At 47.3% G+C, this 71,094-nt stretch overlaps 4 protein-coding genes across 5 annotated transcripts; 3 read left to right on the top strand and 1 right to left on the bottom strand.

The window, feature by feature from the left end:
- The first annotated feature begins 12,537 nt into the window (after nt 1–12,537).
- LOC123041170 (cysteine-rich receptor-like protein kinase 6) lies at nt 12,538–16,111 on the top strand. 2 transcript variants are annotated; one of them, XM_044463858.1, is made up of 7 exons: nt 12,546–13,517; nt 14,001–14,126; nt 14,195–14,322; nt 14,398–14,608; nt 14,957–15,194; nt 15,273–15,423; nt 15,508–16,111. In XM_044463858.1, exons 1-7 carry the CDS (start codon nt 12,659–12,661, stop codon nt 15,847–15,849), a joined length of 2,055 nt encoding a protein of 684 aa, XP_044319793.1. In that variant the 5' UTR covers nt 12,546–12,658; the 3' UTR covers nt 15,850–16,111. The 2 variants fall into 2 exon arrangements, with proteins under 2 accessions (XP_044319792.1, XP_044319793.1); XM_044463857.1 differs by having other exon boundaries at nt 12,538–13,517; nt 15,273–16,111.
- A 7,990-nt stretch (nt 16,112–24,101) lies between these two features.
- On the top strand, nt 24,102–27,275 carry LOC123039191 (protein FAR1-RELATED SEQUENCE 6-like). The gene is made up of 2 exons (XM_044462456.1): nt 24,102–27,045; nt 27,126–27,275. Exons 1-2 carry the CDS (start codon nt 24,715–24,717, stop codon nt 27,273–27,275), a joined length of 2,481 nt encoding a protein of 826 aa, XP_044318391.1. The 5' UTR covers nt 24,102–24,714.
- Nucleotides 27,276–41,612: 14,337 nt separating this feature from the next.
- Nucleotides 41,613–45,680, top strand: LOC123044627 (cysteine-rich receptor-like protein kinase 6). Its single transcript, XM_044467430.1, has 7 exons — nt 41,613–42,504; nt 43,295–43,426; nt 43,963–44,093; nt 44,168–44,378; nt 44,530–44,767; nt 44,842–44,992; nt 45,069–45,680. The coding sequence occupies exons 1-7, from the start codon at nt 41,682–41,684 to the stop codon at nt 45,408–45,410; spliced, it is 2,028 nt and encodes a 675-aa protein (XP_044323365.1). The 5' UTR covers nt 41,613–41,681; the 3' UTR covers nt 45,411–45,680.
- Nucleotides 45,681–47,973: 2,293 nt separating this feature from the next.
- LOC123041169 (cysteine-rich receptor-like protein kinase 6) lies at nt 47,974–51,450 on the bottom strand. Its single transcript, XM_044463856.1, has 7 exons — nt 50,565–51,450; nt 49,861–49,998; nt 49,639–49,766; nt 49,303–49,513; nt 48,947–49,184; nt 48,688–48,838; nt 47,974–48,581 (listed from the first exon to the last, which is right to left on the bottom strand). The coding sequence occupies exons 1-7, from the start codon at nt 51,415–51,417 to the stop codon at nt 48,318–48,320; spliced, it is 1,983 nt and encodes a 660-aa protein (XP_044319791.1). The 5' UTR covers nt 51,418–51,450; the 3' UTR covers nt 47,974–48,317.
- Nucleotides 51,451–71,094: the final 19,644 nt, after the last annotated feature.

Raw genomic sequence — 71,094 nt, 5'->3', positions numbered from 1 at the left:
TTTCTTGTTACGATGATTCTCCACTTCACTCTGAAATTCTTTGAACTTTTCAAATGTTTCAGACTTATGCTTCATTAAGTAGATATAATCATATCTGCTCAAATCATCTGTGAAGGTAAGAAAATAATGATACCCGCCATGAGCATCAACACGCATTGGATCGCATACATCGGTATGTATTATTTCCAACAAGTCAGTAGCTCGTTCCATAGATCCGGAGAACGGAGTTCTAGTCATCTTGCCCAAAAGGCACGGTTCGCAAGCATCAAATGATTCATAACCAAGTGATTCTGAAAATCCATCTTTATGGAGTTTCTTCATGCGCTTTACACCGATATGACCCAAACGGCAGTGCCACAAATAAGTTGCACTATCATTATTAACTTTGCATATTTTGGCATCAATATTATGAATATGTGTATCAGTACGATCGAGATCCAACAAACTATTTTCATTGGGTGTATGACCATTGAAGGTTTTATTCATGTAAACAGAACAACAATTATTCTCCGACTTTAAATGAATAACCGTATTGCAATAAACATGATCAAATCATATTCATGCTCAACGCAAACGCCAAATAACATTTATTTAGGTTTAACACTAATCCCGAAAGTATAGGGAGTGTGTGATGATGATCATATCAATCTTGGAACTACTTCCAACACGCATCGTCACTTCCCCTTCAACTAGTCTCTATTTATTCTGTAACTCCTGTTTCGAGTTACTAATCTTAGCAACCGACAAGTATCAAATAATCAGGGGCTATTATAAACACTAGTAAGGCACACATCAATAACCCGTATATCAAATATACCCTTGTTCACTTTGCCATCCTTCTTATCCACCAAATATTCAGGGCATTTCCGCTTCCAGTGACCATTTCCTTTGCAGTGTAAGCACCCAGTTTCAGGCTTTGGTACAGCTTTGGGCTTCTTCACGGGAGTGACAACTTTCTTGCCATTCTACTTGAAGTTTCCCTTTCCTTCCCTTTGCCCTTTTCTTGTAACTACTGGTCTTGCCAATCATCAACACTTGATGATCTTTCTTGATTTCTACCTTCGTCGATTTCAACATCACGAAGAGCTCGGGAATCGTTTTCGTCATCCCTTGCATACTATAGTTCACCATGAAGTTCTAGCAACTTGGTGATGGTGACTAGAGAACTCTGTCAATCACTATCTTATCTGAAAGATTAACTCCCACTTGATTCAAGCGATTGTAGTACCCAGACAATCTGAGCACATGCTCACTAGTTGAGAAATTCTCCTCCATCTTTTAGCTATAAAACTTGTTGGAGACTTCATATCTCTCAACTCGGGTATTTGCTTGAAATATAAACTTCAACTCCTGGAACATTTCATATGCTCCATTTTACTTTCAAAACGTCGTTGAAGTCCCGATTCTAAGCCGTTAAGCATGGTGCACTAAACTATCAAGTAGTCATCATATTGAGCTTGCCAAACGTTCATAACGTCTGCATGTGCTCCTGCAATAGGTGTGTCACCTAGCGGTGCATTAAGGACATAATTCTTCTATGCAGCAATGAGGATAAACCTCAGATCACGTATCTAATCCGCATCATTGCTACTAACATCTTTCAACACAATTTTTCTCTAGGAACATATCAAAATAAACATATGAAAGCAACAACGCGAGCTATTGATCTACGACACAATTTGCAAAATACTACCAGGACTAAGTTCATGATAAATTTAAGTTCAATTAATCCTATTACTTAAGAACTCCCTCTAATCATCTAAGTGATCACGTGATCCAAATCAACTAAACCATGTACGATAATCACATGCGATGGAGTAGTTTTCAATGGTGAACATCACTATGTCGATCATATCTACTATATGATTCACGCTCGACCTTTCGGTCTCCGTGTTCCGAGGCCATATCTGTATATGCTAGGCTTGTCAAGTTTAACCTGAGTATTCCGCGTGTGCAACTGTTTTGCAGCCATCGTATTTGAACGTAGAGCCTATCACACCCGATCATCACGTGGTGTCTCAGCACGAAGAACTTTCACAACGGTGCATACTCAGGGAGAACACTTCTTGATAATTTAGTGAGAGATCATCTTATAATCCTACCATCACCAAAGCAAGATAAGATGCATAAAGGATAAACATCACATGCAATCAATATAAGTGATATGATATGGCCATCATCATCTTGTGCTTGTGATCTCCATCTCCGAAGCACCGTCGTGATCACCATCGTCACCGGTGCGACACCTTGATCTCCATCGTAGCATCGTTGTCGTTTCGCCATCTATTTCTTCTACGACTATCGCTACCGCTTAGTGATGAAGTAAAGCAATTACAGGGCGCTTGCATTTCATACAATAAAGCGACAACCATATGGCTCCTGCCAGTTGTCGATAACTCGGTTACAAAACATGATTATCTCATACAATAAAATATAGCATCACGTCTTGACCATATCACATCACAACATGCCCTGCAAAAACAAGTTAGACGTCCTCTACTTTGTTGTTGCAAATTTTACGTGGTTGCTATGGGCTGAGCAAGAACCGTTCTTACCTACTCATCAAAACCACAACGATAGTTCGTCAAGTTAGTGATGTTTTAACCTTCGCAAGGATCAGGTGTAGCCACACTCGGTTCAACTAAAGTTGGAGAAGCTGACACCCACCAGCCACCTGTGTGCAAAGCACGTCGGTAGAACCAGTCTCGCGTAAGCGTACGCGTAATGTCGGTCCGGGCCGCTTCATCCAACAATACCGCCGAACCAAAGTATGACATGCTGGTAAGCAGTATGACTTGTGTCACCCACAACTCACTTGTGTTCTACTTGTGCATATAACATCTATGCATAAAACCAAGCTCTGATACCACTGTTGGGGAACGTAGTGATTTCAAAAAAATTCCTACGCACACGCAAGATCATGGTGATGCATAGCAACGAGAGGGGAGAGTGAAGTCCACGTACCCTCGTAGACCGTAAGCGGAAGTGTTAGCACAATGCGGTCGATGTAGTCGTATGTCTTCATGATCTGACCGATCAAGTACCGAACGTACGGCACCTCCGAGTTTAGCACACGTTCAGCTCGATGACATCCCTCGAACTCCGATCCAGCCGAATTTTGAGGGAGAGTTTCGTCAGCACGACGGTATGGTGACGATGATGATGTTCTACCGATGCAGGGCTTCGCCTAAGCACCGCTACGATATTATCGAGGTGGATTATGGTGGAGGGGGGCACCGCACATGGCTAAGAGATCCAAGGGATCAATTGTTGTGTCTATGGGGTGCCCCCTTGCCCCTGTATATAAAGGAGCAAGGGGGGAGGCGGCCAGCCAAGGAGGAGGGCGCGCTAAGGGGGGAGTCCTACTCCCACCGGAAGTAGGACTCCTCCTTTCCTTGTTGGAGTAGGAGAGAAGGAAAGAGGAGGAGAGGGAGAAGGAAAAGGGGGCTGCACCCCTTGTCCAATTCAGACCAGAGGGGGGGCGCAGGCCTCCTTCCTTTTGGCCTCTCTCCTCTATTCCCGTATGGCCCAATAAGGCCCATATACTCCTCGACGAATTCCCGTAACTCTCCGGTACTCCAAAAAATACCCGAATCACTCGGAACCTTTCCGAAGTCCGAATATAGTCGTCCAATATATCGATCTTTATGTCTCGACCATTTAGAGACTCCTCGTCATGTCCTTGATCTTATCCGGGACTCCAAACTCCTTCGGTACATCAAAACACATAAACTCATAATATAACCGTCGTCGAACTTTAAGCGTGTGGACCCTACGGGTTCGAGAACTATGTAGACATGACCGAGACACGTCTCCGGTCAATAACCAATAGCGGAACGTGGATGCTCATATTGGCTCCCACATATTCTACGAAGATCTTTATTGGTCAAAACCGCATAACAACATACGTTGTTCCTTTTGTCATCGGTATGTTACTTGCCCGATATTCGATCGTCGGTATCTCAATACCTAGTTCAATCTCGTTACCGGCAAGTCTCTTTACTCGTTATGTAATGCATCATTCTGTAACTAACTCTTTAGCTACATTGCTTGCAAGGCTTGTAGTGATGTGCATTACCGAGAGGGCCCAGAGATACCTCTCCGACAATCGGAGTGACAAAACCTAATCTCGAAATATGCCAACTCAACATGTACCTTTGGAGACACCTGTAGAGCCCCTTTATAATCACCCAGTTACGTTGTGATGTTTGGTAGCACACAAGGTGTTCCTCCAGTAAACGGGAGTTGCATAATCTCATAGTTATAGGAACATGTATAAGTCATGAAGAAAGCAATAGCAACATACTAAATGATCAAGTGCTAAGCTAACGGAATGGGTCAAGTCAATCACATCATTCTTCTAATGATGTGATCCCGTTAATCAAATGACAACTCATGTCTATGGCTAGGAAACACAACCATCTTTGATCAACAAGCTAGTCAAGTAGAGGCATACTAGTGACACTATGTTTGTCTATGTATTCACACATGTATTATGTTTCCGGTTAATACAATTCTAGCATGAATAATGAACATTTATCATGAAATAAGGAAATAAATAATAACTTTATTATTGCCTCTAGGGCATATTTCCTTCAATGTGAACGTCGACTACATGACACTTCACCATATTTAGGCCTAAGGAAATGCATTGTGGAGTAGTTATTAGATGGTGGGTTGCGATAGTGACAGAAGCTTAAACCCCAGTTTATGCGCTATTCCGTAAGGGACTGATTGGATCCAAAAGTTTAATGCTATGGTTAGAATTTATTCTTAATACTTTTTTCATAGTTGTGGATGCTTGCGAGAGGTTTAATCATAAGTAGGAGGTTTGTTCAAGTAAGAACAACACCTAAGCACCGGTCCACCCACATATCAAACTATCAAGGTATCGAACACGAATTAAGCCAACATGATGAAAGTGACTAGATGAAATTCCTGTGTACCCTCAAGAAAACTTTGCTCATCATAAAAAACTGTTTTGGCATGTCATTTGCCTCAAAAGGATTGGGCTACCTTGCTGCACTTTTGTTACTACTTTCGCTACTTGCTCGTTACAAACTATCTTGCTATCAAACTACTCCGCTACTTACAATTTTAGCACTTGTAGACAATACCTTGCTGAAAACCACTTGTCATTTCCTTCTGCTCCTCGTTGGGTTCGACACACTTACTTATCGAAAAGGGATACAATTGACCCCATACACTTATGGGTCATCACATGGTTAGTTATAATCTTTGCTGAAAACCTGGGTGCTACTTAAGCTTATTTATGTCAACAAGAGCAAAAGAGTTTGTAAAAGTTTTTCTTTTTCACTTTTAGTTTATCAACTGAATTGCTTGAGGACAAGCAAAGGTTTAAGCTTGGGGGAGTTGATACGTCTCCATCGTATCTACTTTTCCTAACGCTTTTCCTCTTGTTTTGGACTCTAATTTGCATGATTTGAATGAAACTAACCCGGACTGACGTTGTTTTCAACAGAACTACCATGGTGTTGTTTTTTGTGCAGAAATAAAAGTTCTCGGATTGGAACGAAACTTTGCGAGGAATTTTTATACAATAAAAGAGAATTTCTGGAGCAAGGAACCACCAGAGGGGGGCACCTGGGTGGGCAAAACCCACCAGGGAGTGCCCCCCCTCCAGGCGCGCCCAGGTGGGTTGTCCCCACCTGGTGGCCCCGCAGACTCCAACCCTAATACTATAAAATCACATATTTGGAGAGAAAAATCAAGGAGAAAGAATTATCACGTTTCATGAGACGGAGCCATCACCACCTCCTGTTCTTCATCGGGAGGCCACATCTGGAGTCCGTTTGGGGCTCCAGAGAGGGGGGTCTTCGATCTTCGTCATCACCAACCGTTCCCCATCGCCAATTCCACGATGCTCCACACCGGGAGTGAGTAATTCCTTTGTAGGCTCGCTGGTCGGTGAGGAGTTGGATGAGATTCATCATGTAATCAAGTTAGTTTAGTTAGGGCTTGATCCCTAGTATCCATTATGTTCTGAGATTAATGTTGCTATGACTTTTCCATGCTTAATGCTTGTCACTTTGGGCCCGCGTGCCATGATTTCAGATCTGAACCGTTTATGTTATCACCAATATATCTATGTTCTAAATCCGACCTTGCAAGTTATAGTCACCTACTACGTGTTATGATCCGGCAAACCCGGAGTGACAGAAGTCGGGACACTTCCCAGTGATGACCGTAGTTTGAGAAGTTCATGTACTCATCATTTGCTAATGCTTTGTTCCGGGTCTCTACTAAAAGGAGGCTTTAATATCCCTTAGTTTTCAATAGGACCCCGCTGCCACGGGAGGATAGGACAAAAGATGTCATGCAAGTTCTTTCCATAAGCATGTATGACTATTTGCGAAATACATGCCTACATTATATTTATGAACTGGAGCTAGTGCCGTATCGCCCTAGGTTATGATTGTTATATGATGAATATCATCCAACGAATTCACCGATCCAATGCCTACGAATTTCTCTCATATTGTTCTTGCTAAGTTACTACTGCTATTGTTACTATTGCACTTGCTACAAAATCATTGCTATCACTGTTACTATTACTATTGATGTTGCTACTACTATCAAAACTATCATACTACTTTGCTACTGATCACTTTGTTGCAGATAATTAATCTCCAGGTGTGGTTGAATTGACAACTCAGCTACTAATACTTGCAAATATTCTTTCGCTCCCCTTGTGTCGAATAAATAAATTTGGGTTGAATACTCTACCCTCGAAAACTGTTGTGATCCCCTATACTTGTGGGTTATCACATACAAATACCTTAAAAGTGTCATAAGCTTGAAAATTCAAAAAACTTACGTAAAAGTTGGACGTCCGAACTAAATCAAGTTTTTTGGTCCCAATCCAAAATTGGGTCTTAAAATAAACTTTTCCTTCCGTCGTGCTTTAACATGACACATCTGATCTCTAAACTTCAAGTAGGTCAACCTTCGGCTTCAAACCCCATATCCCAAAGGCGGAGTGCTTCTCAAAGGCCAATTTAGCGAACTAAACTCGAGCGGCTTTAGAGAGAAACCAGGCTATGCGGCTATTGACCATACACTCGAGTTGAAAGAGAGTGTTAGAAAAAGACTTTGCAACGACTGAGAAGAAAAATATTTATTTTAAAATGGCTCATATAAATTTAAGAGCCCCCAGTTAACCTAGGCAAAGAAAGTTGTTTTTAACACACATCATTTTTGATAAATAGCTCTTTTTAAAACACAAATATAGTGCTTTGTTCGAAGCGAACAAAAATTGGAAATTGAAAAAGTTGAGCGTGAAAGCGACTTAGCTGGTTAATGTGTTTGGTGTAGATGACGAGGTCCGGGCTTGTGGCGGGACGAAGACGTAGTCCTCAGTCTGACCGAGGTCTCAACCCCCAAGTCCGAGGTGACCGAGCAAGGAGCTCGGCTTGACGAAGTGGTGACGCGGCATGGTGGATGCGGCGAGGCGAAGCCGATGATCCAGCTCACCTAACAAAGCTGGTAGATGATGCAGGCCGAGCTTGCGGTGGGTCAAGGTCCCAGCCCCCAAGTCAGTCCCGAGGTGCCCGAGCAAAGAGCTCGGCTTGATGAAGTGGCGATGTAGCGCGGTTGACGTGGTGAGGCGAAGTCCCTGGTACAACCGAGGTGACGAAATTGGCCAGCTGGTGACGTCGAAGTCCCCAAAGTAGGTTGATGAAGAGATGGTGAAGCCCTCGGTCTAGCCGAGGTGACGGAGCATGTCTGTAAGGTGATATTGCAGCCCCATGCCAGCTGTGTCGAAGCGGGTCGGCACAGTGGAAATTTGCTTGAAGAAGCAATGGTGCGGCAATGACGAAGCAGGTCAGAACTTGTGATGCGGTCAATGCCATCTTGAGAAGTGACTGCGCGACGATGCTGGCGCGCCCGATCTGTGCAACCCATAGGGCGATGATCTTGTCTCAATGATTATTTGTCCTTCACGATGCCGAACTCTTGCTCGGTCGCCGAGGTGATGATCCAGGTGGTTGTTGTCGACTCGATGGAGCAATGGTGCATATCGGTAGTCGTGGAGCAACGTGGTCGGGCCGGTTTGACATTGGCGTGATGGTGAAGATCGCCTTGAAAAAGACTCAAAATTTGTGGGCACGTGTTTGAGAACAACACACAATACCCTAGAAAAAAATTCCTTCAAAAAGGATGTCCAATATCCCGTTCATGAAAAAAGATGACTTTGGGTCGGATTCGTTTTCAGGCAAGCAAATCCGAAAATTGATGCACTCATCGGAGGTTTCCCGGAGTTTGAACAGTCGGATCAAGCTGAAATTTTGAGGGTGGTGAATATTGGAATTCTGCAGCCGACCAACGGTTGGATCTTCCGAAGGATGCCCGAGCTGGATGCTGGACTCCTCGCCCCAAACTCGTCCAGATTCCCGTCTAGATTTGACAGGCCTCTAGTATATCGGAGATTGATGGAGATTCCCCGATCGAAATGCGATGAAATTTTACAGGGTTGTTGTAGACTCAATTCCGCACAATTCCACCAAAGCATTCGTCAAAGTGACACTCGGGGAGGTAGTGATGGTGGATACTACTTCGTTGTCTAGAAAAACAGCACGGTCACCCGAGGGCAATGTTGACGTTGAGCCCCCGAGCTCCATGGATGATTCCTCCATTATCTTGATAGAGATCGGAGTTGATTATGATGTAAGTATCCGTACAATCTTGATGATCCGACGAGGAGCACAGTCCACGGTCTAGCCGAGGTGACCAGTCGAGCCAGCAACGAAGATGCCGACATCGACAAGAAAGCTTGGTTCCGACGCGTAGATCGCGCCAGAGACGATCTAAATTCCCATCGCCCCGCAGCGACTGCCAGCAGGCTCTCAATGAAAGCACCAATGGCGGTTTTATATCCGGCATATCTCGTAGTAGGGGTCCTATGCTAGGCGTCTTGGAGCTATGGTAACACGGACGCGGGATTTTACCCAGGTTCGAGCTCTCTCGAAGAGATAATACCCTACGTCCTGCTTTTGATTGTATTGATATGGGTGTAGTACATGGTACATGTATCTACCATGAAATTGTTCTAATGAATATGAGATCATCTATTCACTAGCCTGGCCTCGATTCATATAATGCACTAGAGGTCTAGGATTTAGAGGACTCCTTGTCTTGTGCGCCAAGTCTTGTGGAAACCTCCTTGTGTATGGCATGGGCTGCGTGAAGTGGCCCATGAGCAAACCACCATGGGGGTCCTCGGCCCGATCCACCTGGTCAGGAGACGACGTGATGAGTACCCCCTAGTCTAGGACACCATCACCCGCCATCTCCCTTGCCCTTTGCCTCTCGCGGTGGGCAACTCGTGCCTCCGACTCTAGAGTCCACATCCGCGACGTCAGCTGGGCGGGCACTAGAACCCAGCACTGCCCGCGTGGAGCAGCGACCGAAGGTGGAGGAGGTCGTCGGCCGGGAGGAGCTGATCGGGCAGGCCTCGTAGATCCGTGCGTGGGGCGGGAAGGGCCGGTGCCGACATCGGCGGTGCCGCGACGGGCGACAGGAGGCGTCGCACCAGACCCAGAGCTGCTGCCCATATCGACCCGCGAGCGCTCGAGCGCGATACGGAGCGCCAACTCCTCCTTATCATCGAAGCTGCCGTCGGAGCGGCTACCGGTGTTGTACATGCTCGCCGACGCTAGGGATTTGACAGATTGGGGAAATGAGAGCGTCGAGGAGGGGAGGGGAGCGGAATGAGCTAGGGTTTCTGCCAGACGGAGATTTTTGTGGGGTCGGGGTGGGCCAGCGGTGGGTCAGGCTGACGTGCCCGGGCTGCCTCATATCCGCCCTACATTTGGAATGGATGTGAGGGATGCCGGCCAGCCCAAGCGTTGGAGGCCCGTTTGAGAGCTCCGGTTGGGTCCATATTTCGTGACCGGTCGATGATTGAACGGACTGTCCGGGCGTATGAGACGGATATAGGGCGTCCGGCTGTAGATGCTCTAAGCTTCATGACATTCCTCTATAGTTTCAAGTGATTTTCGTTCTTTTGTATTATTCGAGCATCTTCATGAATGGTCGTTGTTGTTTTTTGATGTTCATGTTAGGGATAATAAATATTTAACGGATTCTACAAAATAACGTAAAGCATTGGTAGCTACACAGAAACGTCGCAAAGCTTAGCAAGCAAGGAAGACAAGACTGAAATGTCGCTAACGAATATTTCTATAACACCACGCAATGAAATAGGGGCAAAAATGAGTAGGTCTGAAACTTGGGTAATTGTAAATACTGGGTTCAAGTTAGGGGTGAAAATGTAAATGTTCCTTTTTGACGGGAAAGCCTTCCGACGCACTTTGTTTTTTACCCTTCTTAAAAAATTGAAACACGGTTCCTTAGGATTCGATTCATTAAAAAAGGTAGAATAGAGTTGCCCGGTTAATTAATGAAACCTGTGTGAAAATTGTTACAACACATCCATAAGAATTGGCACCCCGATCAACCTGGCACCAACAAGACCACACACACCACCAAGAAAAGGCCAGCATCGAGGTTACCGGCCATGTCATCATCATCACCTCTCCCCGAGCAGGCGACTCCGAATTCACCGTTGATGACCCTTCAAGACCCCTTCAAATGAGCGACACACAAGGACCTTGCCAGCCAAAGAAGCCAAATAATCGACCGCAGACGTCGAGGACCGGCAGCTCCGATTTTGCTATGCGCAACACAGGAGAAAGTTGTAAGCCTTGCACCGATCACGCCGGAGAGGAGCGCTGACTGAAGTCCCCCGGTCACGTGCCACCATGCAGAGCGACGAAGGGGGTTGGGCCTCTCCCACCGAGAGCTGCCAGGCGAGAATCCCCTCCCCCCTGCCGCCGTCCGCCACGCGACCTTAGCCCAGTGGCATCTCCAGCGATGGCGATAGAGAGAGGAGGTGGAGGAGGGTGGCCGGCGGTGCGGTTACTGGATTTCGCTCATGTCACCAAAGAGGCGACGCGAGGGACGGGTGGGCGGAGGTGTAACACACTTTATTACTTCTTCCCATGATCTTTCTTTCCCTGTTTCCACAGTGCTTCTTCTTGCTTGCTTTGCCAGGGTAGGACCAACGTTTAGGTTGCAATGAGGCGTGGAGGTTGGAGCTCCATCCTTGAGTAACGACTGGTATGAACTTGCTTCTTTTTTTTTTGAACTGTCAGCGCTCGCGGTATGAACTTGCTGAAAATACGAGGAATGGTGTCAGACTGTACTTAATTGTAGGGAAACGGAAACAAATAGAGAATATCTTTAAGAACTCTGGAAAGAATTTCAATTGGAGTAACAGGGGTTAGGTCACACTATATCAATATCATAATTCTCCTTTTTAATTAATACTGATTAGCCGTAAATCAATTAGATTTTGTTATTTAACTTGTAAGGTCCTCTCAAGGTGTCCACGCTGCTGCCTTCTCCCCAAGAAAAGACTAGGGTTCCCCTGCACCACCCCCCCCCACCCCCGCGTCGGCACCGCCGTTGGTCCACCTAGTCTCTGGTGATCTTACGGCCATGGCGGTGCAATGGATCCCAACCCTTACCGGCGCGAGGGCTCCGTTTTCAGATGTTTCTTCAAGTCTTGTTAGGGTTTGTATCTTGCTCAGGAAGACCAAATGGGGACGGCTCCCTGAAGGTGGAATAAGGTTCTCTCCGCCTAGCCCTGGTACTGATGGTGTGTCTAGTACCATCGGTGGGTGTGTGGAGGTGTGACTCCGACGAATTTATCCTTGGTGAATTTGCTCCGTAGTTAGCCTACGTTTGGGCATCTTCATATTGGATCCTTCTGAGCTACGGTACTCTTCAACGGCGGTGGTTGTTGTTCTGTTGCGCTGGTCCTATAAGGCCTTAGCACGGCGGCTTTTCGACTGTCTACTACAACAAGTTTTGCCCGACTCTGGCAGGGAGGGGCGATGACGGTGGCGCGTTTTCGGCTTGTTTCAGTGCTTGTAGTCATCGTTAGGTGGTCTATGGATATGGATGTAATTTTTATTATTTTTATATTCATTATACTGCCATGACGAAAGATAAATAGATGAAAAGTTTTGTCGAAAAAATAGACTATTTTGGATACAATACCCATAACTGGGATATTACGACTTTCGTGCTTGATAAGTTGGCACCTCGCATCCAGCCAAAACCTAATCCTCTTAGTCTCTAGCTAGAGTTTGGCTCCTTAAGAAGATATGATATTTCTACTTTTGACACCTTTCTTTTTTTGATTTTTAAACTTTATTACATGGTTCAAAAACTCATAAAAATAAATTGGGGGACAACCTTCCCAAGATAACATAATTTGAATCAAAAGTATACGGAACTAATTTGTGCACCACTTGATTAGCTTCCCGGACAATGTTTTGAGAATGTCGATCCAATTCTTCCGGCCATCAAAAAAATTTCTGCTAGGATTGCAGTGTATGGAATACAGGTTACTTTACTGCAGAAAAGTCCATGAGCTTGACACTCCGAACCACAGGAGCTTGACTTTGTAGGCGTTGGGTCCCATGCGTCATTCTCATCTTGCTCTGTAATGTCAAACAACGCCACGTTGCGAGTCAAACCATCCATGTCCTAAGAGCTTGCACGGCACGATGGAAGTCGTCACGAACTTCTCTTCACCGGCCACACCACTGCACCGGCACCGCCGCCCATGGCAACGGGCCACCGCGCCCTCGCCAATCTCACTGCCGTGCTCCTCGCGCCCATCTTCTTCGTGTGGCTGGCTGCCGCGCAACCACAGGTGTGCGGTGACAGCGGGAGCTACTCGGCGAACAGCACTTACCAGTCCAACCTCGGGCAGCTCTCCGTCAGCCTCCCCAAGAACGCATCCGCGTCCCCAACGCTCTTCGCCACCGGCAGTGTGGGCTCCGTGCCGGACATCGTCTACGCCCTCGCGCTCTGCCGCGGCGACACCAACGCCTCCGCCTGCGCGGCCTGCGTCACCACCGCCTTCCAGGACGCGCAGCAGCTCTGCGCCTTCAGCAAGGACGCGTCCGTCTTCTACGACCTCTGCCTCCTCCACTTCTCCAACCAGAACTTCCTGCCCGACACCGACGGGCGAGGCAACCAGTTCATCTTCCAGACGGACGCGCGGAACGTGTCCGCGCCGGCGGTGGTGTTCGACAACGCCGTCGGCGTGCTCCTGAACGCCACCGCCGACTACGCGTCCTCGAACTCGTCCAAGCGGTTTGCCACGGGCGAGGAGATGTTCGACAGAGGCGGAATCCCCGCGATCTACGCGCTGGTGCAGTGCACGCCGGACTTGGCGCCGGCCGCCTGCCGGAGTTGCCTCGGGGATATAATTCAGATGATGCCCAGGTATCTCAGCGGGGGGCAGAGCGGAAGGGCTTTTTGGATCCGATGCAACTACCGGTACGAGTTGTATCCTTTCTTCTCAGGCAGCCCTCTTCTGCGGCTTCCGGTGCCGGCATTTGCTGGAATGCCGCCGTCACCAGTGGACATTTCGCCGCCGTCACCGGTGGACATTTCACCGCCGTCGAATAAAAGAGGTAATAACATGGCACACTTATTGATTAGAATTTTTTTTTGACGAAATTTTCAGAAATATCAATGGGCCGGTGGGGTGGCTGTTGCCCACATGGTGTTTGTCAAATTTCCTCACTACACAGTCCACATGCTACTCCAGTTCAATATCTTGGACTCCTTGTTTCATAGACTTCTCCCATACTCCCGTATCTATTACTCCCTCCGTCCCACAATATAAGAACGTTTTTAACACTAATGTAGTGTCAAAAACGTTCTTATATTATGGGACAGAGGGAGTAGTAGATTCTTGTCGACTTACCAGAATTAACAAAACTGGATAAGATACTGAAGGTTGAACAGTGCACACTTGACCGTTCTTTACGAGTACTGACGACTGACCAATAAACACCCAGTAATTGGGTCAAATATGGTAAAAGAAAATAAGTTTTTCTAAAATAAAAAAGTCTTAGGACGGAATCACAAGATAAATTTCTTTCTTTATTCAGGGCAGAAGGAAAGATCAGCAGCAAAGATCTCTGCATCGGTGGCCAGTACCATTGTCTTTGTATTAATACTTTCTGCTTCTGCTTTTATTTGCTTCAAGAAAAGAAAACCTTTGAAGAAGCAGCCAGGTAAGAAGCATTTTGTAGATTTCAAAGTCCATGAGTTTACAGTTTATTGATGCTCTTTATTCTTGCAGGACTGGCATTTCATAACGCTGCGAGAGGAAAATGTATGATCTTTGATTTACCTACACTGCAAGAGGCAACAGAGAACTTCTCCGAGGAGAATAAGCTCGGAGAGGGCGGTTTTGGTACTGTGTACAAGGTAAACAAACAAGTCTAGGTGCAATATGAACCATGATGCTCTTATTATTTTCTAAGGAAGGCGGGTTCGTTACAGGGAACACTTCCAGATGAGCAAGAAGTGGCAGTGAAAAGGCTTTCACAGACTAGTAGAGAGGGACTGAATCAGCTGCACAATGAAGTGCAAGTTTTGGCTCAGCTCCAGCACATAAAACTTGTCAGGTTACTGGGGTATTGCTCACATCAGAATGAAGTGATGCTTGTCTACGAGTTCGTAAAAAACGGGTGCCTCCACAACTTCCTGTTTGGTAATTTCATCCGGAATTACCGATCGAGCATGAACGTTTTTGTCATAACTAACTTGTCATTGCAGATTGAAATTGTCCGTGTCTGAAAATTTTCAGGACAGTTGGAATAATTTGTGATGTGCATAGCATAATGAATGAATTTGTTGATTTTGAATCTATGAATGTCATAACAAACTTTACTGAAACAATAAATGTGAAGAAACTACTTGTGATAAGACCAAGAAATATTAGAGTTGTATTTTAAGTGCATCATCATCATTCACTGTAGATTTTGTCTCCTATTTTAATATGATTCCCGTTGTTCTTATAGAGCGCCACATGATTAAGTTCCTGACTTTATTGAAACAGATGAAAGGAAGGGAAGGAAATTAAATTGGAACCTGCGGTATAATATCATTGTTGGAATCGCCAAGGGAATATTGTATCTTCATGAAGACTCGAGCATAAGAATCATTCACCGGGATTTGAAGTCTAACAACATTTTGCTGGATGAGAACATGAATCCAAAAATCGCAGACTTCGGGTTGGCAAGGCTGTTAGGAGGAGGCCATACTCAGACCAAGACAGCTAATGTTGCTGGAACATAGTAAGTGGAAACAGATTGACTCATAGTTGAATATTATACACTATTGTTTTTCTAGGTTTAATGCCTAATCTTTCACAGCGGTTATATGGCACCAGAGTATGCAATATTTGGAAACGTGTCTCCCAAGATTGATATTTTCAGCTTCGGTGTTTTAATCCTCAAGATTGTAACTAGGAGAAAGAATAACAGTTCGGATGATTACAATAACACAGTGAATCTCCTAAGCGATGTAAGCAGTACTTTCAGCTACTTTATAGTGCAAGGATACTTAAAAATTGATAACCTGATTGTACAGCATATACTCATATGCCAGGTATATAACTGCTGGACTAAGGATATGACATTGCAAATAGTTGACAAATCGCTCAATGTATACTCCAAAAGTGAAGTATTGCGCTGCATCCACATCGGTCTTCTTTGCATCCAAGAGGATCCAGATGACAGACCGAACATATTCTCAGTTGTACTCATGCTAACCCGAGACAGAGTAAAACTACAGCCACCACGACAACCAGCATTTTTCTTTGCGAGAGACTCCAGTTCAGTTTTCGAACATGCCAGACATGGCAATTATATATACGACAAATCTGATGTGATTGTGGAGGATAATTTCTCAGTGAATGAGGTCACTAATACTGATCCCTATCCTAGATAAGTCGAAACCTGAAGCTTTACAAGTATGACTAGGACACACCGTTTTCTACGGTTTTATTAATTCTCAGTTGCATGAAAATTTGTAAATGTCAATCACTAGAGTTGCACATGACGTTGAGTATCGATCCAAAGGCTTGAAGATGTTTCAGAAATATTTATGCAACTTATCGTAGATAATATGCTTTCTTTTGTACATAAAGGTGGGTTGTCATGGAGTTTGATTAAGGAGGTCTAAACTGGTGTAATGATCCAATACAGAATGCTTAGAGACATATATTTATGATATATTGTTATAGTCACTGTTAACACATTGTGTTAAATTAGCATTTAACAGTTCGAGGAAGCTCCGTAATAAGTTAAATTCAAGTACTTAATGGAGAACTTATCTCTAGTACTCTGACTATTACTTCCTCTGTTTCATTATCTTAAGTCCGTATACAAAAACTCTTGTACAAAAGATTAGCTCACTATTTAGAAATAGATGAGTCGCCTAAATAATAGGTAAGCATGCCCTTCTTCCTCAACTCTTAAATCTAAATCTAACAATCGATGTGAAGTGCCAGCTCCAAAAATCGTCCATATCACAAGAATGGAATAATAGGTTGATGATGTGGGTTTGTCTAAGAAAGATGATATGAATAATCGCAAGGAATGATTATGATGAGATGACCAGCTAATAACATGGTCGATGTGATAACTTATTGATGTGGTAAGGTTTGATAAGAATTAAGGGAAAAGGCTTTTAAACACCGTCTGATTGCTCACGCTGCGTTAGCTGCCTCATTCGAGCGACACATATCCCGTGGGCCCACACACCGCATCCCCTTCCTCCCGCATCCTTATCCCTATATTCTATCTCTCTTCCTAAAAGTGCACGATACACTTCATATGATATTGGGTGTTGATGATACACACACATTATATGGATCAATGTAGTTTGCAAGTATATCTCAGGTATTAGTGCCATGTATGGTGATTGATGGAGGATCGTCGACCCCCCACTCCTCACCTGTCCAAAATTAAAGACGTCGTCGTGGATCCTCGAAGGCTTAGATTAGCCCTTTATTTATGATATTGAGTTGATACGGATCCCACACTATTAAGAAAGGGACATACGAAGGTGAAGAATTGAGCTCATTCCGCATTTCAAATATTACACACATGATCACCAAAAGGGACTAGCCACAAAAAAGCCAATAGTTCACATGATCTACCATGTCTAGAAGTTTTTAGTACCGCAAGACTGTTTGATCCCGGGACTAGATTATTCAGTAGGTCATCTACATCCGGCTGAATCTCTCGGTTGTGAGCAGACTATCCGGTCCTTCTGGACCAGACTGTCTGGTGGTCGAGGCTAGACTATCTGATCCAAAGGGCCAGACTGTCTGGTGCCCAATCTAGTCACCCCAGAACCTTTTGTTGCCGCTAGACACTCTACCCCTCTGGACCAGACCGTCCGGTCAACTGTTCAGCGGACTAGAATGCTCTATGGATAGACCAGACTGTCCAGTAGATCAAATTTTATGTACTCTTCACAAACCCTAGTTTGTATAGTCTGTTACCTGACTGTCTGGTCTAGATCGACCGGACTTTCTAGTGTGTCATTTTTGGACCATAGCGGGCAGATTTCACTTATCGCTATATACACTCCTCTTTAGTTAGAATTAGGGTCACCTCTAGAGCAATATACATCCACGGCCACCACACTTCTACTCCACCTCTTCCAAACCCTAACCATTGATTCTTGGAGAAATTCAAGAGGGAATCATCCCAAAAGCAAGATCCACTCATTCCTCGCACATTGACCAATTACTCTTTTAGTTCAGCTTGATTTGGATCCTTGGCACTTGTCTTGTTAGTCTTGGGTGTTAGGAGTTCTCTGGTGAGGAATCAACTTCTTGTGATTTACCCAAGAAGTTTTTAAAGGTTTGGAGGCCGCCTAAGGTCTACCACTAGTGGTTGAGAATCAAATTCTTTGTGATATCTCAAAAAGAATAGGTTAACTCTTTTGTGGTGTTGGTATGACTTTGTGCTAACACTCATCTCTCCAAGGCTCCAACTGTGATTAGCTTACCTCCAAGGAAGAGAGCATCGGGATACATCTTCGTCTCCGTGTTGTTGGTTATCTTTAACTCTAACTCCTTACATGTGATTTCTTTGGTTAGTTGACCCTGCACCAGTGGGAGGCGGGATTCCGCGATGGTGGCGATAGATGTTACGGCGACGAGGCACCAGCAACGCGTGGGAGGGATGGATTTAGTGACAATGACGATGTGAGGTGTCGAGCATGTTGCTACGGCGGCGAGCCACCACATAAAACACTGCTGCAAGGATGGGGATGTCGGTGCTAGGCAAGGACAACCTGTTTTTGCAATGGTGCAACTCATAGCTACGCATATACTGGGGAGAAGGCAAGGAGGAATCTATGCTAGTAGAAAAACTCAATCTGATAGTCTCAACTACGTGAGTCATCAGGAGTTTTTTTCCCCGAAACCTAGGGCTCTTTGGCGGCGCTAGGGTTTGGAGTGGAAACCGATCGGCGGCCGCGGATCTCATCGGCGGGCCGCCCCGAGGACTCGGCCGGGGGTATGGCTACACCACCAACGGCGGAGACGGTGCGAGGTGACTCTGGGCCGACCAACCCTCGCTCGGCGAGGGAGAAACTAGAGGAAGCCCTGGGGAAGCTGGATATATCCGAAGAGGAGGCGACTCCCCTCGTGATAGATGATCGACAAGACGGTGCTCCGGTGAAGTGGCTGCTAGCAGGGAAGGTTCTATACCAAAACCTGTATCATATTCACACCATTGGCAATGCTTTGCGACCGGCGTGGGGAAACCCTAGAGGACTGCAATTCCGATCAACTGGGACGAACACCTTTGTCGCTGAATTTGAAGCCCAGCGTGATCGAGATAGAGTATGGGCGGGATCGCCATGGCATATCAACAAGAACGCGGTCATCCTGGCTGAGTTCGACGAGTGCATGTGCCCTGACAAGGTTAAGTTTGATCGGCTACAAGTATGGGTTAGGGTTTTGAATCTACCCTACAACCTGCGAGATGATGCATGGTGCCTCCCAATAGCTCGGACGATTGACAAGGAGGTGCAGATAGCAAAGTTCGATCACAATGGAGGTTATCTCCGAGCAAGGGTTTCTGTGGATGTCAATAAACCGCTCCGGAGATGGGTGCTAATAGATTCGGCAAGGAGGAAGAAGGTGGATCACTATGATATGCAATATGAGCAGATCCCATACTTCTGCTTCTCTTGTGGTAGGCTGGGCCATTCGGATCTGTACTGCTCTAATCCTGGTTCACGAGATGACAAGGGAGAGCTGCCGTTTGGACCATCATTGCGAGCTCCTGACGAGACCAGATATCCAGAAAGCAGCGACAATTCCTCGAGGGGACAGAAGTCTGATCAGAGTAGCAAGCAAGAGACAAGAAACTCCAGAACAAAAACCAGTCAAGATGGGGGGAAGAGGTGATTTCGCCCCTGAAGAACAAAGAAAACGTGCGGTATAAGAGGAAAGAGGGACCGACATCAGTCTACAAACCCAGGCAATTGCTTCTGACGGCGGCGCATATCCCCGGAGAACTTGAGCCGAGCACGAGCACTGCAGGGGGAGAGGATGATGAGGATCTGGTTCGTGAACCAAAAAAGAAGAGGCCAACGCCTGAAAATTCGGCAGAGACCGGTCATCGGTCCTGCCCATCCCAATGAGTTGCCTCTCATGGAACTGCCGGGGGCTTGGGAACCCCGAGGCGGTTCGAGAGCTTCGCAATGTTGTGAAGCTAGAAGGACCCACACTCCTCTTCGTCATGGAAACAAAAATCAAAGGGAAGAGGGTTGAGGACTTGCAAAGACATCTAGGCTTCGGCGGGTGCTTTGCGGTTGATAGTACTGGTCTAAGTGGTGGTATTGGTTTGTTTTGGTCGCTGATGTTATTGTGGACCTCAACAATTATAGTGCTAGTCACATTGATGTTTCTGTTAAATTTAAAGAGCAAAACTCCTTTCAATGGAGGTTTACTGGTTTCTATGGGGCGTCCCGAGCGGAAGATAGACACCATAATTGGCGTTTCCTACGCACTCTTTATAACATACCGCATGCGGCATGGATATGTTTGGGTGATTTTAATGAAACTCTCTTCTCTAATGAGCACTTTAGTCGGGCTGCTAGGCCAGAGAGACAGATGAGAGCATTCAGAGAAGTAACTGATGAGGTGGCCCTCCAAGACTTGGGGTGGTCAGGCACTCCATACACCTGGGACAATCGTCAAGCGGGTGATGCGAATGTTAAGGCAAGGCTCGACAGGGTCTTCGCCAACGAGGAATTCCGGCAACACTTTCAACACATCAGAATCAGGCATGTTTCTTCTGTCGAATCTGATCATTGCTTTGTTGTAGAGGAGATAAGGGAAAAGATCAATAACATGTCACGTGCAAAGAGACCGTTCCGATATGAAAATGTTTGTTCATCGCATGTGGACTATGATCGAGTTGTCACCAATGCGTGGCAGGAGGTAAATAGGGGACCGGGCCTTCAAGGGATTGTGGATTCACTAAGTCACCTAAAGGAGACGCTTGAACCTTGGGGGACTCGCGAATTTGGCTGTTTAACACGCCGTGTCAGACAACTACAGAAGAGGCTTGACAACCTACGTTGTCGTTCGGTTGGCCGGGGGCCTACAGATGAGGAGAAAACAGTGGTTCGGCAGCTTCGAGAAGCTCTTCATCAGGAAGAGATCTGGTTCCGACAGCGATCACGTGTTCCCTGCCTGAGAGAAGGAGACCGTAATACATCGTATTTCCAAGCTCAGGCTGCAAAAAGGAAGCGAATCAACAGAATACAGGGTTTATGTAGATCGGATGGCTCGGTCTGTGCAAACGAAGAGGAAGACAAGGCCGAGGTTCAGGCGTTCTATCATAACCTGTATGAGTCCCAGGGTTGGAGGGATTCTACAGAACTGCTCGATCATGTTCCTGCCAAGGTGACGGAGGACATGAATGTGGAGCTCACAAAACCCTATACTGCGGAGGAGGTCAGGACAACTTTGTTCCAAATGGCTCCCTCCAAAGCACCTGGGGTAGATGGGTTTACTGCGGGGTTTTATCAGCGTCACTGGAGCTTGCTTGGTGAGGTTGTAACCAAGGCAGTTTTGGATTTCTTAAACGGGGGAGAACTACCTGTGGGTCTGAACGACACGTCGATTACGTTGATCCCCAAGGTACGGCATCCTCAGTCTATAACACAATACATGCCCATCTCTCTCTGTTCGGTTTTGTATAAAATTGCTTCAAAGTGTGTGACAAACCGATTGAGAGTATTCATGGGGGAAATTATCAGTGAAGAGCAGAGCACTTTTGTCCCTGGGCGGCTCATAACGGATAATGTGTTGGTGGCATACGAAAGTGTGCATGCTATGCGAAGGCGGAAGAAAGGAAAAAACTATGCTTGTGCTATCAAACTTGATATGATGAAAGCATACGACCGTGTCGAGTGGCATTTTCTGGAGGCAATTCTCACTAAGTTGGGCTTCAATGTTGATTTTGTCAGGCTCGTTATGAAGTGCGTATCCTCGGTGCGCTTCTCAGTCCGGGTTAATGGTGTGCTACTCCCATTTTTTTCACCCTCGTGTGGGCTGAGACAGGGTGACCCAGCCTCACCCTTCCTCTTTTTGCTATGCGCGGAGGGCTTCTCCTCTCTGTTGAAGTTTTATAATCATGGATATATTGACAGAGGAATAAGAGTAAGTTACAGATCGCCTTGGGTAACTCATTTACTTTTCGCAGATGACAGTCTGATCTTCATTAGTGGAAACACCCAAAGTGCAGCAAGACTGAATGAAATCCTGAGGGTTTATGGTGATGCTTCGGGTCAGTGTGTCAATCGTGCAAAGAGCGCAGTTTACTTCAGCTCCAACAAACCGACCCAGCTTAAACAGCAGCTCAAAGCGGTCCTCAATATTGATGTTGAGGCTTTTAGTGAGCGGTACCTGGGGCTACCCACTGCGATCAGGCGCATCACAAGTGGAACTTTCGATCACATCGGGGAAACAACTCGCGGGAAGATGCAGGGATGGTCTGAAAAACTGCTTGCGTGTGCAGGTAGGGAAACTTTGCTGAAATCAGTTGTACAGGCCATTCCAACGTACTCTATGAGCACTTTTCTACTAACAAAAAAGGTGTGCAAGAGTTTGACGTCACCAATGGCTAAGTTTTTTTGGAGCAGCTCTATCGACAAAAATGCTTTACATTGGGTGTCATGGAAGAATTTGGCTACACCAAAGTGCCAAGGAGGTATGGGGTTTCGCGACCCACAACAGTTTAACATTGCGCTACTAAGGAAGCATGGATAGCGGTTCATGACGAACCCTGACTCTCTGTGCGCAAGGGTAATGAAAGGCCGCTATTTTCCTGATACAGATTTTTTGCATGCCAACATTCCCAAATCAGCATCTGCTACTTGGCAAGCTATCATTGCTGGCAGGAAAGCTTTACAGGCGGGACTTGTTATGAGAGTGGGAGATGGGAGCTCTATTGATGTCTGGATGGACAAATGGATTTCGGGAACCATCTCCATGAAACCTTTATTCAGACCTCCGAGCACTATTATTCAGAGAGTCTCGGGTCTTATTGACACTGAGAACTGGTCTTGGAAACAGGAACTTATAAGGACAACTTTTATCGCTCCAGATGCAGATGCTATTCTTAATATACCCATCAGGAGGGGAGGAGGACAAGATTTCTTTGCTTGGGCCTTCGAATGATCAGGCAACTACACTGTTAAGTCAGCGTACCGTGCTCTAATGACTCATAACGAGCGTCTAGCTCTAGAAGAAGGGACTGCTACAGGTGCCTCAACGGATGATAAACAGATGTGGACAACCTTATGGAAACTCAAAGTGATCCCAAAGGTTCAGGTGTTTTGGTGGAGGGTGTTGAGGGGGATTCTAGCTGACGAATGTACCCTCAAGCACCGCCACATTTCAGTTCTTGACACTTGTAAAATGTGCATGACAAGACAGGAGGATCTCATGCATGCGTTAATACAATGCTCCCATGCACGACGTTTCTGGAGCAAAGCTTGTGCTTGGTTTGATCTCAGACTCCCTCGACTACATCCAAGGTCGTGGGCTAGAGACATTCTATGTGGTGATCGGGTCAGGGATGCGGATCGCCCAAAAATCATCACCATCATGTGGACGATCTGGCATTCTCGCAACCGGATCAAACATGACGAAGAAGGCAGAGACCCAGCAGCTGCGATGAGATCTACGCGGGAGGCCCTAGCGCTGCTGGAGCTACCCCGCAATGAAGCCTCCCTGCTGCCGGGGCATGGTTGGAAGCCGCCGGAACCAGGTACGATCAAGATTTCATGTGATGGAGCACTCAATGTGGCGGAAGGTCGAGGAGGGGCGGGTGGTATAGCCCGGTCCGTATCTTCGCTCTTGGGGGCTTGGTGCAAACCGTTCGGCAACATCTCCGATCCTCTTATCATGGAAGCCCTATCAATGCGAGAAGGAACGCTTTTTGCAAAACTTCGAGGCCTATCGCATGTGATAATGGAGACCGACTGTCAGGAGTTAGTGCAACTCTGGCATACACGCCACAACTCACGTTCGGTTGTGGCTCCTATCCTAGATGAAATAGGAGAGCTTAGTTGTGATTTTTCTGTTTTTCAGATACAACATGTATTAGGGTCAGCAAACTTACCGGCCTATCTATGTGCAAAACGTGCATGCACATTGAATGTGACCGAATGTTGGCTCGAGGAGACCCCTAGTTTTTTGGTAACTAGCCTTCTGGTTGATTGCGCGGGGAACTCATTTGTTGAATAAAGCTCTCTAATTTGCCCGCAAAAAAAAAACTCAATCTGATGGCTATGGGCCGCAAGATCTGGCTGTTGTCGAGCAGTCTGCTTACACGTAGCGTGGAACTAAGAAAAATACTATCACCACCCTGACGTTTTTGGTAGGCTAGAACAGAGGAAGTATGTACTAACATTTAGGAGAGCGTCTGGATAAAACCACCCAATTTTCTTGTGGGTCCCGTGCGTCACTCACGGCTCAGCCTACGGAGTCAAACTAATTCTTTTTTTTTATTGCGAAATGAGTCAAACTAATTCTTCAGCACGTTGCAACTTGCAAGTCAAATGATGTTCCTTCAATTATTACGGGAGCAATAATGCTACACCTACGAAAGCTTTACGTAAGGTTACGTGATGACTAGGAAGTGATTTGACCTGGCCGCAAAAGCCCGCGCACGCGCTGAGAGAAGGCTAATTAAAGAAAAAAAGGATAAAAGATAAAGCAGTACGTGCCGCTATTCACGCAAGAAAAAACAGAAACAGAGAGGCAGCCCGTTTTTCTTGATTTGCCAGATCGCCGCCGCCTGCTTTCGATCGCCGCCGCCTGCTGTCGATCATCTAAATTCCTCGAGGACTGGGAGGAGCCGAGGTTCAGTGTCTGCATCGTTCTTCCAGCTTTTCTTGGTCAAGTCAATGCATAGCTTGTGTGCTTCCGCTGTTTTTTAGTTTCTGTCAAGTCATCGGCACAGGGCGGCCTCTGCTTCTTCGCCTCCGTCGGCGCTGCGGCCGCCGTCTCGTCCATGATCAAGTTAATTAATAGCTTATGTGTTTCCTCTTATGTGCTACTCTTGCTCTTGGGTTCTTGTGAATGTTGGCATATTTCATCTACCTTTTATCATTTTTTATTGGATCAACGTCTTTGCATGTACATGTCGTAACATGTCCAGTACTGTTACTGATTTAATCATCTCGTTCCATTCAGCAGGAAGTTCACAAGTTCATGGTTAACATTCCAGCATTTAGGCCACTTTGTTATAGTTTTAGTTTTGCCTTCAAATGACAATAATTAATTTTTTCATGATTATAGGAATGGATGATGGAACGGTTGGTGTTCAAGAATCAAGTGACATGTGTATTTCAAGCGATGATGATGGCATTAAGCAACAAAATGAACGCAGCGCAGAACTTGAACATGAACATAGCGAAGCTCAACCAGATGCATTAGTTGCAGAACCTGAATTGGGGATGGCCTTTGACACCGAGAATGAGGTGCGAGAGTATTACATCAAATATGCTAAAGCAAAAGGCTTTGGTGTGACGAGAAGAAGTTCACACAGTGATGATAATGGGCAACTGAAGTACCTTACACTTTCTTGCTCTCGCTATGGTAAGACTCAATCGAAGTCAAGAAATATGTTGAAGCCAAATCCAACAGCCGGGATAGGATGTAAAGCTAAAATTAATATTGCACGTGGTCCGGATGGGAAGCTTCATCTTTCAACGGCGATTTTGGATCATAATCACACATTGAGTCCACAAAAATCTCGGTTATTCAGATGCAATAAAAAGTTAGATTTCCATGTCAAGAGAAGGCTTGAGCTGAATGACCGCGCTGGAATACGAGTAAACAAGAATTTTAATTCATTTGTTGTGGCAGCAGATGGTCATGACAACCTGACTTTTGGTGAGAAAAATTGTCGCAATTTTCTAGAGAAAACTAGAAGGTTAAAACTTGGTAGCGGTGATGCTGAAGCGGTTCGCGACTATTTTGTCAAAATGCAATCTGCCAATCCAAATTTTTTTAGTGTCATGGATGTTGATGATGAATCCCGACTTAGGAATGTTTTTTGGGCTGATGCCAGAAGTAGAGCAGTGTATGAGTCTTTTCATGATGTCATTACTTTTGACACGACATATTTGATGAACAAATATGATATGCCTTTTGCTTGTTTTGTTGGTGTGAATCATCATGGCCATTCAGTGCTACTTGGGTGTGCTTTATTATCAAATGAAGATACTGCAACATTTGTCTGGTTATTTCAAGCATGGCTTACATGTATGTCAAACCGTCGACCAAAAGCAATTATAACTGATCAAGCAAAAGCAATTCAGAATGGTGTGGAAGAAGTTTTCCCGGAATCTCGATACAGATGGTGCTTATGGCACATAATGAAGAAGATACCCGAGAAGTTGGGTGGGTATGATGAATATGATCACATAAAGGTTGCCATTGGCAACGCAGTTTATGATTCATTGACAATTACAGAGTTTGAAGTTGCTTGGATGCATATGCTTGAGAAGTATTGTCTTGCTGATAATGAATGGCTCAAAGGGCTTTATGAACATCGACACCGCTGGGTTCCAGCATTTGTGAAAGATGCCTTCTGGGCAGGTATGTCTACTACACAACGCAGTGAGAGTATGAATGCCTTCTTTGATGGATATGTTAATGCAAAAACTACATTGAAGCATTTTGTTACCCAATATGAGAATGCTCTTCGTGATAAAGTTGAGAAGGAGAATATTGCTGATTTTAATTCCTTCTATTCAACTATACCTTGTATCACACGCTTTGACATCGAGAAGCAATTTCAGTCGGCCTATACAAATTCGAAGTTCAAAGAATTTCAAGAAGAGCTAACAGACATTATGTACTGTGATCGAAAGTTAATACAAAAGCAAGGGGCAATAGCAACATATGAAATAACCGAGGATGTGTTAATTGACAAGGAAAAAGGATGGAGAAAAGATATTGTGTACCATGTATATTTCAATGAGGAAGAGTTTGAAGTTAAGTGTTCATGTCGCCGCTTTGAGTTCAGAGGTATTCTCTGTAGGCATATATTATGTGTGCTCACTCACATGAAAATAAAGGAGGTTCCTCCACAATACATCCATGATCGGTGGAAAAAGAATGTGAAAAGAAAGCATAACTTTATCAGATGCACATATGGCGGCATGGAAGACACACCTGTTGCAAAACGCTTTGATAGATTGTGTGAATCTTTCTACCCAATTGCGGAGATAGGCGCCATGTCAGATGCTTCATGCAATTCTTTGACTGAAAAGCTTCACGCTCTCAAAATTGAGTACTCTAGCAACTCAATTTCTGAAAATGACAAGAATCAGGTTGGCACACAGGAAGATGCGCCATCGGATGGGAAGACAACAAGTAAAACTATTCTAAGTCCAATACCTGTTAGATGTGCTGGACGTCCTCCTTCATTGAGAAAGGAATTGAAGGTTGATAAGCTTATTCGTCAAGCAAACGATAAGAAGAAGAAAGCTGAACAAAGGGACAAGAAAAAAGCAGAACAGGAGAAAAAGAAAGCTGAACAAAGGGACAAGAAAAAGGCAGAACAGGAGAAGAAGAAAGCTGAACAGAAGGTATTGTTGCATATGTTACATTTGTTCATAAGCTACTTTTTTCTTCTTCTAAAAACTCACAATTTTTGCATTTATTTCAGGCTCACTCCACAAATTTAAATAACAAAAGGTGCAATAATAAAAGAAAACAACCAGAGGATGATATTGTACAACAAGATGTTATGGATTATGCGGTATCTAATTCTTGTTCTCCGTTGTTCAACAATATTATTTTCATCTGTTCTTTGTAGTTAACAGATTTGCAATTTGAAACAGAGTCAGGAAGGTGTTTATTTGCAAGGTGGAGCTTCTAGTAGCATACCTGAGGTATCTTTGGATCTCATCTTTTTATTTATAGTACACTTGAGAAATCCATGTCGTTATATGAATTTATTTGGAGCAGGGATCATTTGAGGTGGGCACTACCACTGGCAACATAAATCCAACACCAACAGCTGCAATACCATATGGAGGTTCATCGACAATGGTTATGCCTCCAATTCTAGGAGAATATACAAGCATGTTGTTTCAAGTTCAGCAAGGATCGACTCCAATGTCCGGTCCTACAGAATTACACTTTGATGGAACTGGAGGGCTGAGCAATACGACGGACCAGAGTTAAACATGATTTATGTAATTTGAAGATGTTGGATACGAAAATTCCGATGCACTTGGCAATGTAATAGTTGAAAGGCACTCGTGCACTAGCGAGTAAACAAATCTATGTTTTATCATTTGATTTTTCCCCTAAAGTACTATAACAGAATAACAGATACAGAATTATTATACATTTGCAATTTTCATTGATATCTGTGTGGGTAACTCCCATGATTGATAGCTTCCAGTTTATCACACATGATTGGGAGCTTTCTATTCAAACTGTTTGTTTCAAGCATATGCGCACACATTACAAGCATGCTGGAGATTGTATGTCCTTCTTTTCATGTGCTTCAGGAATATGTAGTGTAAGGAGGCTTCCATGTCAACCTTGTCTAAATTGACAACAACTTGATACTCCCTCCGTAAACTAATATAAGAGTGTTTAGATCACTATTTTAGTTGTCTAAACGCTCTTATATTAGTTTACAGAGGGAGTACTTTTTATTTGTCATTTTGAACAATCAATGGCAGAAGAATGGTACATAAGGATGTATGTTTCCTTTAATCTTTCCACAACTGAAACCTTGTATATTGATTTCATTGACACAAGGTCAGATCTTACAACAACACCAATTCAAATAACTTGAAGTACAGTCTACAATCAACAAAAACTACATAAGCAATATCTATTTGGAACTTGCACATTCCAGTTTCGTCTCTTCCAGTGACACAAGCCTAATCTGCAACCTTCTCTCTTATGATTTGGTTAAACTGCACTTCATGTTTCTTGTCGAATTGCAGATAGTAGTAGGCTGGAGTGTCTAGCCGTCTATAGTCCTCTCCCTGCAAAACTGAACAAAATTCAGACTTTCACAAAATTCAGAACAAGAGATGGCAGAACTGCTAAGCTACCGTGTTCAATCTTGTACCTCGTCGATCTGGTCCAGCCGGGCGGGGCTGAGAACATCCACCTCGCCCCACTGCACGTTCAGGAGATCAGCTGGGAGGGGATGAGATCATCCAGGCCGCCACACCAAGAGAGAGTACGCCGCGCTAGGGTCGACCACAGCGCCGCCTCGCTGCCTCGGAGGAGCCGGCGTTGACGCTGCTGACGATGAGTACATCACCTCCCCGCATCGCACGAGCCAGCAATGGCGCATCCAACGAGGAGGAGGCCGCTGCAGGGGATCTGTCAGGACCCCGACTCAATGCCACATCGACCTAGCATGTAACACCTCATATCACTTTGCGGCCTCACGCACGGTATTCCCACGGGTGTCGCCTTACCTTTGCCCGGGACCGTTTGCGCCTTTTGGCACACGTATATGACAGTGTCGCTAGCATCTATATGATAAGGAGCTCGGGCTGACATGGCTAGTCGTAAACCCAAAGTGGCACAGACTTACAGGGACATGCATCCATGACCCAGCATCGAACGTGTCGGTCATCAGCGAGTGAATCCAGGCTGTAGCACTGGGCTAGCAGGACTCCGGTGAACCGGGCTGTAGCGGGCTAACAGGACTCCGGTATTCATCGCGTGACATTTCCCCGAAGGGACAGACACAGGAACGAAGAAGGACACATGCCGGCCAACCTAAGTGTTCCGGAGCAGTAGCAAGCTACCAAGGCTCAATGGAAACACTAGGAGACATCTCCCGGTAAGAGAGGCTACTAAAGATAAACAACTAGATGGTCAGATCCCACACATACCAAGCATTTCAATAACATACACACAATATGCTCGATATGTGCAAATACAACATGGCATCACAACATGACTCTACGACTCAAGTATTTAATCAATAGGCTCCGAGGAGCGAGATATTACAAACATGGGTCTCATGACCCAACACTCAGAGCATACAAGTCAAAGCACAAGCGGAAGCTATCATGTCTGGGTACAGACATCTATAAATGAAAAGGGCTGAGAAGCCTGACTATCTACCAGATCCTGCCGAGGGCACAAGATCGTAGCTGAGGTAACAAGCTAAACGTCGAAGTCCACGTGGAACTACTAGTGAGACTGAAGTCTCTCTGCAAAACATAAAATAGGTAAACGTGAGTACAAATGTACCCAGCAAGACTTACATCAGAACTAACTACATATGCATCATTATCAACAAAGGGATGGTGGAGTTTGACTGCAGCAAGCCAGCTTTGACTCGGTGGCTATCCTGAACTACGACTGCAAGTAACTCTTTTGAGGTGGCGCACACGAGTCCACATATTCACCATATCAATACACCACTATGGATCCGCTCCCGTCTCCCTACGAGAACGCCATCCATAGCACTCACGCTTATCTTGCGTATTTTAGAGTATCCACTTTCACTTGTCTATGAACTGATATAAGGGGTCCACGTTTCCATATCCGAGGAATCCGGCTATTCGAATAGATAATGATAACCTTGCAGGGGTGTACTTCTTCACACACGCTCTCGCCACTTACCGCCCTGTACACGTCATGTACCTCGGCAACCTTCAAGCGGAAGCCGGGCGAGGAAGTCGGCCACGACCTGACTAACCGAACAAGTCTCTAGTCCAGGTTTATCGCCTATTCGGGTTCCATCCGCAAGGAGATCCGGCCGGGGTGTCGCTCACGGCCCTAAACGATGTGAGCAGGGTTCCCAAGCCCACCAACCGGGTGCCACTTGGTACACCGTGCCACTGTGCCTAGTCTGTCCCAAGCCCACCTGTACCGGGTGCCACTTGGTAGACTACTAACACTGCCTACAAACACCAGAAACTAGTTGCAACTCCTGGACAGAGATCAAGTTGATTAATAAGTCGAGAGGGGCACTTAAGCATTCCAATGTGTGGTAGTAGCTGGTCATGGATCACCAACACAGAACTTAGTTCCTGAGGACGGCTGCAATGAGACAACCCACCATGTACTCCTACATGGCCTCTCACCGCTACCTTTACCAAATCGTGTTCACACACTTAGTTCACCCATAGTAAGACATGTTCACACGCCTCTGATTCATCCCCGATGAATCAGACCTGACTCAACTCTAAGCAGTAGCAGGCATGACGACAAGCATGAATGAGTAGGCACATCAGGGCTCAAACAACTCCTACTCATGCTAGTGGGTTTCATCTATTTACTGTGGAATGACAGGTCATGCAGAGGATAAAGGGGTTCAGCTACCGCAGCAAGTAACAGTTGAATCGTTGTTGTCCTAATGCAATAACTGAGAGCAGGAGCGAGAGAGTAGGGTTTTATCGAAATGAACAAGGGGGTTTGCTTGCGTGGCACTTCTGAAGATAACATTGAGTCTTCATCAGTGTCAACGATCACATCATCGGTATCACGTCTATCGAGAGGGGACAATTACCGGCAACATAGAAGGGAACACAATCAATGCAATGCACAATATGATGCATGATCATGACATGGCAAAATGAATGTGTTTTGAGCTAATGCAACTAGCAACAAATTAAATGAAGTTGGTTTGAATACAAGATTCAAATTTAAACTCCATATGTGATTATTCAAATGCCATTTAATTGATTTGTGCTAAACAACAGCTATAAGTTGTTCTATCATGCATGAAAATGGTACAGATGGATTCCTTGAATTTTTCTGATAATTTTTCATATATAATTTATTTAATTTGGAGTTACGGTTAATTTTCTATGATTTATTGAAGTTTTAGGCATTTTCTGGAATTAATAAATCATTTAAGAATTATTTAAATTCCAGAAAACATTTACTGCGTCAGCAGTGCGTCACCGTGACGTCAGCAGGTCAACAGACGCTGCTGCTGGTCAAACCTGACGTGTGGGGGCCACACGTCAGTGACACAGGGTTGTTTAACCCACTGACAGGTGGGACCGGTCAACGGCCACGTCAGCTAGGTCAACTCCGACGCGTGGGGCCACTGTGGTTAACTTAAACTAAACAGGGGGTTAACCGTGGTTAGTTAAGGGCGTGGGGCCCATATGTCAGTGAGAGATAGGGCTGTTAGCAGGGTCATTAGCGACTAAGTAGGTGCGCCACGTCGGCGTCACCGGAGACCAGCCGGCGGCGACCACAGGACACGGCGGGGGCACGCCGGACTTGCGCTAGAGGCGTCAGCTTGGCGCGCTGAGGGCACCAGGGGATGGCCCTTGCTCTCGCGCATCCAGAGGACCAAGTGGGAGGTCGTGGGGTCGCCGGAACTCATGCCGGCGACGAGCTTTGGCGGCGATGGTGTTCGGTGGCGCTCGGGCGCGTCGCTACGGTGCATCAGTGAGCAAATGGAGAGGCTGGGCAGCACCTGCTAGTCATGGGGAGCACTAAGAGCAGCTCAGTGAGGCCAGGGGAGCACGGAGGCTATGCGTGCAGCAGCAATGGCGGACGGTGGCTTCGGTGCTCGTGGGGAACGGCGCTACGGCACGGAGGGGAGCATGCTGAGTTAGGGGAGAGGGTCAGTGACTCACGGCGATGACGAGGGGACGCTCGGCGAGGTCGGGGACGGTCCGGAGCCGGCGAATTTGACGAAGATGGCCGGCGGGTCCGAGGTAGAAGACGACGGCGATGGCGGCGATGCAGGGCTTCCGGAGGGCTGTGGATCGGTGGGGAGGAAGAGGGGGTCGAGGCGGAGCTCCTGGGCTAGTCGGGGGAGCGAGGGAGGCCCGGTGGCCGTGGTTTTGGTGAGCGGCGGCGACGGCGACTCTCGGTCATGGGGGGGAGAAACATAGGAGCGAGGGGGAGGGAGGTCCAGAGAGCGAGGGAGAAGTGAGAGGGGGTCGGGGACGTCTCCGTGGCGTCGCGAGGAAGTCGAGGAGGCTGCCACGGCGAAGCAGGAGGTGGCCGGCGTCGGCGCGCGTGCGTCCAGCACGCAGCTGCTTCGGGGCGAGGGGGAGGAAGATGACTGGCAGCTGGGCTGCACAGTAACGGGCCGCGCAGAGGCTGGGCCGGCTACAGGTAAGTGGCCCAGGTACGGGTCTTTCTCTCTCTCTCCTTTTCTAATTATCTCAGTTTTCTATTATTCTGTAAATTTAGGGCTTTATTAAAAATACTCAGACACTTTCAAAAATCATGAAACTAATCATGGCTACTGTTTAGAATATATCCAACAGTAAACATTTTAGTTTATGATTATTTGAGCATTTGAAATATTTAATAGCATTTAAATGCCCAAATGAAAATACTATATGATTTAATTCAGTGACCAAATATGTCCTACAAAAATATAAACCATTTTTGGTAGATGCTTCCACCTCAAACCAGAAATGTTGAACATTTTTAGAGGACATTTTGAGTTCAATGAAAAAGGTTTTATTTTGACCCTAGTTGAATTCATTTGGTGCTAGGGCTTAGTCAATCCCCATCTCAGGTTTAAATGAAATTTAAACATGATGTAACACTCTAATGCATGCACTAGGCATTGTCAGAACTAGGGATGTGACAACTCACCCCCACTAAACAAGAATCTCGTCTCGAGATTCAAGCGTAGGGTAAGGTGAAAGGGGAACGCAAACTAGCATAATCTTCACGATCCAGTTGCACTTCAAATGGACGTTGATTCGTCCACCATCATTGCCTTGATGTCTTGCTTCGAGAACTTCAGCTAATCATGACAAGAAGGGGAAAGGGAAACTCTAGAAGGATCGAACTTCTTGAAGGTCGAACAACTCACGGAATGAGACATAGAACCATCTCTCGGGTTGAGACACGAGATACACATCAAGAGGGGTGGAAGAAACGGATGACGAAGGTTCACTAGGTAGACAACAATTCCACACCTAAGAAGGTGGTAAACGATTGTCAACGTAGCGAGGAGTTGAGTTGCCATGATACCACGACGAAACATTCTGGAGGAGGGTGATTCGTAGATTATCCCCTTAAGTGGCAAAAAGAATTACCTTTGATATAGAGATCATTTAGACTCTCTATATCAACCTAAGGCAAATCACAGCAATCGATTGGCGGGGGTCGGTAGAATGGCATACTCGGACTTGGATGATGTGGATTACCTTGTTGAAGACAACGTAATGGATGAATTTGCTTATCACCGGAAATGGAGGAGACCCATGGTAGAATGACACATTGGCGGTGCAAGCTGGGAACAAAATGCAAATGCTGGGAATGATTCTGGTAACTGGGTAAGAACCCAACAATAGAGAGTGAATTCACTGTTTGAGAAGGTCACAACATTGCCGAGGGAACTGAGAGCATCCCAATTAGAGCCGATGATAACACGTAGCGCTTGTGCGTGCTCTCAAGAACTTGAGCATTTCCACAATCATCAAGGTTTTATCAACAACCACGTCAGGGGTGCTGACAACACAACATACTACCATGGTGAATAGCGATGGACGACGCAGATGCAATGGAGGATAACACTTTCTCAGATTTCACCTTAGCGAGCCAAGGAACAAAATCTGGATGATCGACCGAGAGACATTTAGCACTCCGCTTCTAATGTTCTCCTTGATGTGCTAGCGTAATTCACCCATAGATATGGTTTGATATCTAGAACATCAAGTAAAAAGGTCGGACTTCGGGATCTCAAAATCCATAGGGCAACTAGGGAGTAAATCCTACGAAATCCCTATGGGGAGGTGGCCAACTTCCTCAAACAAGATACTATAATAATAGGTCTACCGGATGGGTGTGTTGGCCACGACTTCCACTTTACCGGTTTTCGAGGGACCGATATTATAGTTCTTGGGAAATGTTCCAAACCATCATATCTGCCTGAGATTCAGATCTGGTTAGTGTCAGGATATTCCAGACTCATCGAGTCTAGGAAGAAAAATGAAAGTTTGCATCACAATTCGACGAGACAACGCTGCGAGATCCTCGGGGAATGAACTACGATAGTAAGCTCCAAAACATGAGCTGGTTCTGCTACAAACATGTGAACACGCTGTCCCAGACAAACATGACCACGTGGTAGTCTTATAATAAAACACTACCGAGTTCTGGTTGGGAACCATAATCGAGGATATGGAAGTCTTGTGCATGACCTAGGATTAGCACATCAACTCCTTTTCCGTGAACAAAACAATCAGTGGCTTGGTGTGCTAGGGTATACACATGGAATGGAGGTTGCAAGTCTCCGAACCACCGAATACTTCGCACGTATGCATGACTGATTTGGGATGATTCCAAAGGAAACAACATTGACTTTCTCGAGTCCACGGCGGCAACTTGCATCAGATGCACATGAATTAAAGGAAGTCACTACCTTCATCCAAACATATGCTTCATGAGCTAGCATGAACAAATGCTTTCAAAAGTTTCCAACACTAGCTTAATGTTCAACAAAATCATGGAGGAGATAAGGCTGTTGTCAATGGGCTCAACAACAATTCATCTAGGTTTCCTTTTAAAAGGAATTCCATAGTTAAGTGAACACGGTGATAGCATTGGTCAGACCAAAGATGTAATGGTGTATGCTCGAGGGATCAACCACGAATAAGACAACATTACGAGCATCGTTGGTACTGATTTGATTTGACGATAGCCCACACTCAAATCAAAGGATTGATAAGACAATAGGTCCAGCAACTGATCACAAGGACCAATCGATGAAGATATCATCTTTCTTCAACACACACTACACAAGAATACCCCTTTGGAACGAACTAAGTCAGGCAAGCTTTTATCTTCCAACTCTCCAAGTTGTTGTCTAGCTTAACCAACTAGCCCAAGGATATCTAACACCGATTCTTGGAGAAAAAGTGGTTTACTGGAAAACCAACTTGATCACGAACTCAACATAGCGGTCAGGTGACAACCTGGTAATACTTACGAGAAGATATTCGGAAAATTACGAACCACCGTTATGTTACTAAGCTCGAGAACAATCTTGCTTTTGAGGGCAAGACGACATCATCAAATGAGCGAGGACTTGACAAAATCCTACTCATCAATCAAAGAGTGCACCAGGAAATAAGGACTAGGTAGCACGATCAGTCTTAGAAGGATGATTCAAAAACCAACACGCTAAGAATGAAATTATTATCCTTTAGCTACCAAGCAACGGAGTTGCTAGCAGTATTGATTTCATACACCACGATTCACTTGTTGGCATTCCGGTTACAATAACACAGGAACCGAGGAATGAACAATGATGGCAAGAAGTATCACTGTACCAAGAGTTCATAGGATGGTGTGCAATTCCTATAACAATCCCGATATAAAGATGGTAACACTCCAAGGTAGAACAGAGCAAAAGCTGGATTGGCATTTTGATCTGCGGAGCACAACTTCTTTGACCCAATCCTGGATATGGAAGAGGTACTGGAGTTTGTTTCTCCTGGTCATCCTAAATAGAATGGCTTGACGGACCACAAGAATAATAGGCATCGATGAACGATTGCACACATACTCTTGACTATCAATTGATAGACGAGGGTCAGAAGACAACTAACGAGAACAACTCAAAGGAACATATATTTTCTGAGTTGTGGATGCATAGGTTAGTATATCGAACCAAGGTCAACATATTTCTTCCGGATAACCCATGCAGAAAGGTAGAACTGGCAGAGTCACGATTTATGAATGGAGAACTCCTCAAAAGTACTCTAGTTGTGATCTTTTGATCCAATAAACATCTGCCATAAGCGGTTCATAGTATTTGGAAGAAGGAAACACCACAGACCTCGAGGACTATCGCAAAGTTTACTAATAACCTAAGGAAGCTAGCAATTACTATCAACATGAAGTAAGTAGGGTGAATCTCGGGTTCAAAACCCAAGGAGTAGAATACCTACTACTAAGTAGCATCACGGGATGCTTTCGAGAATGATAGCCAGAATCATCACACTGGGAACACAAGGCACGACTGGATTACTAGGTGATCCCCTAAGACACCTAGGGTCATAATAATATCTCCAACATATATGTCAAGGTAACGGAGTACCTCAACTCACTGATTAGTGTGGTTAATCTGGCCCATGGGAACATTGAAACGGGAAGAAAGGATTTGCAAATGCATCAGACTACCTAGAAACCTGGGATGACTCGGACAGCATAACGGCTGTAAATGCTCAGAAAAGATTTGAGACATTCGCAAAAATGGTGGCATAACCACTCAGAAGCACAATATCGAGGTTTCGAGATCAACAATTAACATACGGAAGATAGTAGGGACTGAACTGAGGCTTAGAACCATCAATCCTACAAGTCTGCAGATTAATAACACGTGATCCTGATAGAAAGAAGAGATAGCCTAGTTCTTAATCCCCGTAGAAGAGAAGATGATGACTCAGATCAGAAGGCCACGAGGTATAAGGAGTAAAAAGAGCCTTACGTTCCATCCCACAATCAATTCCCTTATATAGCTAAAGAATTTCTAGACTCAACTTCGACCAGTTTGGCTTGGTAATCCTACAGGCAGTCAAGCTCTGATACCAACGCTGTCAGGACCCCGACTCAATGCCACATCGACCTAGCATGTAACACCTCATATCACTTTGCGGCCTCACGCACGGTATTCCCACGGGTGTCGCCTTACCTTTGCCCGGGACCGTTTGCGCCTTTTGGCACACGTATATGACAGTGTCGCTAGCATCTATATGATAAGGAGCTCGGGCTGACATGGCTAGTCCTAAATCCAAAGTGGCACAGACTTACAGGGACAGGCATCCATGACCCAGCATCGAACGTGTCGGTCATCAGCGAGTGAATCCAGGTTGTAGCACTGGGCTAGCAGGACTCCGGTGAACCGGGCTGTAGCGGGCTAACAGGACTCCGGTATTCATCGCGTGACATTTCCCCGAAGGGACAGACACAGGAACGAAGAAGGACACATGCCGGCCAGCCTAAGTGTTCCGGAGCAGTAGCAAGCTACCAAGGCTCAATGGAAACACTAGGAGACATTTCCCGGTAAGAGAGGCTACTAAAGATAAACAACTAGATGGTCAGATCCCACACATACCAAGCATTTCAATAACATACACACAATATGCTCGATATGTGCAAATACAACATGGCATCACAACATGACTCTACGACTCAAGTATTTAATCAATAGGCTCCGAGGAGCGAGATATTACAAACATGGGTCTCATGACCCAACACTCAGAGCATACAAGTCAAAGCACAAGCGGAAGCTATCATGTCTGGGTACAGACATCTATAAATGAAAAGGGCTGAGAAGCCTGACTATCTACCAGATCCTGCCGAGGGCACAAGATCGTAGCTGAGGTAACAAGCTAAACGTCGAAGTCCACGTGGAACTACTAGTGAGACTGAAGTCTCTCTGCAAAACATAAAATAGGTAAACGTGAGTACAAATGTACCCAGCAAGACTTACATCAGAACTAACTACATATGCATCATTATCAACAAAGGGATGGTGGAGTTTGACTGCAGCAAGCCAGCTTTGACTCGGTGGCTATCCTGAACTACGACTGCAAGTAACTCTTTTGAGGTGGCGCACACGAGTCCACATATTCACCATATCAATACACCACTATGGATCCGCTCCCGTCTCCCTACGAGAACGCCATCCATAGCACTCACGCTTATCTTGCGTATTTTAGAGTATCCACTTTCACTTGTCTATGAACTGATATAAGGGGTCCACGTTTCCATATCCGAGGAATCCGGCTATTCGAATAGATAATGATAACCCTGCAGGGGTGTACTTCTTCACACACGCTCTCGCCACTTACCGCCCTGTACACGTCATGTACCTCGGCAACCTTCAAGCGGAAGCCGGGCGAGGAAGTCGGCCACGACCTGACTAATCGAACAAGTCTCTAGTCCAGGTTTATCGCCTATTCGGGTTCCATCCGCAAGGAGATCCGGCCGGGGTGTCGCTCACGGCCCTAAACGATGTGAGCAGGGTTCCCAAGCCCACCAACCGGGTGCCACTTGGTACACCGTGCCACTGTGCCTAGTCTGTCCCAAGCCCACCTGTACCGGGTGCCACTTGGTAGACTACTAACACTGCCTACAAACACCAGAAACTAGTTGCAACTCCTGGACAGAGATCAAGTTGATTAATAAGTCGAGAGGGGCACTTAAGCATTCCAATGTGTGGTAGTGGCTGGTCATGGATCACCAACACAGAACTTAGTTCCTGAGGACGGCTGCAATGAGACAACCCACCATGTACTCCTACATGGCCTCTCACCGCTACCTTTACCAAATCGTGTTCACACACTTAGTTCACCCATAGTAAGACATGTTCACACGCCTCTGATTCATCCCCGATGAATCAGACCTGACTCAACTCTAAGCAGTAGCAGGCATGACGACAAGCATGAATGAGTAGGCACATCAGGGCTCAAACAACTCCTACTCATGCTAGTGGGTTTCATCTATTTACTGTGGAATGACAGGTCATGCAGAGGATAAAGGGGTTCAGCTACCGCAGCAAGTAACAGTTGAATCGTTGTTGTCCTAATGCAATAACTGAGAGCAGGAGCGAGAGAGTAGGGTTTTATCGAAATGAACAAGGGGGTTTGCTTGCCTGGCACTTCTGAAGATAACATTGAGTCTTCATCAGTGTCAACGATCACATCATCGGTATCACGTCTATCGAGAGGGGACAATTACCGGCAACATAGAAGGGAACACAATCAATGCAATGCACAATATGATGCATGATCTTGACATGGCAAAATGAATGTGTTTTGAGCTAATGCAACTAGCAACAGATTAAATGAAGTTGGTTTGAATACAAGATTCAAATTTAAACTCCATATGTGATTATTCAAATGCCATTTAATTGATTTGTGCTAAACAACAGCTATAAGTTGTTCTATCATGCATGAAAATGGTACAGATGGATTCCTTGAATTTTTCTGATAATTTTTCATATATAATTTATTTAATTTGGAGTTACGGTTAATTTTCTATGATTTATTGAAGTTTTAGGCATTTTCTGGAATTAATAAATCATTTAAGAATTATTTAAATTCCAGAAAACATTTACTGCGTCAGCAGTGCGTCACCGTGACGTCAGCAGGTCAACAGACGCTGCTGCTGGTCAAACCTGACGTGTGGGGGCCACACGTCAGTGACACAGGGTTGTTTAACCCACTGACAGGTGGGACCGGTCAACGGCCACGTCAGCTAGGTCAACTCCGACGCGTGGGGCCACTGTGGTTAACTTAAACTAAACAGGGGGTTAACCGTGGTTAGTTAAGGGCGTGGGGCCCATATGTCAGTGAGAGATAGGGCTGTTAGCAGGGTCATTAGCGACTAAGTAGGTGCGCCACGTCGGCGTCACCGGAGACCAGCCGGCGGCGACCACAGGACACGGCGGGGGCACGCCGGACTTGCGCTAGAGGCGTCAGCTTGGCGCGCTGAGGGCACCAGGGGATGGCCCTTGCTCTCGCGCATCCAGAGGACCAAGTGGGAGGTCGTGGGGTCGCCGGAACTCATGCCGGCGACGAGCTTTGGCGGCGATGGTGTTCGGTGGCGCTCGGGCGCGTCGCTACGGTGCATCAGTGAGCAAATGGAGAGGCTGGGCAGCACCTGCTAGTCATGGGAAGCACTAAGAGCAGCTCAGTGAGGCCAGGGGAGCACGGAGGCTATGCGTGCAGCAGCAATGGCGGACGGTGGCTTCGGTGCTCGTGGGGAACGGCGCTACGGCACGGAGGGGAGCATGCTGAGTTAGGGGAGAGGGTCAGTGACTCACGGCGATGACGAGGGGACGCTCGGCGAGGTCGGGGACGGTCCGGAGCCGGCGAATTTGACGAAGATGGCCGGCGGGTCCGAGGTAGAAGACGACGGCGATGGCGGCGATGCAGGGCTTCCGGAGGGCTGTGGATCGGTGGGGAGGAAGAGGGGGTCGAGGCGGAGCTCCTGGGCTAGTCGGGGGAGCGAGGGAGGCCCGGTGGCCGTGGTTTTGGCGAGCGGCGGCGACGGCGACTCTCGGTCATGGGGGGGAGAAACAGAGGAGCGAGGGGGAGGGAGGTCCAGAGAGCGAGGGAGAAGTGAGAGGGGGTCGGGGACGTCTCCGTGGCGTCGCGAGGAAGTCGGGGAGGCTGCCACGGCGAAGCAGGAGGTGGCCGGCGTCGGCGCGCGTGCGTCCAGCACGCAGCTGCTTCGGGGCGAGGGGGAGGAAGATGACTGGCAGCTGGGCTGCACAGTAACGGGCCGCGCAGAGGCTGGGCCGGCTACAGGTAAGTGGCCCAGGTACGGGTCTTTCTCTCTCTCTCCTTTTCTAATTATCTCAGTTTTCTATTATTCTGTAAATTTAGGGCTTTATTAAAAATACTCAGACACTTTCAAAAATCATGAAACTAATCATGGCTACTGTTTAGAATATATCCAACAGTAAACATTTTAGTTTATGATTATTTGAGCATTTGAAATATTTAATAGCATTTAAATGCCCAAATGAAAATACTATATGATTTAATTCAGTGACCAAATATGTCCTGCAAAAATATAAACCATTTTTGGTAGATGCTTCCACCTCAAATCAGAAATGTTGAACATTTTTAGAGGACATTTTGAGTTCAATGAAAAAGGTTTTATTTTGACCCTAGTTGAATTCATTTGGTGCTAGGGCTTAGTCAATCCCCATCTCAAGTTTAAATGAAATTTAAACATGATGTAACACTCTAATGCATGCACTAGGCATTGTCAGAACTAGGGATGTGACAGGATCTCGCCGCGTCGGGCCGCCGCAGGGGATCTCGTTGCGTCGGGCCGCCGCAGGGGATCTCGTTGCGTCGGGCCGCTGCTGCAGGGGGGCCGATCTGTGCGAGTCCGTCGTCGCCTGGGCGTCAGGCCGCCGCTCGCCTAGCCGATCTGTGCGAGTCGGCCGTCGCCTGGGCGTCAGGCCGCCGCTCGCCCAGCCGATCTGTGCGAGTCGGCCGTCGTCGGGTGGTTGGGAGAGAAAGGGATGGGATTACCTTTTTTCCCACCGCAAGTTTTTCTCGTTCTCGCGCGGCCTCGTTTCTTTTTTCGTTTCCTTCTTTCTCGCGCGGACTTTTGCGGCCACGTCGGATCGCTTCCTAGTCATCACGTAACCTTACGTAGAGCTTTCGTAGGTGTAGCATTATTGATTACTGGAGAGAGCAAAGCCGTGACCACCTTGGCCTCTCTTCTTCTTCTTTAACGGTAGCCACACCGGAGATTTTCCGCGACCACCATGGCGACTCGCCACGGCACGTTCTACCGCCTCGCCGCCACAATCCTCATTGCATTCCTCCTCACACCACTGACCGCGGCCCAGCCGCCGTGGCAGATCTGCGGCAAGAGCGGCAACTATGCGGCGAACGACACCTATCAATCCAACATCCGGCAGCTCTCCGCCACCCTCCCCAAGAACGCCTCCGCCTCCCGGACGCTTTTCGCCACCGGCAGCATCGGTTCCCTACCGGACATCGCCTACGCCCTCGCGCTCTGCCGCGGCGACGGCAACGCCTCCGCCTGCGAGGCCTGCGTCACCACCGCCTTCCAGGACGCGCAGCAGCTCTGCGCCTTCAACAAGGACGCCACCGTCATCTACGACCCCTGTTACCTCCGCTTCTCCAACCAGAACTTCCTCGCCACAACCAGCAACGACAACCTCATCATCCTCAAGAACTCGCAGAGCGTGAGCTCGCCGGTGGACGTGTTCGACGCCGCCGTCCAAACGCTCCTCAACGCCACCGGGGACTACGCGGCGGCAAACTCGTCCAGGCGGTTCGCCACGGGAGAGGAGGGCTTCGACACCGTCTACGGGCTCGTGCAGTGCACGCCCGACATGTCACCGGCCGATTGCCGGAGCTGCCTCGGAGACATAATTACGCAGATGCCGCGGGATCTCAGCGGGAGCATAGGCGGGAGGTTGATTGGGGTGCGGTGCAATTTCAGGTACGAGGTGGTTCCTTTCTTCTCCGGAAGCCCGACGCTGCGGTTGCCAGCACCTCCAGCGCCGCCGGCTCCTCCTCCTGCGCCTGTTAACGTGACGCCGACGGCGACCCCAGGAGGTGAATTGCTAACACAAAATTTCCTCAATTTGCGGTTTCTTTTAAGTTTTAACACACGTGTATGGCTTATTCAGTTTTACATACGGTTGCATTGTTTGTTAAAAATTTCTGAATTTCTAGAGAACGACTCGTGCCTTTGATGCTTTCTGATTTAGAACACTTTCTTACTGTTTAGTAGAAATATCCGGTTAAAAATTCGAGGCAAGTGGGCAACATTTGAATTACTGACAATGGATTAACTGGAAACTAAGATGTCAACAGATTTGGGTAGAGGTCATTATCAGGATAATCCCATGGCGATACAGACCGGGCTTTGTTTAGTTGATGATGTAGACATGTCTGCAGTTCGGTCCCTGTCATTCGCTACTTGTTTGACCACACTGACTTTTCTGCGAAGCATTCAACAGTCGGTTATATTTCCAATGCCGGTATTAGAAGCTAGCACTACACGTTGCTGAATGAATTTTTTAAGTTAGTCCAAATCTCATGTTTGACGCCATGATTTGTTTGGATTGTTAGAGCCTATCCTGAATAGCATATTGTGACTTGTTAGTGCTACGTTACTAGTTACTTCTATCATGTTCTTGGCCAATCTGCACTAAGCTTCCCAGTGCCTTCGCTTCAGACGTCAAAATTGACTGCAGGGGAAAGAGTCTATGCTCCTTTACAAAGCAAAATATGATTGCAGCAAATGTATTAGCTACTAGCACCAAATATTTCAGAATATTTTGAGCCGTTTCTATGGTATTCCTGAATACCTATTTCTGAAGTTGATGCCATCTGTTTGCAGGAAAATCGGCAAATAATGTTCTGGCTATTGTGCTGCCTATCATTGCTGCAATTCTGGCTATCAGTACCGTTTGTCTCTGTTATTTGAGGAGGAGGAGAAGGAGAAGACCAGCGAGCACTGAGCAAGCACATTGTATGTTATCTTAAACTCTTAACAGTTTGAACTCATGAATAGGTAGGAAAGAAAACCAATGAACTTACCATCGGCTTCGACCCAACTAAAGGGAAGTTCGGATGAGGAGTACTTCTTCCTCTTCCTTGTACATATTCCTTTTTCTTAATGAAATGATACACAACTCTTCTGCGTCCATTTCCAAAAACAACTCTTCTGCGTGTTCGAGAAAAAAAAAAGAGTACTTCTTCGGGAATTTCGAACTGAACCATTAGGAGTTGAATCTATAGCCCTGTTAATGGAATGATCCCTAGTAGGGAAGATTAGCATCTACTCCATCCACCAAAATATAAGACGTTTTTGCACTTATATTTTGATACAGAGGTAGTACTTTTGATATAACTGATTTTCTGTCTAGATTGAATTTCATTAACACCTAAAACTAAAACAGTTACATCTAGTTAAAAAAAATATAAGTCTCATGAAACACGTATATGGTGGAATTGGCTGCGGTGCCTATATATAATGCATCTCTATGTCTGTGTGCTTTCTGATAGATTCGACTAATCATGAAGACATAGACAGCATTGATTCACTTATCATTGATCTATCAACCTTACGCGATGCGACAAATAACTTTGCTGAGGCTAATAAGCTTGGTGAGGGAGGATTTGGTGCAGTTTATAAGGTACCAGCCATACCATACCGATTCTTTAGCATGCTTTTTTCAGCTTCAACAAATGATTGCTTACGCTTATGCAGGGAGACCTTCCTGATGGTCAAGAAATAGCTGTGAAGAGGCTCTCCAGGAATTCAGGGCAAGGAATAGGGGAGCTCAAGAATGAGCTTGTTTTGGTCGCCAAGCTTCAACATAAGAATCTTGTCAGGCTTGTTGGCGTATGCTTGCAAGAGCATGAGAAACTGCTTGTGTACGAATACATGCCCAATAGAAGCATTGACACCATTCTTTTTGGTACTAATTCCGATCATTATTTCAGCAATAGCATAACAACTACTAAAGCCAAGCATTGCATGGAAAAATCCTAAGGAATTATTTTGTCCAAAACACTAGGGTGTTGGAAAACTGAACTTTATTCATTCACGGTTTCTTGTTCAAATGCCAGATCCTGAGAGAAAAAAGGAGCTAGACTGGGGAAAGAGATTAAAGATAATAAATGGGATTGCTCGAGGATTGCAGTATCTTCATGAAGATTCACAGCTGAGAATAATCCACCGGGACCTCAAAGCTAGCAATGTTCTGTTAGACTCTGATTACACTCCGAAGATTTCAGACTTTGGCTTGGCAAGGCTATTTGGAGCAGATCAATCACGGGAGGTCACAAACCGTGTTGTTGGAACATAGTAAGCGTGGTCCAATTGGCCTGACGGTACTCAAACGGTATGTCAACTATAATAACATTATGCTCCTCTTGCAGTGGATACATGGCCCCGGAGTATGCAATGCGCGGTCACTATTCTATAAAATCGGATGTGTTCAGCTTTGGCATTTTGATGTTAGAATTTGTGACCGGACGACGAAGCAGTGGCTCCTATAACTTTGACGAGTCTGTCGATCTCTTGAGCCTCGTAAGTTCCTGTGCTGATCCTGAACTCCATAGTTAAGTAACTTCTGTGAAAAATACTGAGTGCTAATTCGATACAGATATGGGAACACTGGAGCACGGGGACAATTTCAGAGATCATAGACGCATCTCTGAGAAGTCATGCGCCAGGAGACCAGATGGTGAAGATTTTTCACATTGGGCTGCTCTGTGTTCAAGATAACCCAGCTGATAGGCCTATGATGTCGACAGTAAATGTCATGCTTAGCAGTAACACCGTGTCCCTCCAGTCTCCATCCAAGCCATCATTTTTCATCACCAAGAGCGGCACATACTCGACTCCATACTCGGAGTCGTCATACCCTATGGCTTCCCAGTCGACCGCTAAGTCAGCTATGGCTTCACCAAATGAAGTTTCAATCACAGAGCTTGAACCAAGATGAAGGAAGGATTGCAAAGGACAGTCGGTTTCTTATAATCATCTTATAAAGGTCCCAGTACATTTCTGCTACTGCATTTTTAGTATTTTTCTCCATTCGCCGAGGCAGTTGATTTCTTATTTAAAAATAGATAAACTCAATGCTTTACAGATTATATATTTGTAGTTTTTCCAACGTGGAAAATTCTAGAACAAAGGCTCCTTCTTGTATAGTTATGTATTGTAAACAGAACCAATAGATTGACACAAATTGCTCATTCGATGATCCAACCAAGCCAGACAGCGTTCATGCCGGGACGACACATACTGGAAGGGGTAGTCGTTCTACATGAAACGCTTCATGAGATCCACTTGAAGAAACTGGATGGGGTTATTTTTTTTTCGAAAAGGAGGTATACCCCCGGCCTCTGCATCTCTTGATGCACACAGCCATGGATGGGGTTATTTTCAAAGTGGACTTTGAGAAGGCGTATGATAACGTAAAGTAGCCTTTTCTTCAGCAGGCAATGCACATGAAGGGTTTTAGTGAAACTTGGAGGAACCAAGTAGATACCCAAGTCCAGAAAGGTAGTGTTGGAATCAAGGTGAACGATGACATCGGTCACTATTCCAGACACATAAGGGGTTGCGACAAAGGAATTCCATGTCTCCTCTTCTGTTCAATATTGTGGCAGATATGCTGGCCGTCATTATTGGCAGGCCAAGCAGCATGGCCATGTAGAGGGTCTAGTTCCTCATCTGGTCGATGGATGGGTATCCATTCTACAATATGCTGATGACACTATTCTATTCATGGAGCATGACATGGCTAAAGCACGTAATATGAAACTTATCTTGTGTCTCTTTGAACAATTGTTTGGATTAAAAATTAATTTTCATAAGAGCGAGGTGTTCTGCTTTGGGAAGGCCAAAGACGAGGAACACACTTACAGACAACTGTTCGGATGTGAATCAGGTGCTTTACCATTCAGTTACTTGTCACCGTAAGCTTTCCAATAAAGAATGAAAATGTATTGAAGAACGAATTGAAAAAAAAAACTTAGCTGCTGGAAGGGCAAGCTGATGTCATATGGAGGTCGGCTAGTCATGATTAACTCAGTATTGACTAGTATGCCGATGTTTCTACTTTCGTTCTTTGAAATTCTGAAAGAAGATCGCAAGCGACTTGATTTCTTTAGATCCCGCTTGTTTTGGCAGTCTGATGAGGCCAAGCGGAAATACCGTCTCGCGATATGGGATATCCTTTGCCGACCTAAAGACCAAGGGGGTCTCGGTATTGAGAACTTAGAAATCAAGAACAAATGTCTTATGAGCAAATGGCTATATAAATTAGAGACTGAGCCGGAGGGCATGTGGTCTCAACTCTTGCGCCTAGCCCAAGTTACCATGAGACCGACTGACTCGCCGTTCTGGAAGGGACTTATGCGCACGAAGGACCTATTCTTTTGCAGGGTCAAATTCTTGGTTGGCAATGAAATGTCAACAAGATTTTGGGAGAATACGTGGTTAGGAGAGACGCCCTTGGCCATCCAATATCCTACACTCTAATACTATGCAACGTAAGGAGGATTATGTAGGTATCGTCCTTCAAACAATTCCCTTGAACATCCAGTTCAGACGTGTGTTAGTTGGTGAGAGATGGACCACCTGGATGCACCTGGTTCGGAGATTGATAGAAGTTCAACTCTTCGACCAGTCGGATTCAATACAATGGAAGTTAACTACGAATGGGATGTTTACGGTGAAATCTTTCTATATGGATCTGATTAACTCTGGCCCCCTCTCAAGGTTGTTGCACATTTGGAAAGTTAAGATTCCTTTGCGTATTAAAATCTTCATGTGCTTTGTCCACAAGCAAGTGATACTCACAAAGGACAACTTAATTAAGAGGCGATGGGTAGGCTGTTCGCGGTGCTGTTTTTGTGATCATGATGAAACAATACAACACTTATTTCTTAAATGCCCACTTGCTAAGTTACTTTGGAGAACGATTCATATAGCTTTCAATATTAATCCTCCAGTTGATATTGCGTCTTTGTTTGGGACGTGGTTAGCTGGGGTTGAACAGATTACTGCGGCTCGTATTCGGATTGGAATATGTGCGCTATTATGGGCTATATGGAACTGCAGGAATGATATGATTTTTAACAGACACCATACTTTAAAATTTTTGTAGGTTATTTTCAGAGCTACAGCTTGGATCCGTACGTGGTCCTTACTCACTCCTATGGACTTCAAGGAGCCTTTGGTTACTGGGTGCAACCAATGGGAGATGGTACCTCGGGTTATCTTCAACCGGTTCGGATGGCGCTCGCATAATAGGATAGGAGTCTAGGGAGCTTATCCTTTTTATCTTCATCGTGCCGGTTGTCCTGATTCACATGTAATTTTCCTTTTTTGGTACTTTGTTTTGCTTCATTCTGTGAGCTGTAAGACATTTTTGACGATTCTGGATTATTAATAAGATGGCCACATACATCATCATGATGCAGAGGCCGAGGGCATGCCTCCATTTCAAAAAAAAAAAAAAAGTAAACCGGGGGAAACCGGTTTACAAGCCCGCACAAAATGATCATTCCCATCGTGACCTTATTTGGGAAACTGACTAAACTTCCCGATTTGAAATTGTACATTTGGGGACGCATCCCGGCTGAACCAACGAACAATTTACTTAATCCTAGCTTGACAGGATTCCAGTATTTCATTTTTTTTTTCAAGTCATCCAAGGACTAACCTGGCAAACAGTCTAACAAAGTACAGTAGTGATCAGTCTGACACCCCTACCGACGAAACCATTGTTTGGTCCTAATGGATTAAACTCCCAAGGGTCAAACTACAAAACTTCCAAGAACTATATTTGTCACCCAAACAGACCTTATGTACATTATTCTGAACCTGGACAGGAGTGACCCTAAGCTGACGCCGTGGACATGCTGGAGGACGTGGCCGAGCTTCTCCTGGCGTAGAAGACCGGCTTGGGCGGGGCCTGGAGAGACACCGTGTCGCTGCCGAGCATCGTGACCACCGACGACATCGCCGGCCGGGCCGCCGGGTCTCCCTGGGTGCACAGCAGCCCGATGTGGATGCACCGCAGCGCGTCGGTCCGGGAGAAGCTGTCGCCCAAGCACGGGTCTATCAGCCCCGATACCGACCCGGCCGTCCAGCGCTCCCACACCTGAATCATTTGAGTTCGTGCCAACCAGTCAAGACTTGTGCTGCAACGTGTGCTTCTCGACAATCGGACCGTGATCGAGAATATATTTTCGAAAAGACACACTCACAAGCGTCAGCAGATCTTCAGACAGCCGGGAGGTGTAGCAGTCGTTGCTCTTCTTTCCCGTCACCATCTCCAGAACCATGACCCCGAAGCTGAACACGTCAGACTTGACCGAGTAGTTCCCGCGCATCACGTACTCCGGTGCCATGTAACCACTGACGACAGTCATCAACAAGAAAAATGGCGTTCGGGTTTAGTTGCCTATATAGGAAAATTAATTTAGCAGCATCTGCCGCCGCATTGCTGGGTGTACTATTACTCACTATGTTCCGACGACACGGCTGGTGATGCCCTGCGTCTGGTCTCCCCCGAAGAGCCTCGCCATGCCGAAGTCGGAAATCTTGGGGTTCATGTTGGTGTCAAGCAAGATGTTGCTCGCCTTAAGGTCGCGGTGGACTACTTTGAGCTGCGAGTCTTCGTGGAGGTACTGCAGGCCTCGTGCGACTCCGCTTATGATCTTGTACCTCTTTCCCCAATCAAGTTGACCGCGCTTCTCGGTGTCTAAGCATTGCATGGTTCGTAAGTTAAGCAAGTAGGAGTGCTCAAACGCATGTTACGGTATCAAATTTTGTGGAGGATATGGATTGAAGAACCTAGACAGGTATGATTCATTTCGTACCGAACAGGATCTTATCTAGGCTCCGGTTGGGGACTAACTCGTAAACGAGCAGTCTCTCCTCCTGCTCTAAGCAGACGCCAATAAGCCTCACGAGATTCTTGTGCTGGAGCTTTGCGACCAAAAGGAGTTCATTCGTCAGCTCTCCAACTCCTTGCGTCGAACTCTTGGCGAGCCTTTTCACCGCTATTTCATCGCCATCTGGGAGAGTACCCTAGTGAGATCAAACCATGCCACGGTTAGTGTATTATACTATAGTAGTGAATTTTCTTTTTGAAAGTAGTGATTATAGTTTGATGGTATTATATATGCTTTGACTTCCTTTTGTTCATTTCATACCTTGTACACCGCACCAAATCCGCCTTGGCCAAGCTTGTTGCTCTCTGCGAAACCCCCGGTCGCAGCTCTCAACGTAGAAATGTCGATGAGCATCGATTCTACGCTTTCCATGTTCTCACGACTAGAATCTGATGAAGTGCACGTATTAATTAGCTAATCCAAGTGGATAGTCTAATCTGTTTCTTTCAAGATGTGAAGTTTGAGAAGTTTGCAGGGCTTTACATGGTTGAGTTGCTCCTGCTTGTGGTCTCCTCATCCTCCTCCAGATACAGAGCCAAACAAGAAGGTTGATTATCACCAGAGCTGCGATAGTAGGCAGCACAATGACAAGGACCGTGGCAGTAACGATGAACTTCCTTTCTGTGAATTGACATATGCCCACCGCAAATGAGTGTCCCAAAGACAATTCACCACCAATTTATCTAAACATTTTATCTAACTTGCCGTGTACTAGTACTGCACCATGACTCCTGAAAACTTTTCTTTAACAAAAAGCTGAAATCTTCTTGACACTGTGCAAGTGTAATGCTGTGTGTGACAAAATTACAGATTCCGGTCCATTTGACAGAACAAATGGGCATGCATGATTCTGTCAGCTCCATGTGCCTTAGTCCATCAACAAGTGAACAAGTTGATGACTGGAAGTTTGTTATCTCTAACCTCATTTGGCGTACGTTTTCCTTTTTCTAGATGCATGTATGTCAATTTGTCAACGATGGATAGCTAGGGAGAGTGGGAGATGACACAGCCTAGCTAGCATGGTAATCTTTGTATACAGGAGTAGCTACTGAATGATTGCTAAACGAGCACTAATAACAATCTTCCATGGGACTTTAAAGGTAAGCTAGTGTCACGCTCACGCGTTCTTTAAGGATGCCACGACGCGACCAGATGAAATACAAGTATACTGTAGTAGGAAAACTCACCTCCGGCGACCGCCCCTGGAGTCGGAACCGTGGGCCCAACTGCAGGCGCAGGCGCGGCCGAGCTCGGCGGCGCGGCCAGCCTGACCATCACCGGGCCGTCGAGGAAGGAGTACGTCTCGTACCGGTAGCTGCACCTGACCCCAAGAGATCTCCCTCCGACGCGGTCGGTGAACCGCCTCGGCATTCCGGCAATGAGTCCGGCGAGGCAACCACGGCACCGCGCCGGCGTGAGGTCCGGCGTGCACTGCGCCCAGCTGTACACCCTGGGGAACTGGCCGCCGAGGTCGGCCTCCCCGGACGCGTACCGGCGCGTGGAGTTGTACGCCGCGTGGTCGGCGGTGGCGTTCACGAGCGCGGCCACCTGGCGGTTGAACCGCCCGGGGTCGGACGTGACGTTCTGGTTGTTGATGCGGTTCGTCCTCCCGACGTTGTCCAAGGAGGAGAGGGAGGTGGCGTTGGAGGAGTAGTAGAGGGCGCAGGGGTCGTAGTAGATGGCGGCGTCCTTGTCGTAGGCGCACTGGTTCTGCACGTCCTGGAAGGCCATGGCGAGGCAGCCGGAGCAGGCCGTGGCGTTGGCGTCGCCCCGGCAGAGCGCGAGCGCCGAGACCTGGTCCGGGGCGGCGCCGACCACAGCGGTGGCGAAGAGGTCCGGGGAGGAGGAGATGTTCCTGGGCAGCGCCGCGGCGAGGAGGCCGAGGTTGGCCTGGTACGTGCTGTTGGCCGTGAAGTTGGCTGCCGTGCCGCACACCTGCCACGGATACGCCGCTGCGCACCGCGCCAGCAGCACGACGGCGAGGGATGTCACGACCACGGCGAGGGGGCTCATTGTGTTCTGTGTCTGTGTGTATGGCATTGGCAGGTTGGTGATCGAATCGGACTATTAAGGAAACGGGATACTGGAGACCGAGATGGACTGACTGCCCGTCGACCCAATCAAATCATCAACTTGCAATGCAAGTTGCCAAGTGCATGGTATACTAGTACACTGTAAAGTCTGTAAGTGTAAGAGCCCCTAACCCGATGGCAGCGATCCTGGCGGAGCCGAAACCTCGTGCGCTTGGGTAGTATCGTCGTGACGCGGACAAGTTGCGTTCAACGTCCGTACCGATGGGTCAAAATCAGTACCCTTTTTATTTCCAGAAGTTGCATGGCAATCCTGGAGGCCGGAGCTGTTGTTGATTGTGCAGCCAACTCGTGCTTGATGATGCAATGTTCTTAGGTCACCAGAAGGCTCCCCTCCCCTCCCGCGAGCGACCGAGGGGGGGGGGGGGATCTTCCTAGCGCCGCCGCCGGGCCGTCCTCCCTCCCCTCTCCCGCCCCTCGCCGCCGCCGACTCGCGCCACCGGGCAAAGCCCGGTCGGCGTCGGCGGCGGCGGGGTTTCTCACCCCCCCCCCCCCTTCGGAGACGGCAGGCGCGGGCCGCGTAGCTTTGACGGTGGCGATGCGCGGGCGCGGGGCGTGTCGGCGCGGTGGCGGGCGTCTGGCGGCGGCGTCGCGGACGTGTGACCCGGCGCGGTGGGCTGCGTGGTGGAAGTGCCCGTCGCGGCCTCGGCGGCCCGATCTGGTCCGGTCCAGGCCCGATTCGGGCGACGGTGGCGGCGGATGGCTCGGTGGCCGCAGGTGGCTTCTCCTCCCTCTCCTGGAGGTCTCCCTCTTGCCTCCATGGGTGGCTGGGGTGGCTGCTGCGCGGCCGCAGGGTGGGTGGCGGCGCGTCCGACTTGGATCTGACGGTGGGATCCGGGTGGACGGCGCGGGTGGGGCTGCGGCCTGGTGTAGCCGTGGCTCCGGCCGTGGGCGGCGGCGCGTGGAGGTCCGGCTCATGTGGTGGTCTCCCGAGGGCGCGACGGTTACACGGTGGTTTGGCGGATCTGCCCGCAGCGACGGCCGGCTTTCTCCGGCGTCGGCTCGTTTGCGGTCGGACCGCTTCGACCGTCGCTCCATCTACTCGCCGTCGGGGCGTTACTTCGGTCTAACAGCTGGCCCTCTCCCGGCAGCAGGACGGAGCCCGTCTCGCGCCCGGCAGCTGGACGGTGCTCGTCTCGCGCCCGGCATCAGGACAGAGCTCATCTCGCGCTCGGGGTTGCAGGACGGGCGATGGAGGCCAGTTCTGGCCGGCCTATTGGGTCTCGGCGCTGGGGGTTGTTCAGGGGTGCGAAAGGCGGGGCCTTTCCACTCGTCTCTTCGGTTGGTGTAGCGGCGGGTCTTGGGTTAGGTGGTGCCTAGGTCTTGGTTGCCGGGGCGGCGGCCCCGGTGGTGGTAGCGTGGTGCTTTTGGGCAGAGCCCGCGGCTTGGTGCCGCCCGGTGGCCATGGTCGTGCGGGCGGTGTCGATGTCAAAACTGGCGGATCTCGGGTAGGGGGTCCTGAACTGTGCGTCTAGGCGGATGGTAACAGGAGACAAGGGACACGATGTTTTTACCCAGGTTCGGGCCCTCTCGATGGAGGTAAAACCCTACTCCTGCTTGATTGATATTGATGATATGGGTAGTACAAGAGTAGATCTACCACGAGATCAGAGATGCTAAACCCTAGAAACTAGCCTATGGTATGACTGTTGTTCGTCCTACGGACTAAAAACCCTCCGGTTTATATAGGCACCGAAGAGGGTTAGGGTTACACAGAGCCGGTTACAATGGTAGGAGATCTACATATCCGTATCGCCAAGCTTGCCTTCCACGCCAAGGAAAGTCCCATCCGGACACGGGACAAAGTCTTCAATCTTGTATCTTCATAGTCCAGGAGTCCGGCCAAAGGCTATAGTCCGGCTATCCGGACACCTCCTAATCCAGGACTCCCTCAGTAGCCCCTGAACCAGGCTTCAATGACGACGAGTCCGGCGCGCATATTGTCTTCGGCATTGCAAGGCGGGTTCCTCCTCCGAATACTTCATAGAAGATTTTGAACACAAGGATAGTGTCCGGCTCTGCAAGATAAGTTTCACATACCACTGTAGAGAGAATAATATTTACACAAATTCAATCTGCTGACGTACTCCGTGGCGTGACATCACACCACGGCCAAGCCTTTATTCGGATCATTTTTACTGTTCCACCTCAGCGCGTTTAGCGAGGCGGTTTCCTTGGCACGTCTTGTCAAAGCAGAGATCGTGTCCCCTTATTCCGGGATTCTCATCAATACGGGCGTGGGTAACCCAACCGCGCCATTGATTACGGCGCTTGGGAGATAAGCGAGTTTTACCAGGCTGGTGGAGACGCATAGCTTCGTCCGTCCATATAAGGGGATAAGGATCCACCTTTTTACCTACGCCTTCTTCCTCCTTTGCTTATCCATTTCCGCGCACTCGAGCTCCAGCGCCCAAGTCTGCACATCTCACCTCAACCTTCTCCAGCCATGTCCGGAGCGGGAGGCAAGTGGATGGCCTCCTCTGTCACGGAGGGGCACATCAAGAGGCTGCGGAAGGCCGGATACTTGTCCAGTGACATCGCGCATCGGCTCCTCGACAAGGGGCAGCTCATCCCCACCCCGGGCCCCATGAGAGGGTGGTGTTCCTCACCCACTTCCTCCGCGGACTAGGTTTTCCACTTCACCCATTTGTCCGGGGGCTCATGTTCTACTACGGCTTGGATTTCCACGATCTGGCCCCGAATTTCGTCCTCAATATCTCGGTGTTCATCGTCGTGTGCGAGGCCTTCCTCTGCATCCAGCCCCACTTCGGCTTATGGCTGAGGACCTTCAATGTCAAGTCGAAGGTAGTGGGCGGCCGCCAAGCGGAGTGCGGAGGTGCCATGGTGGGCAAGATGGCCAACGTCCTATGGCTCGAGGGCTCCTTCGTGGAGACCATAAAGGGGTGGCAATCGGGGTGGTTCTACATCACCGAGCCGCGTGACCCTAAATGGGCAGCGGCCCCCGAATTCCAATCTGGCTTCCCTACACGGCTCACCTCTTGGAAAGAGACGGGCCTAACATGGGGTAGTTCGGAAGAGCTGACCGGACTCCAATCCTGCGTCAAAAATCTGGTGAACAAGAAGCTCAAGCTCGTCAACATAGTCCAGGTCATGCTCATCCGCCGGATCCTCCCGTGCCAACAACGGGCCTTCAGCTTGTGGGAGTTTGACCCGGCACAACACCAAACCTTGAGCAGGCTCTTCGACACTACATACGAAGATGCCTGGAAGGTGTTGTTCAATGGCGTCGAGGCTCCCGCATCCTCTACCGAAGATTGCGGATTCAGCTCGCAGCGTCAAGCCGGCGAGGTAAGCTATTTTACCCTTTACAGGACACTTGTTTTCCATAGTTTGACTCTATGCGGGATCTAAACTCCCTTACCTTTGACAGGCCTGGCAAAAGACGTCCGGGCAGGTTGACTGTCCGGCTCCCTTGCTAGAAGACCCAGGGGATGCCCGATTGACGGGGGCTGCTGGTTCCGGCACCTCATGTGGTGCCCGAGAAGAAGGCCAAGAAGAAGGCCACGGGAACCCGAAAGAGTTCCCGGCGCCAGGTGTTATCGGACTCATCGTCCGATGACTCCGAGGCGGACTCCTCCCGCGAAGACGAGGAGGATGAAAAAGAGGCCTCTCCCCCAGCGAGGGAAGAGAAGAAAAGGAAGGCCGCCCCAACCGGGGAGGCCGGAGGGTCCAAGAAGAGAATAACTCATGGCGTTTCATTTGTCGCACAGTATCTCCTAACGCCGAATATAACCCTGCAGCCCGCCCAAGGACGAGCTCGACGCTTCAACGAGCGGCTCCCTGGATTTGTCGGACGTGAATAGCACCTCACTTCCAGCTGCTTCCTCTCCTCACGCTGAGGATGACGCCGAGGTGGGGTCCCAAAAGGGGCCCAGCCAGGAGGAGGTGGTCCAGGAGGCGCCGCAAGGCGACCTCCCGGACTCCAGGCGCAAGGGGGATAAAACCCCAAAGGGCTCTAAGTCCGGCCCTAGGCCGGACTCCGCACCGGAACCTTCAGTGGTTCCGGAGTCGGGCAGGCGGCCCCTTCGTAAGAAGGGCGAGACTGCGACACCGGTGACCTCCGTCCAACCAGAGGCATTGGATAATTTGCTGGAGGCGCTTAACGGCGCCTCCATCGACGAGGAGCACCGCAATGTTATGAGTGTGGTGATTCAGAAAGTTCAGTCCGCCAAGAGCGGGCTGACTGAAGCCTGTGCCAACCTTCTAACAGGCTTTGAGGTATGTATTTAAGATATGTAAAAATATTACCGCACAGACAGTAGCCCCTAATGCTCGGTTTGGTGTTCGGAAAGAAAAGCCGAACTAAGGATCTAAAAAGATGTACGCAGGAGTCTAACATAAGTATGTCAATATGGGGAATGCAGGCTGCGTTGCTGACCTCTGCCGCACTGACTGCGGAGGTCAATGCATTGAAGCAGAGCCTCGAGCGGTCCGAGAACGAGCTCGGCCTTGCCAAAAAGCAGCTCGAGGACAAGGAAGGTAAGTAATACCTTATGGAAGTATATAAAAGATGTGGTTGCAAAAAATGACAGGAATAACGTGAGAATTGCAGGGGCCACGAACGAGGTGGCGACCCTGAAGGAGGCGGTGTCCAAGGACGAAAGCAATGCGGCCGCGGAGCGCACCGAGCGAGAGAAGCAGGAGGCGCGGGTGGCGGAGGTGCGGCAAGAGCTCCAGGCTCTCATGGAAAAACACGAGAGTTTGGAGCGTGACTCAAAGACTCGAGAGTCCGAGCTCGCCTCGGCTCTTGAGAGCGCCAAAGCCGCTAAGGCCGAAGCCCAGAAAGCCCTCCAGGAAATTGAGGCAATGAAGAAGATAGCGGCGGGTAAGGCATTCTTCATGCAAAGCAAGCACGTGAAAGTGAATTACTTGTTACTTACCCGAATCCGGAGCTCTCTAGGAGCATTCACAGATCTGCCCCGCAGTGTGTCCGACGCTGCCGCATTCTACCGGGCCGAGGAGGGGAGCTCGACGGAGAAGGTGTTCTGGTCTCAGTATGCTGAGGCTGGACACCCGGTGCCCTTGAGCGACCAGCTGAAGCAGCTGGTCGAGCTCCATAAGGTGGCCGAACAGGCCATGAAGGGCCTCGTAGTTCGGCTGTGGCCTAAGGAAGCCATGCCTGGGAGCTACTTCGGGCTGGTGAGGCGGCTGGTGGACGCCTGTCCATGGATTGAAGTCGTCAAGCGCTCCGTCTGTATCGAAGGTGCCCGTAGGGCCCTTGCCTGTGCTAAAGTGCACTGGGGCAAGATGGACGCTGAGAAGCTTGTGATGGACGCTCCACCGCCGGGCAGGGAGTATCGCAAGCCCGAAATGTATTATGCGGGCGTCCTGAAGGGTGCCCGTCTTATAGCGGGTGAATGATCCAAAGATGTATTTTTTGAGTAAACTCGCATTTGTTATCCTGTACGCTTGAAAACTTGTTCATATGCGCTAAGCAACGCTTGTGAATTTAAAATATTACCTTCTGTGCGGCCGTTTATTAAATTTGAGAGATGGCGAGTCGTCGGGTTCTGCCCCCATGCCGCGAGTGCTGGGGTGTTCGGGATAAACTTGAGCGCTCTTTTTCCCATTCTTGGGTCCTTCGAGGGAGGCGCTCAACGCAACGAACGAGGCAACCGGACTATAATGCTTGAACACTCTCACTTAGCCATAGAATTCTATAATTTAAATTTCGGCGAAGCCCCTAGTATTCGGAAGACCGAGTTTGGGGCGCTATCCACGCCTGGGCCGGACAAAGCCGACTCCTCGCTCTAAGCGGCATAAGTCTTTAGGGACTCGAAAACCTCTCGAACAGCGACTGGCTCTCGCCCTATCATGACGGTCAGTTTTAGCTTTCTCCACTGAGGTGCTTAATCCAGCTCAACCGGGGCACAATCGCAGTGGTTCTCCCAGCGCTACCTTACCCGATATAACGGAACGTAAGGTACCAAAACATGGGAGCCGGGCAAACCCAACTATTGACCCAAGACATGATTCGGAGCCGATGCATATAATGCTATAAGTTCGGGGTGCCGCACTTGTGAAAGTGTTCGGACTTATCACACCATATTTTGGGGTACTTAAGCCCCTGGTGTATTTGGCCGTACCAAAGCGTACGGATGCAACATGTCATAAGTGAACATATATAGATAAGAAAAAGGAATGCAATAATAGGCAAAAGCTATGCATTGTTTATTAAAAAAGCTGCGGTAAAAGCAGAAGGATACAAATAGTGCGATAAGCAAGGGACGGGACTATTTGACATGTCCCCCTCCAGGAGCGAGCTGCGGGATGATATGTAAAACAAGTATACTGCTCGTTATAGAGACCACCTGGATACTCGACGTAGCTTTCTGCTTCCCTGGCTGTTGCATCGTATGTTCGGCGATTCTACTGCCGGACAGGGCTTCTTGATAAAGGAGTCCTGAAAATAAGAAAAAGGAATTGCACAATCGGGATCCCCTGGTGCGATTGAGTCGCATTATGGGCCTGCCGTGGTCGTGCCCCTCCCCCTATGCCCATGGTATTTCCAGAGCGCAATTATGTACGCGTAGTACTGGTTTCGCAATTTTGCGAGGGCTGGGGTTGGGGCCGCATTGCTACGCGTGCTCGGGACGTGCCAGGCGGTCTTGTTGTAGGTTACTCCGGGCGCGCTTGACGGTGTCCGGACGTTTAATAGCCGGACTCGAGAATTGCCTTGAGAGGCTGCTTTGTACTTCCGCCGCGAGAGCCGCCGTATGCTCCTCCGTTCGGAGAGAGCGTTCGGTGTTTCCGTTGACCGTAATGACTCCTCGAGGGCCTGGCATCTTGAGCTTGAGGTATGCGTAGTGCGACACCGCATTGAACTTTGCAAATGCGGTTCGTCCGAGCAGTGCGTGATAGCCGCTGCGGAACGGGACTATGTCGAAGATTAACTCCTCGCTTCGGAAGTTATCCGGGGATCCGAAGACCACTTCAAGTGTAACTGAGCCTGTACAGTTGGCCTCTACACCTGGTATGACGCCTTTAAAGGTCGTCTTTGTGGGTTTAATCCTTGAGGGGTCTATGCCCATTTTGCGCACTGTATCCTGATAAAGCAGGTTCAGGCTGCTGCCGCCGTCCATCAGGACTCTAGTGAGGTGAAATCCGTCAACGATTGGGTCTAGAACCAATGCGGCGAATCCGCCATGGCGGATACTAGTGGGGTGGTCCCTTCGATCAAAAGTGATTGGGCAGGAGGACCACGGATTGAACTTTGGGGCGACTGGCTCCATCGCATATACGTCCCTTAGTGCACGCTTCCGCTCCCTTTTGGGTATGTGGGTTGCGTATATCATGTTCACCGTCCGCACTTGTAGGGGGAAGCCCTTCTAGTCCTCTATTGTTCGGCGGCCGGGGCTCCTCCTCGTCGTCGCTATGCAGCCCCTTGTCATTGTTTTCGGCATTTAACTTGCCTGCCTGCTTGAACACCCAACAATCCCTGTTGGTGTGGTTGGCTGGTTTTTCGGGGGTGCCGTGTATCTAGCACGAGCGGTCGAGTATTCGATCCAAATTGGACGGGCCCGGAGTATTTCTTTTGAATGGCTTTTTCCGCTGACCGGGTTTAGAGCCTCTGAATCCGGCATTGACTGCCGTATCCTCAGCATTATCGCCATTAATGCGGCGCTTGTGCTTGTTGCGACGCGACCTGCCGTTGCTGTCCTTGGTATCCGAATTACCAGGGCTCTTGGTCATGTTGTTACTACGAGCTAGCCAGCTGTCCTCTCCCGCGCAAAAGCGGGTCATGAGTGTTGTGAGGGCTGCCATGGATTTCGGCTTTTCCTGTCCTAGGTGCCGGGCAAGCCACTCGTCGCGGATGTTATGTTTGAAGGCTGCAAGGGCCTCTGCATCCGGACAGTCGACGATTTGATTTTTCTTGGTTAGGAACCGTGTCCAGAATTGTCTGGCTGATTCCTCTGGCTGCTGAATTATGTGGCTTAGGTCATCGGCGTCTGGTGGTCGCACATAGGTGCCCTGGAAGTTGTCGAGGAATGCGGCTTCCAGGTCTTCCCAACAACCAATTGACTCCGCTGGCAAGCTGTTAAGCCAATGCCGAGCTGGTCCTTTAAGCTTGAGTGGGAGGTATTTGATGGCGTGTAGATCATCACCGCGGGCCATGTGGATATGAAGGAGATAGTCCTCGATCCAGACCGCAGGATCTGTTGTGCCATCGTATGATTCAATGTTTACGGGTTTGAAACCCTCAGGGATTTGATGATCCATCACTTCGTCTGTGAAGCATAGTGGGTGTGCGGCGCCTCTATATTGGGCTATATCACGACGCAGCTCAAATGAGCTTTGTCTACTGTGTTCGGCCCGGCCGGAATTGCCATATCCGGCGTGACGGTTATCATCACGTATCGTGGGGCGCCCACGCGATCCGTAGATCGATCTTGTTTGCCTTGCCTTGTCCTCCAGTATATCCCGCAGGTCTGGCGCATTTTCCCGCGCCTTGGTATTTTTTGAGCGGCGCCGGGGTGCGGCTTGAGTGGAGGGCCGAGAGGCCTCTCTGTCGCGGCCACGAGGTGGCCGGTCGGCCGTATCATGCGCTGGTGATGTAGGTTTAGGTGCTTCCTCCTCTAATCGGGGTAGCAGCCTCGTTTTGGGTAGCTCTTGGAGGGGCGTTCGAGTTCATACTCTTCGGCCGCAAGGACTTCAGTCCATCTGTCGGCTAGCAAGTCTTGGTCAGCTCTAAGCTGTTGCTGCTTTTTCTTGAGGCTGCTTGCCGTGGCCATAAGCCTGCGTTTGAAACGCTCTTGTTCGACGGGATCCTCAGGCACGACAAATTCGTCGTCGTCGAGGCTTGCCTCGTCTTCGGAGGGAGGCATGTAATTATCGTCCTCTACCTCTCTGCCTGCCGCTCTCTCATGAGGGCTGGCTTCTCCATCCTCCCGCACTGAATCTTGCTGGAGGGGGTTGTCTTCGGCACTGTCCGGGGTGTTATTGTCTCCCGTGCCGGAATCACCATTTTTGCTGTGGCGGGATTTAGAGCGGCGCCGCTGACGCCGGCGCTTAGGCTGTTTCTTGGAGGGGTCATCCTCCGTTGTTCCATCGCCATTCCCATCTTTTGGGATGTCCACCATGTAAATGTCGTATGACGAGGTGGCCTTCCAGTGCCCTGTAGGCGCTGGTTCTTGGTCGTCTCCTGCATCGTCGTCCATACCGTCGATGTCTTCGGAGTCGAAGTCGAGCATGTCGGTTAAATCATCGACAGTGGCTACGAAGTGGGTGGTGGGTGGGCTTTGAATTTCTTCTCGTCCGCATCCCAACCTTCCCGACCATAGTCCGGCCAGGGCTCTCCTGATAAAGAGAGAGACTTTAGTGAATTCAGGATGTCGCCAAAGGGCGAGTGCTGAAAGATGTCCGCGGCGGTGAATTCCATGACCGGCGCCCAATCGGATTCGATTGGCAGGGGCGCGGAAGGTTCGGAGTCCGGAGAGGAGTCCGGCACCTTGGAGTTACGAGCCTTGCAAAGGACAGGGATGGTGTTCGGCTCAATCGCCGTAGAGATCGCAGCCCCCGAGGCGGTGTCCAGCCACCCGTCCTCGATCGGCACAGTCGGCTCTGAGCTAAGGGTCGGAGCGGACACTGGTGCGGCCTCCAGGGCACTGTTCGGCGGCAGAGCTAGATCATGCCCATCGTGACAGTGCGGCGCGCTTGGCTGTGGCTCGAACCCGTCGAAGATCAAGTCTCCGCGGACGTCAGCCGTGTAGTTCAAACTTCCAAATCTGACCTGATGGCCAGGGGCGTAGCTTTCAATCTGCTCCAGATGGCCAAGCGAATTGGCCCGCAGTGCAAAGCCGCCGAATACGAAGATCTGTCCGGGGAGAAAAGTCTCACCCTGGACCGCATCGTTGTTGATGATCGAAGGAGCCATCGGGCCTAAAGATGACGACACAGAGGAACTCTCAATGAAAGCACCAATGTCGGTGTCAAAACCGGCGGATCTCGGGTAGGGGGTCCCGAACTTTGCGTCTAGGCGGATGGTAACAGGAGACAAGGGACACGATGTTTTTACCCAGGTTTGGGACCTCTCGATGGAGGTAAAACCCTACTCCTGCTTGATTGATATTGATGATATGGGTAGTACAAGAGTAGATCTACCACGAGATCAGAGAGGCTAAACCCTAGAAGCTAGCCTATGCTATGATTGTTGTTCGTCCTATGGACTAAAAACCCTCCGGTTTATATAGGCACCGAAGAGGGTTAGGGTTACACAGAGCCGGTTACAATGGTAGGAGATCTACATATCCGTATCGCCAAGCTTGCCTTCCACTCCAAGGAAAGTCCCATCCGGACACGGGACAAAGTCTTCAATCTTGTATCTTCATAGTCCAGGAGTCCGGCCAAAGGCTATAGTCCGGCCATCCGGACACCCCCTAATCCAGGACTCCCTCAGGCGGCGTGGCTGCCGGGGTGCGGTGTTCGGTGGCGGTGAGGGGTGGCCGGGGTGAAAACCTGTTCTTTCTGCGGACAGACCGGCGGCGGCGAAACCCATTCCCTTCTTGAAGGCGTCGTCGTGGCTCTCATCGCCCATCGTGTGCTCTAGGGGAAACTCTGATCCTTGGATCGGGCAATGGCGGCGCTCCGATGTCGTACCCGTGCTGAAGGCGCCGCCTTGGAGCCAACGGATCATTGTATGCGGCTTCATATCTTCGTAGTTAGGGGTGGTGTTGCTGCGCTCGGCGCGTGTGTATCATGCATTGGGTGTGTGCGTTGTTGTGGTGGCGTGCGTCTGTTTCGGGATGTTGGTGATCTTTGCTTTATATATAAAGCAGGGCGGAAGCCTTTTTCGGTAACTCGTGCTTGATCTACCATCTCTTCCGCTTTCTGCCACTGCCATAGACAAGCATGCTCGGCGGCTACCTCATTCTCGCGGCCCTGCTGCTGCCGCTGGCGGCAGAAATCACATATTTGACCTGAGGCCGAAATCAAATCACAAGTTGACCTGCTCTTGAAAAAATTTCACTCTGCTGACCCTTTAGTGTGGCGCCCGACAGCTAGGCGCCGCACCCTACAGTGCAGCGCCCTTCCCTTAGGTGTCGCAGATATAGCCAGCGTGGTAGCCCTGGTCCAGTTGCGGCCCCACAGACAGCAGTGCAGCGCCTAAGGCTAGGGTGCCACACTTGTAATGTGCAGCGCCCATGTCTTAGGCGCTGCACTGTCTGTGTGCCACTTAGGCTGGCCCCACCCTTCTCCCCTCCCACCCCCACCCCCTACACCCCCACCCCACCCAAACCCTTAGCCTTGCGCCCCTCCTCTCTTCCCCTCTCCCCCCTCTCAAATCCTTATCAAATCTTGCAAATCCGGAGTATTTGACCGTGGATTTCGAAGCCAACCCCTCCCTTAAGGTAATCTCCTCCGATCCCCTCGTTTTCATCCATAGGAATTGTCACATTTGCTCAAATCTAGCTAGTTTGGGGAAACCCTAGTTTTTGCTTGGATTTGGAAATTTGTGTTGAATCAAGTTATGTTTCTTTGCTAATTTGGTATGGTTAGGATTTCATAGTATGCTAGGGTTAGGGCTATGTGTGTTTGATGTTGGTGTTAGGGTTATGCTATGGTTAGGGTTATGGTTATTGTTAAGTGGGGGTTAGGGTTATTAATTCATATATATGTTAGGGCATATGTATTTTGTGCAAATATTTTTGTTAAGTACTTATTTGATATATGTGTATTTTTGATTATTGTAGGGATGGGGAGAACGTGTGTTTATGTTCATCATGTGGATAAAGAGGCCTTTTTGAAAGGCAATGTTGAGCCGGACCCGGATGAGCTTGACATGGTGTTTGAGAGTAGTCCTAGCTATGCGGAGCTCTTGGAACAAGTGAGGAATGATTTGAATTGGATGGACCCAAGTGACGTTGTTGAGTTCGAGGGAAGGCATAATGTTGGTTTTGGAATGCATATCCGTTGGAAGACAATGCGTGTGAACTCCGAGCAACGTTGGGTTGCATACAAGGAGACGGTTGCCAAATCTCTAGACAAGGCTCTTGAGTTATTTTCCTCCAAGAAGGTTGAGTCTACTTTGAATTTGGACTTGAACCGGAACCCCTCCCCGTTGGTTGCTAGCACTCCCCCACCAATGAACCAAGATCAAATGAGTGAACCTCATTTCACGCAACAAGATTGGCCAACATTGAGCCTGACTCCAAACAACCAAAATGAAGCTTTTGAAGAGGAGAATGATGAGTACGAGGAGGATGACAACGAAGTTGATCTCCATGACAACAATGTGGGTGATCTCGACCAATATCATGTGCAAGAGACAATGGACCAATCCATCCCTTTTTCCCGTGCATATGCATCGGACTCCAATGACGATGGTCCCGATGAAGAAGTTGATGAGGAGGGGTTCACGCCCAAGGAGGCCCAAGCATTCAAGAAGGTATTCGGGCGGGATCACAAGACACCATTGTTCAAGGATCTTAGTCTCGCGGATGAAGCCGTTGTGGATGGTGGCAAATGCATATCTCTTTGAGCTAGGCCAAGTTCTCACTGTGATTTGGAAGACGGCAAGAACGGGTTATATCCTGCTTGTGAGTTTCAATCCTTCTTGGAATTGAAGATGTGGCTCGACAACTACTCGGTTATGCATTATCGTCCACATAAAGTGGCCAACTTGGACGTCAAAGTGCGTTACACGGTCAAATGTGAAGTGCCAACATGTCCATGGATTGTGCGTGCAAGGCCATGGAAAGGAGGTCCAACTTGGCGCATAGTGAGTTGTCTACCAACTCGCATGTATGGTTAGGCTTTCATAGTATGCTAGGGTTAGGGTTATGTGTGTTTGATGTTGGTGTTAGGGTTATGCTATGGTTAGGGTTGTGGTTATTGTTAAGTGGGGGTTGATAACCCGCAAGTGTAGGGGATCGCAACAGCTTTCGAGGGTAAAGTATTCAACCCAAATTTATTGATTCGACACAAGGGGATCCACAGAATATTCTTGAGTATTAGCAATTGAGTTGTCAATTCAACCACACCAGGATAACTTAGTATCTGCAACAAAGTATTAAGTAGCAAAAGTGGTATGATAATAAAGGTAACGGTAGCAAAAGTAAAGATAATTGTTTTTGGATTTTTGTAGTAGTTGTAACAGTAGCTACAGAAAAGTAAATAAGCGAAGAACAATATATGAAAAGCTCGTAGGCAATGGATCAGTGATGGATAATTATGCCGAATGCGATTCCTCATGCAATAGTTATAACATAGGGTGAGACACAACTAGCTCCAGTTCAGCAATGTAATGTAGGCATGTATTCCGTAAATAGTCATACGTGCTTATGGAAAAGAACTTGCATGACATCTTTTGTCCTACCCTCCCGTGGTAGCGGGGTCCTAACAGAAACTAAGGGATATTAAGGCCTCCTTTTAATAGAGAACCAGAACAAAGCATTAACACATAGTGAATACATGAACTCCTCAAACTACGGTCATCACCAAGAAGTATCTCGATTATTGTCACTTCGGGGTTGTCGGATCATAACACATAATAGGTGACTATAGACTTGCAAGATAGGATCAAGAACACACATATATTCATGAAAACATAATATGTTCAGATCTGAAATCATGGCACTCAGGCCCTAGTGACAAGCATTAAGCATAGCAAAGTCATAGCAACATCAATCTCAGAACATAGTGGATACTAGGGATCAAACCCTAACAAAACTAACTTGATTACATGGTAAATCTCATCCAACCCATCACCGTCCAGCAAGCCTACAATGGAATTACTCACGCATGGCGGTGAGCATCATGAAATTGGTGATGGAGGATGGTTGATGATGACAACGGCGACGAATCCCCCTCTCCGGAGCCCCGAACGGACTCCAGATCAGCCCTCCCAAGAGAGATTAGGGCTTGGCGGCGGCTCCATGTCGTAAAACGCGATGAAACTTTCTCTTTGATTTTTTCTCCCCGAACGTGAATATATGGAGTTGGAGTTGAGGTCGGTGGAGGTCCAGGGGGCCCACGAGATAGGGGGCGCGCCCTATAGAGGGGGCACGCCCCCCTGTCTCGTGGACAGGCCCTGGGCCCCTGGTGTATTTCTTTCGCCCGGAAATTCTTATTAATTCCAAAAAGTGCGTCTATGGATTTTCAGGACATTTCGAGAACTTTTCTTTTCTACACATAAAACAACATCATGGCAGTTCTGCTGAAAACAGCGTCAGTCCGGGTTAGTTTCATTCAAATCATGCAAGTTAGAGTCCAAAACAAGGGCAAAAGTGTTTGGAAAAGTAGATACATTGGAGACGTATCAACTCCCCCAAGCTTAAACCTTTGCTTGTCCTCAAGCAATTCAGTTGATAAACTGAAAGTGATAAAGAAAAAATTTTACAAACTCTGTTTTCTCTTGTTGTTGCAACATGAAAAGCCAGCATTCAAGTTTCAGCAAATACTATGAACTAACTATACTAATAATAACACCTCAGTCTCACAATTACTCATATCAATAGCATAATCAGCTAGCGAGCCATAATAATAAAACTCGGATGACAACACTTCCTCAAAATAATCATAACATGATATAACAAAATGGTATCTCGCTAGCCCTTTCTGAGACCACAAAACATAAATGTAGAGCACCTTTAAAGATCAAGGACTGACTAAACATTGTAATTCATGGTAAAAGAGATCCAGTCAAGTCATACCCAATATAAACCAATAGTAATGAATGCAAATAACAGTGTGCTCTCCAGCGGGTGCTTTTAATAAGAAGGGTGATGACTCAACATAAAAGTAAATAGATAGGCCCTTCGCAGAGGGAAGCAGGGATTTGTAGAGGTGCCAGAGCTCGATTTTAAAATAGAGATTGAATAACATTTTGAGCGGCATACTTTCGCTGTCAACGCAACAACTATGAGATGGCTGTATCTTCCATACTACATGCATTATAGGCAGTTCCCAAATAGAATGGTAAAGGTTTATACTCCCCCAACCACCAAGAAGCATTAATCCATTGCTTGCTCGAAACAACGAGTGCCTCCAACTAACAACAGCTCCGGGGGAGTTTTGTTTAATTATTTTGATTTGCTTTGATCTTTTTGGATCATGGGACTGGGCATCCTGGTTACCGGCCCTTTCTCGTGAATGAGGAGCGGAGTCCACTCCTCTTGAGAATAACCCACCTAGCATGGAAGATATAGGCAGCCCTAGTTGTAACATGAGCTGCTCGAGCATACAAAACAGAATTTCATTTGAAGGTTTGGAGTTTGGCACATACAAATTTACTAGGAACGGCAGGTAAATACCGCATATAGGTAGGTATGGTGGACTCATATGGAACAACTTTGGGGTTTATGGAGTTTGGATGCACAAGCAGTATTCCCACTTAGTACAGGTGAAGGCTAGCAAAAGACTGGGAAGCGACCAACTGAGAGAGCGACAACTGTCGTAAGCATGCATTAAAATTAATTCACACCGAGTACAAGCATGAGTAGGATATAATCCACCATGAACATAAATATCATGAAGGCTATGTTGATTTGATTCAACTACATGTGTGAACATGTGCCAAGTCGAGTCACTCAATTCATTCAAAGGAGGATACCATCCCATCATACCACATCATAATCATTCTAATAGCATGTTGGCATGCAAGGTAAACCATTATAACTCATAGCTAATCAAGCATGGCACAAGCAATTATAATCTCTAAATGTCATTGCAAATATGTTTACTTCATAATAGGTGACTCAGAAACGATGAACTCATCATATTTACAAAAACAAGAGAGGTCGAGTTCATACCAGCTTTTCTCATCCCAATAAGTCCATCATATATCGTCATTATTGCCTTTCACTTGCACGACCGAACGATGTGTATAATAATAAGAGTGCACATGCATTGTACTAAGCTGGAATCTGCAAGCATTCAACTCAAGAGAGAAGACAAGTAATATGGGCTCTAAGTTAAATAAACAATCATGCATATAAGAGCCACTAAGCATTTTCAATATAGTCTTCTCGACCCCCAAAAGAAAGAAAAGAAAATAAAACTATTTACACGGCAAAGCTCCCAACAAGTAAGAACAAGAATCTAGAAATCTTTTTGGGTTTTCATTTTAATTCTACTACAAGCATGGAAATTAAACTAACTAATTTTTTTCTTAAGATTTATCAAACACACAAGAAGAAAGCTAGAAAAAGAAATTTAAACTAGATGGATAATACAATGAAAGAGTATGAGCACCGACGACTAGTGTGTGAACATGAATGTAAAGTCTGTGAGAAATACGTACTCCCCCAAGCTTAGGCTTTTGGTCTAAGTTGGTCTAGTACCAAGGATCGCCTGGCTGATATCCATAAGTGAAACCGGGGTTGTACTGAGATGCAGCGGCAACCGCCTCCTGAGCTGCATCGTGTTGGCGAGCTGCCTCCACTCCCCTCTCGTATTCAGCTACTTCCTCCCTGGTGACAACATATCTTCCTTTTGCCTGATAATCAAAAAGGTAGGGAGCAGGAAGAGTAACAGGGACGACGTTGCGTCTGTCATAGATTAGTCTATAATGGAGGAATTGTTCATTCCTCTCAAGAAAATAATGATTGAACATAGCTTCTTTATCCAAATAAACAAGAGGTAAAATCATATCCCCCTCTCGTGGGGCTATATTAAGAAAATTAGCCACGCGGGTTGCATAAATTCCTCCAAATAAATCCCCCTTTCTACTATTATTCTGCAACCTACGTGCAACTATTGCCCCCAAGTTATAACCTTTATAACCTGACACAACACTCTTGAGGACACAAAGATCAGGGACCCACATGTGACATGCTTCGTCCTTACCGTTAATGCATCTACCAATAAAGAGAGCAAAATAATGTATAGCGCGAAAATGAATGCTCCCTATGGTAGCTTGTGCTATGTCCCTAGATTCTCCCATAGTAATACTAGCAAGAAAATCTCTAAATTTAGATTTGCGAGGATCATTAATATTACCCCAATGCGGGAGTTTGCAAGCAGTTGCAAAATCCTCTAAATCGATGGTATAAGATGTATCATAAATATCAAACATGACACTAGGAGAATTACGCGCACAAATATATTGGAACCTCCGCACAAAGGAATCAGTCAGTTGATAGTACTGAGGACACTTATCTTGTAAGAAGTCCTCCAGCTCGGCATTACGCACGTACGCATCAAATTCCTCCTTGAAGCCTGCTTCAACCATAAAATCATCGGATGGCCACTCACAAGCCCGTACATTTGCGTCCCTCAGCAATTCAACATCTTGCTCACGTATAGCAATCCTTGGCCCTTTCTTTGCCGAGGAACCACCTTGGTACATTCTTCTAAGCATAATTCTTTTTCTTAATTTTTTTGAAATTTTAGTAACTTCAATATAAAAGTGAATAAAACTAAACAAGATTGATAGCAACTACTCCTACAAGTGCCTAGAGCCTATATCATGCATTGGAATTGCTTGGGACCTCATAAATTTAACATGCAAGCTCAACAACATGGTCACCTATGCAGCAAAAATTTGCAATGAATAAAGCACTAGAACAAAAACTAATTGGACCAATGGAGGAGTCACATACCAAGCAACAATCTCCCCAAGCAGTTTTGTGAATGGAGCTTTGAGCAAGGAGATCGAAAATCGCAGCAAAACAAGCTAGAACTCGTGCTTGAGCTGGATGGGGATTCTTTTGGGTAGAAGATCAAGTGTGTGGGTGCTGGCACAAGTGGAGGGGGGCCACCAGGGGCCCATGAGACAGGGGGCACGCCCTATAGGGGGGGCGCGCCCTCCTCTCTCGTGGCCTGGTGCTTGCCTCTCCTGCAATGATTTTAGTGCCCAAAATCCTCAAATATTCCAGAAAAAATCATACTAAATTTGCAGGGCATTTGGAGCACTTCTATTTTCGGACTATTTTTTAATGCACGGATAATTCAGAAAACAGACAGATAATACTATTTTTGCTTTATTTATTCTAAATAACAGAAAGTACAAAGAGGGTACAGAAGGTTGTGCCTTCTAGTTTCATCCATCTTGTGATCATCAAAATGAATCCACTAACAAGGTTGATGAAGTCTTGTTAACAAACTCATTCCGAATAACACGGAACCGGAGAAATTTCGAATAACACTATGTTACCTCAACGGGGATATGAAAATCCCCAACAATAAGGATATCATACTTTTTCTTGACAGTAGGGAGAGGAAATTCAAAACCTCCAATAACAATAGTTGGAGCCTTTTCAATAGAATTGATGCTATGAACTTGAGATTCTTTCCTCGGAAAATGTACCGTATGCTCATTACCATTAACATGAAAAGTGGCATTGCCTTTGTTGCAATCAATAACATCCCATGCAGTATTAAGAAAAGGTCTACCAAGGATAATAGACATACTATCGTCCTCGGGAATATCAAGAATAACAAAGTCCGTTAAGATAGTGACATTTGCAACTACAACAGGCACATCCTCACAAATACCGATAGGTATAGCAGTTGATTTATCAGCCATTTGCAAAGATATTTCAGTAGGTGTCAACTTATTCAATTCAAGTCTACGATATAAAGAGAGAGGCATAACACTAACACCGGCTCCAAGATCACATAAAGGAGTTCTAACATAATTTCTTTTAATGGAGCATGGTATAGTTGGCACACCCGGATCTCCAAGTTTCTTTGGTATTCCACCCTTAAAAGTGTAATTAGCAAGCATGGTGGAAATTTCAGCTTCCGGTATCTTTCTTTTATTTGTAATGATATCCTTCATATACTTAGCATAAGGATTTACTTTCAGCATATCAGTTAAGCGCATACGTAAGAAAATAGGTCTAATCATTTTAGCAAAGCGCTCAAAATCATCATCATCCTTTGACTTGGATGGTTTAGGAGGAAAGGGCATGGGTTTCTGAACCCATGGTTCTCTTTCTTTACCGTGCTTCCTAGCAACAAAATCTCTCTTATCATAACGTTGATTCTTTGATTGTGGGTTATCAAGATCAACAACAGGTTCAATCTCTACATCATTGTTTTGGCTAAGTTGAGCATCAACGTGAACATTATCATTAACCTTATCACTAGGTTCATGTTCATCACCTGATTGAGTTTCAGCATCAGAAATAGAAATATCATTGGGATTATCAGGTGTGTCTACAGTAGGTTCACTAGAAGCATGCAAAGTTCTATCATTTTTCTTTTTCTTCTTTTTAGAAGAACTAGGTGCCTCTAAATTATTTCTCTGAGAATATTGCTCAATACTCTTAGGGTGGCCTTCAGGATACAAAGGTTCCTGAGTCATTCTACCAGTTCTAGTAGCCACTCTAACAGCAAAGTCATTTTTATTATTTAATTCCTCAAGCAAATCATTTTGATCTTTGAGTACTTTCTCAGCTTGAGTAGCAACCATAGAAGCATATTTGCTAACGAGGTGAAGTTCATCTTTAACTCTAACCAGATTATCGCTTACGCGTCCTATCTCGGAAGCATTATTCTTTAACTCTCTACCAACATAAGCATTAAAACTTTCTTGTCTAGCCATAAAGTCATCAAATTCATATAAGCATGGGCTATGGAATTTAGTAGAGGGGATTTCAACTTTATCATATCTATAGAGAGAATTTACCTTTACTACCTGTGTTGGGTTATCAAGACAATA

This window comes from Triticum aestivum, chromosome 2B (genome assembly GCF_018294505.1).
Source record: "Triticum aestivum cultivar Chinese Spring chromosome 2B, IWGSC CS RefSeq v2.1, whole genome shotgun sequence".
NCBI lineage: Eukaryota > Viridiplantae > Streptophyta > Magnoliopsida > Poales > Poaceae > Triticum > Triticum aestivum.
The sequence above is the reverse complement of the archived record's forward strand: the minus strand, read 5'-3'. Positions and strand labels throughout refer to the sequence as shown.

Excerpts from the sequence above, each read along its gene's own strand:
- LOC123041170 (XM_044463857.1), top strand. The coding sequence starts at position 12,659 with ATGGCAACGGGCCACCGCGCCCTCGCCAATCTCACTGCCGTGCTCCTC. Across the intron at positions 14,323-14,397 it reads GTTTTGGTACTGTGTACAAG|GGAACACTTCCAGATGAGCA; the intron begins GTAAACAAACAA and ends GGTTCGTTACAG. Across the intron at positions 14,609-14,956 it reads CCTCCACAACTTCCTGTTTG|ATGAAAGGAAGGGAAGGAAA; the intron begins GTAATTTCATCC and ends TTATTGAAACAG.
- LOC123039191 (XM_044462456.1), top strand. The coding sequence starts at position 24,715 with ATGACAATAATTAATTTTTTCATGATTATAGGAATGGATGATGGAACG. Across the intron at positions 27,046-27,125 it reads AGAAGAAAGCTGAACAGAAG|GCTCACTCCACAAATTTAAA; the intron begins GTATTGTTGCAT and ends CATTTATTTCAG.
- LOC123044627 (XM_044467430.1), top strand. The coding sequence starts at position 41,682 with ATGGCGACTCGCCACGGCACGTTCTACCGCCTCGCCGCCACAATCCTC. Across the intron at positions 42,505-43,294 it reads GCCGACGGCGACCCCAGGAG|GAAAATCGGCAAATAATGTT; the intron begins GTGAATTGCTAA and ends ATCTGTTTGCAG. Across the intron at positions 44,379-44,529 it reads CATTGACACCATTCTTTTTG|ATCCTGAGAGAAAAAAGGAG; the intron begins GTACTAATTCCG and ends TTCAAATGCCAG.
- LOC123041169 (XM_044463856.1), bottom strand. The coding sequence starts at position 51,417 with ATGCCATACACACAGACACAGAACACAATGAGCCCCCTCGCCGTGGTC. Across the intron at positions 49,999-50,564 it reads TCCAGGGGCGGTCGCCGGAG|AAAGGAAGTTCATCGTTACT; the intron begins GTGAGTTTTCCT and ends GTCAATTCACAG. Across the intron at positions 49,185-49,302 it reads CCTAGATAAGATCCTGTTCG|ACACCGAGAAGCGCGGTCAA; the intron begins GTACGAAATGAA and ends TGCAATGCTTAG.